This window comes from Hyla sarda, chromosome 6 (assembly GCF_029499605.1).
Source record: "Hyla sarda isolate aHylSar1 chromosome 6, aHylSar1.hap1, whole genome shotgun sequence".
Taxonomy (NCBI): Eukaryota; Metazoa; Chordata; class Amphibia; order Anura; family Hylidae; genus Hyla; species Hyla sarda.
This window is the reverse complement of record NC_079194.1, coordinates 56860836-56932924: the sequence shown is the minus strand read 5'-3', so window position 1 is coordinate 56932924 and position 72089 is coordinate 56860836. Positions and strand designations below refer to the sequence as shown.

Sequence of the window (72089 nt, the reverse complement as noted above, 5' to 3'; positions counted from 1 at the left end):
GCGGAGGACCGGAGAAGACAGCGGAGGACCGGAGAAGACCAGGAGAGCCCAGCAGAGGACCGGAGAAGACCAGGAGAGCCCAGCGGAGGCCCGGGGACATCATCAGGAGCGGCGGGGACACCATCGGGAGCGGCGGGACGCGGTCCGGAGCGCCGGGGACAGGTGAGTATTACTTTACATTTTTACATTGCACGAATCCCTCAACATACGATGGATTTGACATGGCTCGTTTGGAAGGAATTACCATCGTATGTTGAGGGTCCACTATATAAATATATCAGGGGACTGTACAGAGATCTCTCCCATGATCTATTCATACCCAGCACTGTATCTATAACAAGGGGGCATCCTCTACGTCTAGAGGAAAGAAGGTTCCTACACCAGCACAGACCCCCCTTTACTGTAAGAGCAGTGAGACTGTGGAATTCTCTCCCGGAGGAGGTGGTCATGGTGAACTCTGTAAAAGAATTCAAAAGGGGTCTTGATGCATTTTTGGAGAATAATAACATTGCTGGTTATGTATAATAGATTTATAGGGACAGAACGTTGATCCAGGGGTTTATTCCGATGCCATATTTGGAGTCGGGAAGGAATTTTTACCTCTAGTATGAGGGCTTTTTGCCTTCCTTTGGATCAACTCAGTAGGGACTCATTAGGGATATAGGTTGAACTTAATGGACTCTGGTCTTTTTTCAACCTTATGAACTTTGTTACTATGTATAGAGGGCTCTTCTCTTGCATTACTGCCGGCTTGGTCACGCTACTATTAGTGAGTTTTTACTCTGTGCTTCTTTTATTATTTTAGTTATCAACTAATTGCCGGTTCGGCCACGCTACAGTATGTTACTAAACAGCAGGTGCCCCCTGCTTTTGACTATCCGCTGGTTCGGCCACGCTACAGTATGTTACTAAACAGCAGGTGCCCCCTGCTTTTGACTATCTGCTGGCTCGGCCACACTACAGCATGGTGATTTCACAAACAATTGCCATTATCTGAGGTCTGTTATGTTCACACAGTATTTTAACGGCTCACCAGTTCTGGAGTCTGTGAGGCTACACATGTCACGGACCAGTTTGGTCTGAGGTCTTGTTATTTGCAGACATTACGGATCACTTGATTTGAGGTCTTGTTAAATAGCCAGTGTCACCTGTTCTGAGGTTATATTTTTATGGTGGATAATTTTCAGGGGTATTAACCTGTAGTTCCTTACGTTCTAGGTGTTATAGTTTCTTTGATTCTGAATTCATTGGTAACACATGATACTGCACTATTTACACTTGTTTACAAATGCCATTTGTTCGCCTCTTCTTTTTGGTTACTCTCTTGTTGTATTTGGGCGGTAGCTATGCCAGTTTCTTAAATGCTTTGCAAGTTCATTATACTCAACGTAAGTCGTATGTGCAGTGCACATATACAGCTCCAATGGGTACATAGGGCTTAGTTATATGTAAATTACGCATATACAATCTGTTTATGATAGCTTGCTAAGGTTCGTACCATCCATTCGAGACTTTTCATGTGTTGTTCCTTTGTGTATTGATAAATTACTTCAGTCAGTTGTATTAGGTCACACTTACGCAGTTATTACTTAATTATTACATATTTAATAAAAAAAAAAAAAAAAAAAAAAAAAATATTACGCTTTCCCATGCAGCTGCTGTGATGTGCTGTCAGGTTCCACACGGTCAAGTATGATATGTGGGTATTTTGTTCCCCGTATGTAGTCGCTTGATTAGTAGGTATGATGGCATATATATATATATATATATATATATATAAATATATATATATATATATATATATAAATTGTAGATTTTCTTCTGGCTCAGCTGTATGTCCTTTTCCACCTTTTACATGTTCTCACTCTTTTGCATATTCCTGTGGCTCTGTTATTTAGGTAAGGTTTCGTGCTGGGTTGTTAGTTATAATATTACGGTGTGACAGCATTAACATATAATCTTTGTAGGTGAGTGATTTGGAGGTCGGTGCATACCTAGGCTATATGGTCTTGAGCAAGGATTAGCTGTTCCAGGTGCCTACAGGTAAGCTAGGGTTGTTTATAGGTAATGTTGCTTAGTTATTGCAGGTGGTTTCATACTGTTATATATTCTTCTATTTCAGGGTTTTCATTTCACGGTTATGCGGATTCTTCAGTATCCTTTCTTTTGCATCCAGCAGGTTCGTGTTAGGATTAGCATAGGTAACCTCTGTGAGTTGGTCATTCGTATGTTGTTGGTAGCAAGAATTTAGTTTATTTGTTGTCTAAGTCCTGACGCGTGCAAGCAGTCTTCATAAATACGAGTAAGCCACGCTTGGTTTAAGAACTTGGTCGCCTCATGAACCCATCACGCCATTGGGTTGCGATTCTGTTCTAGTGCCTCAATCAGTCACGGTTAAATTCATGTACCGGGTAAGAGGTACTCAAGGGGATTCTTGGGTCGGTTATATCTATTGCACTTGTTTTTATGTGATCACTTCAGAGCCTGTCACTGCTTCAGGTTCATTTGTTCTGCTTCAGGCTGACACGTCCTCAGTCTGCTGTATTTGCTGTTTTATTTTAGGTGGTTAGGTGAGTATACCCGGTGAGTCAATTTTGGTGTTGTTTAGCTTTTGATATCTTGTTTTGCTGGTAAGCTCAGGCAGACAACTGAGGTCTGTGTCATTTCGGATATTTTTCAGAAATGTCTCACGGTTCGGATATAGAAGACTTGACCTCTGTCCTGGAGGAAACCACCAGGACGTCAGATCATGCCAGTATTCCGTCCCTGAGAAGCTGGACAATACCCAAACTGACTGCAGAATTAGTTAATAGAGGAATCCCTTTCCCGGCCACCACTAGAAAAGCGGAGTTATATCGTCTGTTAATGTCAGAAACTGCCAGGCCTAGTAACGATGAGGTGTCAAATCGCACCTTACACACCACTCTCACGCAATTACATGCGGTAGTTAATAATCTATCCTCTTCTCTTCTGGATATGCAGTCTAGAGTTGAGGCCATAGAGAACAAGAACACAGATCCGCCCACACCTGTGATACCAGTTCCGTCTCCGGCTTACGCCTCCACGTCAGGTACTCAACCATCAGTTCCTATGATAGCACCAGCTCATTTTATACCAGCCCACATTAAAAAATATATTCTTGATGGTAAGGACGTCAATTTGGCTTCTCTCCTTCTCGCATGATTTGATGGAAAATAAAACCATCGCTTGTGGAGACGTCTCTGTGGTTTTGAAGTCAAAAGATGTTCGCCTTAGTAGGAAATTATCTTTGTCTGAATTTATAATGGCGTTCAGCATAACCGTGACATCATTTGTACTGCAAAACCAGAGAGAAGGGAAGAGTTGGACCATTATTTATATAAGGTTACTGAACTCTCTAATAAGTATGGGGGTAGTACATTTTATGACAGTTTGGTTATTCCATCAATTGGGCTATGGTTCATACAGAGATCATCTGTACTCACTTCGCTGGTTTGAAGGGGACGGTATGTGCTAAATGTCAGTCCAGCAGTCATACTGCAGAGTGGTGCAGTTCCTCTAACACTGAGATTGGTAGTAGTAAGCCTGGCACTTCAACTCAGCCTAGAGTTTAGAAAACCTCAGGCCTGTTGGATAAGTTGGGAAGACCCATAAAGTACTTAGGCAAATTGCAGATTTGCAACAACTTTAATTACATGTCTTGTAATTATAATCAATACAGGTTGTTGCATATCTGTGCCATTTGCTTCAGGGCCCATCCTAAAGTTGCTTGTCCACAAAAAAACTGAAAAGTTCAGACCAACCATTATAAATGTGGCTTCTTTAGAGATGTTTCTGGCTGATCACCCTGATTCAGGCTTTGTTCAATTTCTTGTCTCCGGGTTCACGCACGGTTTTAACCCCTTAAGGACCAGGCCATTTTATACCTTAAGGACCGGAGCGTTTTTTGCAATTCTGACCACTGTCACTTTAAACATTAATAACTCTGGAATGCTTTTAGTTATCATTCTGATTCCGAGATTGTTTTTCCGTGACATATTCTACTTTAACTTAGTGGTAAAATTTAATGGTAACTTGCATCCTTTCTTGGTGAAAAATCCCAAAATTTGATGAAAAAAATGAAAATTTTGCATTTTTCTAACTTTGAAGCTCTCTGCTTGTAAGGAAAATGGATATTCAAAATATATTTTTTTTGGGTTCACATATACAATATGTCTACTTTATGTTTGCATCATAAAATTTATGAGTTTTTACTTTTGGAAGACACCAGAGGGCTTCAAAGTTCAGTAGCAATTTTGAAATTTTTCACAAAATTTTCAAACTCACTATTTTTCAGGGACCAGTTCAGTTTTGAAGTGGATTTGAAGGGTCTTCATATTAGAAATACCCCATAAAAGACCCCATTATAAAAACTACACCCCCTAAAGTATTCAAAAAAACATTCAGTAAGTGTATTAACCCTTTAGGTGTTTCACAGGAATAGCAGCAAAGTGAAGGAGAAAATTCAAAATCTTCATTTTTTACACTCGCATGTTCTAGTAGACCCAATTTTTGAATTTTTGCAAGGGATAAAAAGGAGAAAATTTTTACTTGTATTTGAAACCCAATTTCTCTCGAGTAAGCACATACCTCATATGTCTATGTTAATTGTTCGGCGGGCGCAGTAGAGGGCTCAGAAGGGAAGGAGCGACAAATGGTTTTTGGGGGGCATGCCGCATTTAGGAAGCCCCTATGGTGCCAGGACAGCAAAAAAAAAACACATGGCATACCATTTTGGAAACTAGACCCCTCAGGGAACGTAACAAGGGGTAAAGTGAACCTTAATACCCCACAGGTGATTCACGACTTTTGCATATGTAAAAAAAATATATATTTTTTTTACCTAAAATGCTTGGTTTCCCAAAAATTTTACATTTTTAAAAAGGGTAATAGCAGAAAATACCCCCCAAAATTTGAAGCCCAATTTCTCTCGATACAGAAAACACCTCGCATGGGGGTGAAAAGTGCTCTGCTGGTGCACTACAGGTCTCAGAAGAGGAGGAGTCACATTTGGCTTTTTGAAAGCAAATTTTGCTCTGGGGGCATGCCGCATTTAGGAAGCCCCTATGGTGCCAGAACAGCAAAAAAAAACCACATGGCATACCATTTTGGAAACTAGACCCCTCGGGGAACGTAACAAGGTGTAACGTGAACCTTAATGCCCTACAGGTGTTTCACGACTTTTGCATATGTAAAAAAAAAATTTTTTTTTTACCTAAAATGCTTGTTTTCCCAAAATGTTTACATTTTTAAAAAGGGTAATAGCGGAAAATACCCCCCAAAATTTGAAGCCCAATTTCTCCCGATTCAGAAAACACCCCATATGGGGGTGAAAAGTGCTCTGCTGGCGCACTACAGGTCTCAGAAGAGAAGGAGTAACATTTGGCTTTTTGAAAGCAAATTTTGCTCTGGGGGCATGCCGCATTTAGGAAGCCCCTATGGTGCCAGAACAGCAAAAAAAAAAACACATGGCATACCATTTTGGAAACTAGACCCCTCGGGGAACGTAACAAGGGGTAATGTGAACCTTAATACCCTACAGGTGTTTCACGACTTTTGCATATGTAAAAAAATATATATTTTTTTTACCTAAAATGCTTGGTTTCCCAAAATTTTTACAATTTTAAAAAGGGTAATAGCAGAAAATACCCACCAAAATTTGAAGCCCAATTTCTCCCGATTCAGAAAACACCCCATATGGGTGTGAAAAGTGCTCTGCTGGCGCACTACAGGTCTCAGAAGAGAAGAAGTCACATTTGGCTTTTTGAAAGCGAATTTTGCTCTGGGGGCATGCCGCATTTAGGAACCCCCTATGGTGCCAGGACAGCAAAAAAAAAACACATGGCATACCATTTTGGAAACTAGACCCCTTGGGGAACGTAACAAGGGGTAATTTGAACCTTAATACCCTACAGGTGTTTCACGACTTTTGCATATGTAAAAAAATATATATTTTTTTACCTAAAATGCTTGTTTTCCCAAAAATTTTACATTTTTTAAAAGGGTAATAGCAGAAAATACCCCCCAAAATTTGAAGCCCAATTTCTCCCGAGTACGGCGATACCCCATATGTGGCCCTAAACTGTTGCCTTGAAATACGACAGGGCTCCAAAGTGAGAGCGCCATGCGCATTTGAGGCCTAAATTAGGGACTTGCATAGGGGTGGACATAGGGGTATTCTACGCCAGTGATTCCCAAACAGGGTGCCTCCAGCTGTTGTAAAACTCCCAGCATGCCTGGACAGTCAACGGCTATCTGGCAATACTGGGAGTAGTTGTTTTGCAACAGCTGGAGGCTCCGTTTTGGAAACAGTGGCGTACCAGACGTTTTTCATTTTTATTGGGGAGGGGGGTTGTATAGGGGTATGTGTATATGTAGTGTTTTTTACTTTTTATTTTATTTTGTGTTAGTGTAGTGTAGTGTTTTTAGGGTACAGTCGCACGGGCGGGGGTTCACAGTAGTTTCTCGCTGGCAGTTTGAGCTACGGCAGAAAATTTGACGCAGCTCAAACTTGCAGCCGGATACTTACTGTAATCCTCCGCCCATGTGAGTGTACCCTGTACGTTCACATTGGGGGGGGGAACATCCAGCTGTTGCAAAACTACAACTCCCAGCATGTACGGTCTATCAGTGGATGCTGGGAGTTGTAGTTTTGCAACCGCTGGAGGCTCCGTTTTAGAAACAGTGGCGTACCAGACATTTTCATTTTTATTGGGGAGGGGAGGGGGGCTGTGTAGGGGTATGTGTATATGTAGTGTTTTTTACTTTTTATTTTATTGTGTGTTAGTGTAGTGTAGTGTTTTTAGGGTACAGTCGCACGGGCGGGGGTTCACAGTAGTTTCTCGCTGGCAGTTTGAGCTGCTGCAGAAATTTTGCCGCACCTCAAACTTGCAGCCGGATACTAACCGTAATCCTCCGCCCATGTGAGTGTACCCTGTACGTTCACATTGGGGGGGAACATCCAGCTGTTGCAAAACTACAACTCCCAGCATGTACGGTCTATCAGTGCATGCTGGGAGTTGTAGTTTTGCAACAGCTGGAGGCACACTGGTTGTGAAACACCGAGTTTGGTAACAAACTCAGTGTTTTGCAACCAGTGTGCCTTCAGCTGTTGCAAAAGCTACAACCCCCAGCATGTACGGACAGCGGAAGGGCATGCTGGGTGTTGTAGTTATGCAACAGCTGGAGGCATACTACTTTGGCTGGGGATGCTGGGGATTGTAGTTATGCAATAGCTGGAGACACACTGGTTTACTACTTAACTCAGTGTGCCTTCAGCTGTTGCAAAACTACAACTCTCAGCAGTCACCGACAGCCAACGGGCATGCTGGGAGTTGTAGTTATGCAACCACCAGATGCACTACTACAACTCCCAGCATGCACTTTAGCTGATTGTGCAAGCTGGGAGTTGTAGTTACACAACAGCTGAAGGTACACTTTTCCATAGAAAGAATGTGCCTCCAGCTGTTGCAAAACTACAAGTCCCAGCATGCCCATAAGGGCATGCTGGGAGTTGTGGTGGTCTGCCTCCTGCTGTTGCATAACTACAGCTCCCAGCATGCCCTTTTTGCATGCTGGGAGCTGTTGCTAAGCAACACCAGGAGGCTGTCACTCACCTCCAACGATCCTCGCCGCATCAGGTCAGTCCCTCGTCGTCTCCGCCGCCGCCGCTGCTCCTGGGGCCCCGATCCCAACAGGGGCGCCGGGGATCGGGGTCCCCAGCACCCGGGGTGCACGTCCCGCACCCGCTCACGTCCTCCGGAAGAGGGGCGGAGCAGGTTGCGGGAGTGACACCCGCAGCAGGCGCCCTGATTGGTCGGCCGGTAATCCGGCCGACGAATCAGGGCGATCGTGAGGTGGCACCAGTGCCACCTCACCCCTGCTGGCTATGGCTGTTCGGGGCCGTCTCTGACGGCCCCGATCAGCCAATAATTCCGGGTTACCGGGTCACTGGAGACCCGATTGACCCGGAATCCGCCGCAGATCGCTGGACTGAATTGTCCAGCGATCTGCGGCCATCGCCGACATGGGGGGTCATAATGACCCCCCTGGGCGATATGCCCTGATGCCTGCTGAACGATTTCAGCAGGCATCGGGGACCGGCTCCGCTCCAGATGGTTGCGGGGGGCCGGTAAAACACATGACGTTCTCATACGTCATGTGTCCTTAAGGACTCGGAAATGGAGACGTATGAGAACGTCATGTGTCCTTAAGGGGTTAATGTAGGCATAGTAACCTTACCCGATGTTACCCACAAAAGCAATAACCTCCTTTCAGCCCAAGCTGATCCTAAAGCAGTGGATCTTTTTATCAAAGCAGAGGTTGATAAGGGTTTTGTGATAGGCCCATTCAGGGAGTCACCTTATGAATCTTGGAGAGTTAGTCCTATTGGTCTAGTAGTTGGCAAGTTTAATAATAAAAAAAAGATTGGTGTATGACTTGTCTGCTCCCCATTCTTCCTCCATACCCAGCATAAATTTGTTCATTCCAGCAAAAGAATTTGGTTTGAAATACTCTTCCATTGATGAGGCCGTCACCATAATTTTGAGCATGGGTCGGGGAGCCTGGCTGTCTAAGACAGATATATCAGATGCCTTTAAATTGCTCTCAATCATGCCTTAGCTGTGGAGATGGCACGGCGTCAAATGGAGGGAGAGTTACTACTTTGCCACAAAACTAACATTTGGAGCCAGAAGCAGCCCCTGGTTGCTCAACAAATTTGCTTCAGCTCTCCATTGGATGCTGGAAAACAGGTTTTCATGCAATCCCGTCATTCACTACCTAGATGACTTTTTGCTCATCGAACCTGCCAAGGAAATTCCCAGAGACCTTGACCTTGACATATTGCTCTTGGATTGGTAGTTTATTTTTTATCCCAAAAGTCAGTAATCAATCTCCTCATATTTTTTCGGATGCCTCCTCCATATCTGGGTTTGCAGCTATTTGGGACAACCATTGGTTGGCATCTCCATGGCCTCCTGAGATTCATTGCCTGCCTGGTCTCACTCAGAACTCGGTACTTTTTGAATTATATCCTATCATAGCTGCAGCCCAGGTGTGGGGAGAGTCATGGCACAAATCCACAGTGTTGTTCGTCTCGGATAATGCTGCTACCGTAGAAATTTTGCTAAAAGGCAGATCTAAGAGTCCACAGGTCCTGTCCCTGGCTAGGAAATTAGTCTGGTTTTCCTTACATCATGGATTTAATTTCACTTGTGCTCATATTAGTGGCATACAAAATGTAGCTGCAGATGCGCTCTCCAGACAGAAATTTTCTCTTTTCTTCCAGGTTATGCCGGAAGCCGATGTGACAGGCAGTCAGGTACCACAACTTCAGCCTGATTCTGGATGGAGAGAGCATTTCCACGTGGCTAAAACCTTAATTAATAAATCTTTATCAGCCAACACCCAAAAAATGTATACAACTGCATGGAATATGTTTCAGCAGTTTCAGGCTAGTTACCCACTGGGCGACCCACATTCTGTATCTTTTGTTCTAGCATTCATTGGGTTTTGCCATTCCACCTGACATCTAGCCCATAACACGGTAAAATATATTTGGCAGGTATTCAATATCATTTATTTTTAAACAATCCTGACAGACCCTCTATCTTTACTTCTCATATGATAAAAGCAGCCCTTAAAGGTATACAGAAGAGCGAAGTGAGAAAATCCCCTACTAGGTTACCTATTTCAGGAGTGATGTTTAGGCGTTTGTCTGATACGCTTGATAATCACCCTTTTGGTCGTCTTAATAGCATTGTCTTAAAAGCAGCCATGTATTTGGGTTTCTACGGATTCCTAAGACTGGGGGAATTTACTTATAAATCTGTTAATGATAATTATGTACGGGTTGGTCAGTTAAAATGGCTGTCAGATCATTTTGTGTTGTCTATAACCCTTAACTACCTCGTTTTTCATTAAATATGTACGAGTCCTGGTGAAATCTCTTGGTGGTGACCCAGCGGTACTGTCCGGACATTCATTCAGAATGGGCGCAGCCTCTTCGGCCTCAAGGCATGGAGTCCCGGCACACATCATTAAGAGTATGCGTCGTTGGAAGTCAGCCTGCTTTATGCGTTACATCCCGAATCCCAAGAAAGAAATAGCTGATGCATTTAAGTTTCTTGTTATGTGATCCGCTTTAATAAAAAGTGTTCTGTTCATTATCTTGGTGTTTTGCCCTCTATTTTGCAGGTGTGCTCTGACACGGCAGTTATGGCACACATCAAGCTGCTTGGTTAAGGGTAGGTTTATCTTAGGTAGCTTCTTAAATCACTCATTATTCCTGACAGGAGCCCAGACCACAATATAAATATAACAAATTAATATGTAAGTGTATAAAAGATTTATGTAGTGCATAATAAATTATACAAAAATGTGCGAGTACAAAACAATAAATAGAATACATACATGATGTAATAAATTAATAAGTGATTGTGTGCGGGTGTGTACAGTGCATATAAATTATATGAAAATATGTAACAGTTCATATAATAAATAACTAAAAATAATGATGATGTGCAAAAAAAATTATTTTATATTTAAATGTGCAAAAAATGCATAAAGTGCATCTGTACAAAGAAACCGTAATAAAAGTGTAAAATCTATAATAAAAGATGCATAATGACAACATATATATGAGTGAAAAATATTGCACCCAACCGTGCAAAAAAAACGTAAAAGAAAAAATGATGATTAATGAGTAAAGAGAGGAAGGGAAGCGAGGGGAAGAAAGTAAAAATGAAAAGGAGGGGGAAGGGGAAAAAAAAAGCGGTCCCCCATATTTGTAATACTTATCATTGCTATGTATCTGATCTCTTGTGTTTGCACCTTATAATAGTGGGAAGTTTCTTTCCACATGGGGATTGTGCAATAACTGGGATTTGTGCCTTATATTTTGTATATGTATTTGTAATGTGGACCTTCTGGAGTGACGCCTCTTTTCCACTCAGTGGAGATTCTCCCTAATGTGTGTTTTATTGCAAAAATTATATATTTTAATCTATTTCAATAAACTTGTATGTTTTTATGAGTAACCAGTGACTCCATCCTGTTTCCTTGATATTAGCCTTCAGAATATGGTAAAAACAGCACAGTTTGTAATACAATATGCCCTTCTTTAAATTATTATTTTTACCCTAGGATAGATATATATGCTTATACCTGGCATGCTTAAATTCACTTACTGTCGCTTTACTTACCACATTGGCTGTGTCCCTTTATTATCTTTGGTACACTGTGTCTCTCTATCATCTTTAGTACACTGTGTCCCTCTATCATCTTTAGTACACTGTGCCCCCTCTATTAATTTTAATACACTATGCCCCCAGAATATAGCATTATAAGATACTAATCTGTCCCCATTCCCTCTGTCTTCTGCTGATTCCACTCTGGCCTCTGTTACTCGGACCTGGCACCAACAAAGGGAAGCAGGCAATCTACTAAAGTAGTCATGCCACCTGCATGTCACTGGAAGAAAGGAACACTTTTGGCTGCTGATTTTTTAATTGTATAAGTGTCCTACGGACGTGGTTAACATAGAATACAGGGAAATCAGTTCAGCAATCCTGCTTCTCCCCAGTTCCTCACATCAGCTATTTTAACAACTGGTTTGGGAAACCCTTGCAACACGCAGACCTCCCATCCAGCCTGTGTTATAAGCTGGGCCGGCTCTGCCTATAGGCAAAATAGGCAACCGCCTAGAGTGTTCCCTCTTGATGGGTGCACCGTTCTGCCTGCCACAAGAAAGTTGGACAACCAGCATCTGAACCACTTGCTCAGCCAGCAGCATGAGCAGGTTTGTTACAGTGTGTCACCCCAGTAGTAAGGTGGGGCGTGTCAATGCCAATGGGTGGAGTCAAGGGGGCATCAAAATTAGCTTTTGCCTTGGGTGGCAAAAATCCTTGCATCAGCCCTGGTTATAAGAAGAACACAACTACATGAAAAAAAGCCTAAACTTAGGACCAGGCTGCAAACTGAACATCAGGGGGTCTGGAAATGAAGGAAGGCATGAAGATGGCAGAGTCATACGTAATGCAACATATTTAACCACAAACATATGTAAAAATCTATCTTTTCAAGTCAAAGGTGTCCATAGCCTTTAACAACATTACTGAAATAAAATTGGACTTGTTGTCCAGACATGTCAAAAGTTTAGATCGCACCGGGTCTTAGACCTGACACCCAATGCTTCACTCCCTGACTGCCACTCAAATCTGACTCATTCACTGCATTATGGAGTGAATGAGTAAGATCGCGCGGCTGGCCGGGCAGTGAAGCATGCTGCTGCCCACTTCACTCACTTATAAATGGCTATCACAGCGGTCTCAGGTCTGCTACCCGATGCAATCTAAACTAGAGTGTCTGTCAGAGGTTGCTCCAGTATAGGTAGTATGTTTCATACATGGTGGAGTTGCCCCATAGTTCATGTTTTTTGGAAGAGGGTTATAGATCTTTTACGTGCCCTCACGGGATATACTTGTCCTTTTACTCCCTCCTTCTGTCTATTAAGTGATAAACCTTCTTGTATGCCATTAAGATTATTTTGTGTATCTGTTTTGTACTGTTGGCAGCATTCAAATTACCTCTAAATGGAAGCATCCTGACTTTTCCTGGGATGCCTTTATTGAACGGTTAACATTATGGTTTTGTTTGTAAAACTCTCGGCTATGTGGGGGGGATGGGGTGGATAGGTTTCAGAGGGTGTGGGAGCCTTGGTTATTCCTCTTAGGGTCTATTCACATGGCAGAATTTCCACTTGGGGAATTCCACCTCAAATTAGGGCCCATAGACTTCTATGGGATTCCGCACTCCCATGCACACTTCTGAATTACCGCTTGCGGAATCGGCAAGCAGAACTTCAGAAGTGTGAATGGGAGCTTTGGAATCCCATAGAAGTCTATGGGCTTTCATTGGAGGTGGAATTCCAAAAGCGGAAATTCTGCCGTGTGAATAGACCCATATAGTCCTGAACTCAGGTATAATATGTCACTGTATTGATGTCTTATTTGGGATGGCATAATGTGTCCCTATATGCTATGATCAGAGTGTATAAGCTGAGTGTAGTATGTATAAACTAGGCATAGTATGTATCAGCTACGTATATGTATAAGCATTCATGTAGTAATGAATATTGTCATTTAGCCAAAGTACAAGAAGAAATTGATGAAGTAATTGGAAGAGAGCGGACACCGACAATGGGGGATGTGCTACAAATGCCATATACTAATGCTGTGATCCATGAAGTACAACGATGTGGAGATGTTGTTCCCTTAGCTATGCCTCATATGACCTACAAAGACATGGAAATTCAAGGTTACATTATACCAAAGGTAAAAACTAGGGGAAATATCTTGGGGATTGTAGTATCAGAACTCTAAGGGGAAAGTATTATATCCCCACAGATGACCTATTCCAATTAATCAGTATGAACAAAAAACATTCTGCTAATGAAAAATTTGAAAATCTTGATCTTCCCTAAAGTATAACATTGCTTCAACAATCTTATAGATTCAAAGGACTAGTCCAGTATTGGGGATACGTTTCAGATTGCGGGGGGTCCGACCTCTGGGACCCCACGCGATCTCCCGTACGGGGCCCCGACTCTCTGGCCAGAAAGCGTGTGTCGACCACCGCATGAAGTGGCGGCCAACACGCCTCCTCAATACAGCGCTATGGCAGAGCCGAAGATTGCCAAAGGCAGTGCTTCGGCTCTGCCATAGAGTTGTACTGAGGAGGCGTGTCAGCCGCCGCTTCGTGCGGTGGTTGACATACCCCCTTCCCGCGGACTTCTGGGGCCCCGTACAGGAGATCACGGGGGGTCCCAGCGGTTGGACCCCTACGATCTGAAACTTATCCCCTATTCTTAGAATAGGGGATACATTTTTCAATACTGGATTACTCATTTAACAGTACTCCTTTAGTTATACATATGGATGTTAGGTCTGATAACATAGCAGTTGGATCTATAGCAAATCCTGTATAGGCAATCAAACCCAAGAAATCATTGAAAGGGCATTCAATAAAATTCTACTGGTTTACATCAGGATATTTTTTTTTTTTTATTGGGCTTTATGGTTACAATTTATCTTTAGCATTTTTATAATTTTTTTTTAATCCTTTTTCCATAGGGAACCACTATCATCACCAACCTGTCCTCTGTGCTCAAGGATCAGCAAGTGTGGGAGAAACCTTTCCAGTTTTACCCGAAGCACTTCCTGGATGAGAACGGAAAGTTTGTAAAACGGGAAGCATTTATGCCATTTTCTGCAGGTAATCCTAAGAAGTCTTATTGGTGTTAAAGGGGTACTCCACTGGCCAGCGTTCAGAACTAAATGTTTTTGCGCAGCAAGGGTCGGCCACGCACCTTGTGACATCACGCCCACACCCCCTTAATGCAAGTCCATTGACTTGCATTGAGGGAGCGTGGCCATGATGTAATGGGGGCCGTGGCTGACGCCCACAGCGTGAAAGCAGCGTTCAGAACATATAGTTCCGAACATTGGCCAGTGGAGTACCCCTTTAACTATCATACGTTATACACAGGGGTCATGAAATCATTGAGCAATGAAGCTGCACAGTACTGAAGTCAAATCCAAGAACATACAATGTGAAACTTTGTAATTTAATTGAGTTCAAATAAGTGAAACCCACTCTTAAAGTTGTCATTGAAGCATAAGCTGTCATGTGTGTGTACATGAGAAGCAGCACTGTCAATTACTGGCCATTATGTATCTTGCGTATGGCATTTTTTGCCAACTTTGTGATCTTCTGCATCCATTTCCAATTTTCAGTTGTAACTGAGCTAGTGGATGGAGACCAGCTGCTACTATGTCTTTACAGCACGCTAAGAAGCAGCAGCAGCATGGAGGACATTATAGAGTAATACTGAGCAGTGTAAGCTGTAAATCAATTAAGCACTGGAGTGAGATATAATACTCACTGTAAGCTTCTGTAGTCTATTTCTTTATTTCTGTTTACTTCTTTCTTTTGTTTACTTTACTAGGTCGAAGGGCTTGCTTGGGAGAACAACTTGCCAGAATGGAACTCTTCCTGTTTTTTACCACTTTATTACAGCAACTTACATTTGAGATACCAAATGACCAACCTCGTCCAAGAGAAGATCCTCTCTATGCCTTAACTTTAAGTCCACATCCCTACAATATTCGTGTTGTAGCTAGGGAATAACTTGTTAAATAGAGGGAGATCTGAATTTTTATAACTGAATCTGCAAATTTAGTTCCATGTGGGCATAAAATATAATTTCATATGCAGTATATAATTCTAGAAATCCTTCTTGCTTATCAAGTGTATAGGCCTATTCCCTCTACGGAATCTCCACCAGGATCCGGGTTTGTGTGGGTCCAGAGTCTGGAATTTCCACAGCGTTTTTCTCCTCTGAAATTCCGTAGTGTGAATGGGCCCTTATTTACAGAAGACTGATTATTCTTATTATATATTTTGATAAATATTTTGGTACTTATTAAATACTGAATTGTAGGTTTAGTTTTTGCAGATAAAAGTCTATAACCTTCCTCATACTATGAAAAAGTATAACAATAGACAACAATTTATAACATATTTGGTAGCAGCACTGTTTTTAGATTTACTGTATGCTGCAGTAACAGTGCCAATGCGGGCATTCATGTGTTGTTGTAATGCTATGAGCTCTTAAATGTTGTCATGGATACAGAGCAATGCTTCTCTGCTTGTCAGAAGAGTGCAAGTGCAATGGCATTCTCCTCCTCTGACAAGCAGGGAAGAAACTGTACTGGTGCTACCAGCACTGGTGTATTTAGTAAGTTAGTTTGTAAGTTGTTATTCCTTCATACTGAGCCCCCGGACCGACTTTTTACACAAAGTCTAACATCTTGTAAATATGTGTACACTGAATACTGGGGTACCGAGGACAGGGCTTAGAACAGTTTGTGAAAACATCTGGTATATATCATCTTCTTAGTTTATTTGAAGAGCAGTAGTATGGACGGAGCGGTTTTGGGGCAGGATGCCAGTATTTCTATACTATATTTTGCTTCTGACAGAGGGATCAGAAATAAAACTAGACTAGATAGAGATAGGAAGCATCATGTGTCCCAGTGCTGCATCCCACCCACAATCCAGATAATGTATACTACAGACAAGAAATCTATCAATTTAAACTTGTTTTATTGCTAATTCGCATTCATGATGCAAAACACAAAACTGTGCCCCTGTAGCCGAATGTGACACGTGCAGTGATAGGCAGAGGCGCATGCTCACCCTCCGCACACCCTCAGCTACAGGGACACAGTTTTCTTCTTTACAACAGGACACAAGGACACAGTTTTCAGCATCCCAGCTCCCTCTCACTCAATCTCCGCAATCCTTTCTCACGGGGACAGGGACACAGTTTCTCCACACATCTTCCCACTGCTTGAACAGACTGTGGAGTGCAGCCAGAAGAGCGCTCCACAGCCTTCCCCCCACACATCTACTACCCGCTCGCGCCGCACATCTACTATCCACACGCTACCTGTTGCAAGCCTATGACTCCCAGAATGCCCTTACAGTATGCTGGGAGTTGTAGTTTTGCAACAGCAAGCAGGCGGACGGTAGATGTCGGGGCGGGTGGGAGATAAGCTGGGAGATGTGCGGAGAAACTGTGTCCCCTTCCCCATGAGAGAGAGTAGTGGAAATGGAGTGAGAGGGAGCTGGGATGCTGATAACTGTGTCCCGTTGTAAAGAAGAAAACTGTGTCCCTGTAGCCGAGAGTGTATAGAGGGCATCCTGGCGCCTCAGCCAATCACTGCCCGGATCACATTCGGCTACAGGGGCAGTTTCCTCCATTACACCAGCTTCTGGGGCCCCTTGCAATCTTGAGAACGCAGACCCAACTCTTTCCACTGAATGGAGGGGTGGATCAGCATGTGTACTATTCATTATCTATAGAGCCGCCAGATATAAGCGAGTACAGTGCTCAGCTATCTCTGGTGGCTCTATAGAGAGTAAATGGTGCACATGCTGACCCACCCCTTCATTCAGTGGAGAGAGTAAGGAACCTGTTCTCCAGATTTGGGACCCACCGCCATCTGACACTTATCCCCTATCCTGTGAACAGGACATAAGTTTTTATGCACTGGAATACCAATTCAAGGTTGGTTTTGGACCCCATCTCATCTCTGATATGGCAATAAATTTGGTGGAGACCTTTCTAACCCTCTCTACCAAAGTTATAGAGAGAGATTTATCAAAACGTGTCAAGAGGAAAAGTTGCTGAGTCGCCCATAGCAACCAATCAGATTGCCTCTTTCAGTTTTCAGAGGCCTTTTCAAAAATGAAAGAAGTGATCTGATTGGTTGCTATGGGCAACTCAGCAATTTTTCCTCTGGACAGGTTTTGATAAATTTCCCCTAATTTATAAATGGACAGAACTGGGCCGAAGACCCCTAATGTGGTGGAAACCCAAGGGAATATGTCTTCCCTAAAATGTATCCCTATTTGTGAATGTGCATACAAAGTTTGCTACACAGGTAATAGAAAAAGTAACGTTGCACTCACCACAAGACACAGCATGGAGGTTTTCAAATCCGGATTTATTCGTAAATACGAAGTGCTATACAGTCAAAGCAGGTTGGAGGGAAGGGAGGGGAGCAGACATCAGCTCCGTGGAGCTGGCTGAGCGCAACGAATTGTTTCGCAGTGAAACTGCTTGATCAAGCTATGTTAAGCAGTTTGCTGTTAATCTGTGACTGTCGTCAGTCAAATAGTTATTTTAAACCAGTGGTCTCAAATGGTGGCCCTCCAGATGTTGCAAAACTTAAACTCCCAGCATGCCCGGACAGCCAACAGCTGTCCTCAACGCTGGGTGTTAACAATTTGCAACATCTGGAGGCCCACAATTTGTTACTACTGTTCTTAACAATAAAGGGTAATTGTCAGTGTCATACAGTATAATGGCTACCATGACCACAGGTTTTGAGTGCAATGAATGAGGCTTAAAGCCACTAGACATCTTAACCCCTATCCAAAGGATAGAGTATAAGATGTCTGATTGCAAGGGGTTAATGCTTGGGTCCCCCACGATCTCCGGCGTGGCACCCCAATTATCCGGTGCGCGGAGCACACTCCGCTCCGTGTTGGATGATGGACGACCACAGCCATCACGCCCCCTCCATTCATGTCTATGGGAGAAGGCATGATGGCTATGTACTAGCCATCCCGCCCCCTCCCATAGACATGAATGGAGGGGGCATGGTGTGACGTCACGAACACAGAAGCTCCAAGCTAGCTGGGAATTCCAGCAGTGGGATATGGGATAAAATGTCTTGAGGTGGTGTACCCCTTTAAGCACAGTTCCTTTGGTTGGAAAGCCAATAAGTGATCAGACTTGTACATACAGCTGATCACTGATCACATGTACAGAAGTGAATATTATGGTGCTGGCCCACCAGGTTCTGACAACGTGAAGTGCTGCATTGGTGCCTGAAATGTCACTTATGTTTATGCTATTATACATATGGGTTAAATAAAAGGAACCAGTATTTGCATGGATATGAGTACTGTCTTCTGTCTTCTACTTGTATGTACATGACATTCTGAAAGTTTTCAGACACTTACATTTTTTTCACATTTTGTTTTGTCGCAGCATTATTTATAAAATAAAAATATTTTTCTTTCATCAATCTATTAAAAATAAAAAAAATAATATTTCTCATGAACATTCAAAATTTAGTTCTGGGGGCCTCCCATTTCTCTTATTCATTTTTGAGAAGGAGGCACCTGTGGTATATTCACTGGATCGGACATGAGGAAGAAAGAACTGCCTGTAGAGCTGAGAGACAGGATTGCATGAAGGCAGAGATCTGCAGAAGGATTAAAAAAATTATAATTCTGCTGCACTAAAAGTTCCCAAGAGCACAGTGGCCTCCATAATTCTTATAGGAAGATGTATGGAATAACCAGGATTCTTCTTAGCGCTAGCTGCCTTCCCAAACTAAGTATTATCATCAATCTGTGTCAATTATAGATAGAGGGGGCAAAGAGGGCAATGAAATGGAGGGGGAGAGGTAACGCAGCCCCATGCTATGCCTCTTTTACTGGTCACATGGCTGGGCCCAAAAAATGTTTCAAGTACTGCAGCTATGGACAAACAAAGTAACCATTACTTTTGGTGCTACCAATGTGATGACACTGTCCGCAGTATAGCACAAGATCATCATTATGGAACCTTGTGATATGAGCCGCACTGATACCTAAAATAGGTGTCACATCAACCTGTAGAATTGCTTAAAGGGGTACTTCAACATTATAGATAGGAGATAAATGTCTGATCACGGGGGGTCCAACATATGGAAACCACCACGATCTTCAGAAAGGGGCCCTGAATCACTCTACTGCATTGAGCAGGGGGTCGGCATGTGCTCCATACATACAGAGATACATGAGATACCTTAGTATAGTGCTCATGTATCTCTGTATTATTTCACAATGTATAATGGTGCTGGTAGAGGGCATATATTACTGTGTATTGCTCTTTTAAGTAAAAAGTACAAAGTTTGGCAATCAATGACAGGCGTCTTTGTTTCTTCAGTTGGTACAGCACAGGCTTGTACAGCACTTTCTGCGAGTTAGTACCAGTTGGATCCATTTCACAGAGAGGAGATGGTTGAGTTCCTTTACCTCTTGATTCCCAATGTATTTTTATTGCACATTTCTTTCATCACTTACCTTTTCCTCTTGGACTTTGAAGAGCAGGAAGAATGCATCACAGTTTTCTCCGGGTCCTAAAGGCGTGCAAGGTTACATGTTACAGGGTTATGAAATATGGTTCACAGTCCTGACATTATGTAATAGTACATTTTTCAGCATATCAATTTTCTCTCTTATTTACCTTCTTTTCTGTTGCACCACTGCTCTGAGTTTAAAGGGGTACTCCTCCCCTAGACATCTTATCCCCTATCCAAAGGAGCGGGAGTCCCGCCACTGAGACTCCCCGTGATCTCCGCGCAGCTATCACGCCCCCTCCCGTAGGCTTGCATTGAGGGGTGGAGCGTGTCGTCACACGCCGCCCGCCCTGTAGTCACCGGTAATCAGTCCCGGAGAGAACTTGCCGCGTGCAAGATCACGGGGTCCCCAGCGGCGGGACTCCCGCGATCAGGCATCTTATCCCCTATCTTTTGGATAGGGGATAAGATGTCTAAGCACCGGAGTACCCCTTTAATGTGCATAAAGAAGCCAAGGAAAGATGGAGGAATCTCCAAAAGCCATCAAATTACAGATTAGACATTCTTATAATATGTCAACAAAAGTTAGATTTTATTTCCATCATTTACACTTTCAAAATAACAGAAAACAAAAAAAAAATGGCATCTGCAAAAGTTTGGGCACCCTGCAGAATTTATAGCATGCACTGCCCCCTTTGCAAAGCTGAGACCTGCCAGTATCATGGATTGTTCTCAATCATCATCTGGGAAGACCAGGTGATGTCAATCTCAAAGATTTTAAATGCCCAGTCTCATCTGACCTTGCCCCAACAATCAGCACCATGGGTTCTTCTAAGCAGTTGTCTAGAAATCTGAAACTGAAAACAGTTGACGCTCACAAAGCTGGAGAAAGCTATAAGAAGATAGCAAAACGTTTTCAGATGTCAATATCCTCTGTTTGGAATGTAATTAAGAAATGGCAGTCATCAGGAACAGTTTAAGTTAAAGCAAGATCTGGAAGACCAAAAAAATATTGGACAGAACAGCTCACAAGATTGTGAGAAAAACTATTCAAAGCCCACGTTTGACTGCACAATCCCTCCAGAAAGATCTGGCAGACACTGGAGTTGTGGTACACTATTCCACTATAAAGAGATACTTGTACAAATATGGTCTTCATGGAAGAGTCATCAGAAGAAAATCTCTTCTACGTCCTCACCACAAAAATCAGCGTTTGAACTTTGCAAATGAACATATATGCAAGCCTGATGCATTTTGGAAACAAGTTCTATGGACCTATGAGGTTAAAATTGAACTTTTTGGCCGGAATGAGCAAAGGTACGTTTGGAGAAGAAAGGGAACAGAATTTAATGAAAAGAACCTCTGTCCAATTGTTAAGCATGGGGGTGGATCAATCATGCTTTGGGGTTCTATTGCAGCAAGTGGCACAGGGAACATCTCACGAGTAGAAGGAAAAATGGATTAAATAAATTTTCAGCAAATTTTGGATGCTAACTTGATGCCATACGTGAAAAAGCTGAAGTTAAAGAGAGGATGGCTTCTACAAATGGATAATGATCATAAACACACCTCGAAATCCACGGGGGATTACATCAAGAGGCGTAAACTGAAGGTTTTACCATGGCCTTCACAATCTCCTGACCTCAACATAATTGAAAATGTATGGATAGACCTTAAAAGAGCAGTGCGTGACAGACAGACCAGAAATCTCAAAGAACTGGGAGACTTTTGTAAGGAAAAATGGGCAAAGATACCTCTAACAAGAATTGAAAGACTCTTGGCTGGCTACAAAAAGCGTTTACAAGCTGTGATAATTGCCAAAGGGGGCAGTACAAGATATTAACTCTGCAGGGTGGCCAAACTTGTGCAGACACCATTTTTTTTGTTTTCTGTTATTTTGAAAGTGTAAATGATGGAAATAAAATCTAACTTTTGTTGACATATTATAAGAATGTCTAACCTGTAATTTGATGCCTTTTGGAGATTTTTCCATCTCTCCTTGGCTTCTTAATGCACATTAATACTTACCTGGGGTGCCCAAACTTTTGATCCCCACTGTAAGGTTTTTATTACAGATAAAAAGGCATATAGGCATTGTAGTGCTCCCCATCACAAAGCTATTCCCCATTTATTAAAGGGTCATTCCCATTTTAGTCTATCTCCTATCCATAGGCTAATTGGTAGGGGTACAACAACTAGGACCATTCACCAATCCCAAGAATGGGGTCATGATCTTCCCCAGAATGAATGTTGTGGACCGTGCTTGCATGGCCACCACTCCATTCATAATTTATGGGGTCAACAAACATTTTTGAGTGCTGGACTTGGAAATGGTCGGCAGTCTCATAGAGAATGAGTGGAGTGGTGGCAGCATATGCATGGTGCATTCAGTTCCTTCTGGAGACCATTTTGTTCCAGTCTTTGGGATTGTTGGGGGTCCCAGTGGTTGGTAACAAGCTAAAATGAAAGTACTGTTTAATGGGTTACTCCACAGGGGAACGCTTGGACCGGGGGTCGTGACGTAAAGGCCACCTCTCATAAACACATGTCACTACCCCTCCGCCCGTACCCAGCATTCTAAACGAATGCCGGGTGCTGCATTTTCACCCATATTGGTCATGTTCACATTGGTCACATATGACATTTTATTATACAACCTAATATGCAAAACTAGATTTTTAAAAGAGAATGATGAGAGTAGCAACTGATAATCTCAAACAAATAAAAAGATTTGTTATTACAGTTTATTCGAAATTCACTGAAGCTCAACCTTTCCATTTTTAGGCTGTACTCCGGTGAGTTGGATCTGACCCTGTGAGCTGTAAACACAATTCACCTCTAATACAAGCGCGTGAGATTTCCTCATTTACGTGCTTCAGAAATTTTTCATCTGAATTTTCCCTGAAGATGACAACTGGGCCATGGATCCACGCAGGGCCAGCTCTGCCTATAGACAAAATAGGCAGTCGCCTAGAGCACTCCTTGATGGGGGACGCCGCGCTGTCTACGGTAAGAAAGTTAGACAACCAGCATTCGAACCACTCGCCCAGCCAGCAGCATGGGGAGGTGATTTGTTACAGTGTATCATCCAGTAGTAAGCTAATCACATGAGGAGGGGGCTTGTTACTGTGTGTCACCCCAGTAGTAACGTGGGTCGTGTCAAAGGGCAGGCCAATGAGCTTTTGCCTAGGGTGGAAAAAATCTTTGCACCAGCCCTGGATCCATGATAATGCAAACTACTCATCTATAACAGCAATATAAGCATCAGCCTTGTATTTCTGCCATGGAAAACCACATCTGATTATTATAGGACCTGTGATTATATCATAACTTTTTGTAGTTTGCTAATACACAAAATAAGAGATGTCGCATCCTCTGGAAAGATTTAGCATTCCCTATTTTTGCTCCTTATTCCCTTATCTTTTTAGAGCAAAACTATCATTATATGTTAAACAGTACCTGTCACCAAACTTTACTTTTAATATATTGTTCCTTATGTAATTATAAGACACTTTGCTATTTACTTGATATTAAAATTCTCAACTTTTATGTTTTCAATATGACTGAAAAAAAAAAAAAAAACGGCCACTAGGTGGCTCTGTTCTGTTCCCTGCCACAATTAATACAGTTAGTTTAGTCTCCTCCTGGCCTCACAGGAGACCAAATTCAGGAAGTGTGTTAGGTGAGGCACAGCTCTCAGAGGCTTCAGTGACGTTGCGCCTGCTGGGGAACGCCCACTTTCTCCTGCCGGGAGCTCACACAATGTGAGCAAGGGGAAAGGTAGGATACACAGCTTTTTAAAGCAAGGAATATTTTTTTTAAGGGCAGAAGGGGTGTTAGGAGTAGTGTTGAGCGAGAATATTCAAATAGAAATTGATCATCCCTCCCTGCTTCCAGCTCATGGTCCAAAGAAGGTGAATATGCGAATGCAAATTTTATGTGAAAAATATGCAAATATCGGCACTTCCAGAGGACACTGATCCCTCCCTTCTTTAAGCTTGTGGGCCAATGAAAAGGATGCAAATACAGTTGTCAGAGGTTAGCAACATCCCTATCAACAAATAGGAAAGTAGTTGAAAAATATAATTGCGCATGCTGCAAATTTTATCACGAATTTCGCATGGAAAAAAGTGATCAAATATAGGGCCAATATTCGTCCAAATATTCGTGAAATATCGTGAATTGGAATATGGCCTATGCCGCTCATCAATAGATGAGTAGTTAGGGAATAATTAGTTCTAGGAACCTTCAGAGGATGTCGGGGTAATCCAGCACATCTTGAAGCAAGATCATATGACCCCAGGCTAGCCAATCATTGCTCGCATTCTGTAGCATACAGCTTCCAGGCAAATCAGGAGACAACATAGGGATGGGATAAGAAGCTGATAAAACCCTGTGGACTTCATTGTGGCTGCCATCGTGCAATGAAAGCTGAGCGAGCAGTGAATAGGAACTATTGATCCCAGAAAGCCTTCATAAATCCAATATAAAACATGCTGAGCGAAGCATTGAGCAGTGGGCTGACCTCAGACAAGGACCTGTCACCTGCATTAGGTCCAAATTACGTGTATTTTATAGGTTTAATCACACATATAGTATTTCTACCTAAACCACAAAAAAAATAAAAAAAATAAAAAAAAATAAAAAGGTTGCAGCACCGCTCTAGATATTTGAGGCTCTGAGCGCACTTTTTGATAAAAGCATGTCCCCCATCCACCAAACGGAGGTGGCCTCACTTCGGAAAGAACCCTAATACACTTACTCTACTCACCTCTGATGGGAATATAGCATCCGACTGGGTGACATGCAGAATCCACTAAAAAAAAAACTCCTGTGGAAAGGGAGGGGCGCACAGCTTAGAGAGGCCACCAAGTGCAACAACAACAAAAAAATACCCTTACAATGAATCCCTCCTACGGTACTCTTTATGGGATTTGGTAGTAAAAAAAAACATACAGAATCTCTGGTTAAAGGAGTGCCATCAAGGGAAGAAATACTGGTGGGCTTTTACAAAGGCATGGGGTCAATACAAAACCTTTGGCATTTTTCCAGAACACAGTGTGTCACCCATTTTATTTTTCCTTCCCCACTTGGGTGGGATAACTCCTCCCTGCTTTATGGAATTGTGCTAATAAAATATTTAGCATTTTTCTTAAAAATGACAAAAAAAATTCTGTTAGTACATTATATATAGCATTTATATTGTATTATTTGTAGATTGTTTTTTATAACCCTAAATTAGGTATAAACCAGTGATATTTTCATATTGCCCGTGTTTTTTGTCTGCTGTATTTGATTTTTTGAGTTGCCTATGCATAATGCTTTCTCAACCTTACTACATGTGTATACACTGTATAATGTGTTTCTCTACTTTGCTGCCATCTAATGGTAAAACTGTAAAGGGCTTACCGTATATACTCGAGTATAAGCCGAGTTTTTCAGCACGATTTTTCGTGCTGAAAACACCCCCCTCGGCTTATACTCGAGTGAACTCCCCCACCCGCAGTGGTCTTCAACCTGCGGACCTCCAGAGGTTTCAAAACTACAACTCCCAGCAAGCCCGGGCAGCCATCGGCTGTCCGGGCTTGCTGGGAGTTGTAGTTTTGAAACCTCCGGAGGTCCGCAGGTTGAAGACCACTGCGGCCTTCGACATCATCCAGCCCCCTCTCACCCCCCTTTAGTTCTGTACAGTACTCACCTCCGCTCGGCGCTGGTCCGGTCCTGCAGGGCTGTCCGGAGAGGAGGTGGTCCGGTGGGATAGTGGTTCCGGGCTGCTATCTTCACCGGGGAGGCCTCTTCTAAGCGCTTCGGGCCCGGCCTCAGAATAGCCACGTTGCCTTGACAACGACGCAGAGGTGCGTTCATTGCCAACGTACTTCTGCGTCATTGTCAAGGCAACGCCTCTATTCCGGGCCGGAAGCGCGGAGAAGAGGCGCCCCCGGTGAAGATAGCAGCCCGGAACCACTATCCCACCGGACCACCTCCTCTCCGGACAGCCCTGCAGGACCGGACCAGCGCCGAGCGGAGGTGAGTACTCAGAACTAAAGGGGGGTGAGAGGGGGCTGGATGATGTCGAAGGCCGCAGTGGTCTTCAACCTGCGGACCTCCGGAGGTTTCAAAACTACAACTCCCAGCAAGCCCGGACAGCCGATGGCTGCCCGGGCTTGCTGGGAGTTGTAGTTTTGAAACCTCTGGAGGCCCGCAGGTTGAAGACCACTGAGGGCGAATGATGAGAAGAGGATGATGAAGGGGGGTGTGTGGGATGATGAAAGGGGGTGTGTGGGATGATTACAAGGGGATGATGAAGGGGGGGATGTGTGGGATGATGACAAGGGGATGATGAAGGGGGGGATGTGTGGGATGATGACAAGGGGATGATGAAGGGGGGATGTGTGGGATGATGACAAGGGGATGATGATGAGGATGTTAATGACGGGTCTGGATGATGACAGGGGGGGATGATGTATTTCCCACCCTAGGCTTATACTCGAGTCAATAACTTTTCCTGGGATTTTGGGTTGAAATTAGGGGTCTCGGCTTATACTCGGGTCGGCTTATACTCGAGTATATACGGTAGGTTTTTGGCACAAAAAAAAATCTAAATCAATTGCATATGAAAAGTTATGCACCTTTGTAACAGCAGAGATGTAAGCTTTTCCCCAGTCACTATAAGGGACATTTATCATTGTGGTCTGTAGAAAGTGTGTTTTAAAGTCATTTATTTAAGCTTTAGTTTTGTTTACGTGTGACATATTTATCATAAAATTGCAGGGGGTTGGATAAATTTTGTGCACATAAGCAAAAAAAACAATAAATCATTTTTTAGACACCAATTTACTAAAATTCCTCCTATGCGACTTTTTACCCTGTCGTGCAAAAAAAGTGTGAAAAAAAAGCTTCACAGACGGTTTTGTAAGTGTGCACTTGTGTAGATTTGCGACAAATTGAGGGCTTTGCGACAAACTTGTGACTTTTTAAAGAAAAGTTGCACCTTATAAATCTGGAATCACTGCAGAGTGAATAACCAAAAGTGCAAAGCAAAGTGGTGCGCTATCGCCGTGAAATGCATTGCATTGTGGGAAAATAAACTTTAGTGGATGTTCGACCAGAACCGCATGAAATCAGCTATCCAGGGAGGAATTTGTTGTTTGTTCTGATCCAAGAGCGGGAGCGGTCACAAGTGGACACACAACCACACTTGAGATATCTGCACTGGAGCGCTTTCCATTTTTCTTTTAGTCAGTCTCAGTGGGTCCACTATATAACACCATCAGGCTAACAGAAGACACAGCTGCTAGATCGAGGTCCCGAAGAAGTGTAAACAGATTACTCTGAAGTAATGTGCTGACAAGAAGGTGGATGGGGGAGATGAATAGTGGGCAACTTTTGTGAGTCCTTTATGGAGGAAAACGCTTATTTCTGGCTACTCTACTATAATGCCCAGATTGGTGCAGTGATCCAGTGATGGTTGATCTTCTGGAAGTTTCTCCCATTTGCACACAGGGTCTTTGGAGCTTAGCCAGAGTGACCATTGGGTTCTTGATCACCTCTCTTACCAAGGCCCTTCTCCCCTGATTGCTAAATTTGTCAGGGCAGCCAACTCTAGAAAGAGTTCTGATTGTTCCAAATTTTTTCCATTTGTGAATTATAGAGGCTGCTAGGCTGTTCAGTGAAGCTCTACATGCAGTTCTTTCCACCGCATGGCTTTGTTTTTGCTGTGATATACATTGTCAGCTGTGAGACCTTATATAAAGAGGGCTGTGTCTTCCCAAATCCTGTCCAATCAGCTGCAGGTGACTCAATTCAAGGTGAAAAAAAATCTCAGAGATGATCAAGAGAAATGGGAGGAGCCAGAACAAAATTTCAATTATAATATCAAAGGGGCTAAATACTGATGTCCATGCTAAATTTAAAGGGGTATTCCAGGAAAAAATCAACTGGCTCCAGAAAGTTAAACATTGTTTGTTCCATTCCGCTATTTGTAACAGAGCAAAAGAAAAATACACCTGCTATAATCAGACAGGCACTATATATAAAGGACTTTGAGCTTCACTTCTAATACGTCTCTACTGAGGAAAGGGTCAATATTAAAGTACCCTGAAACACGTCTAGAGGAGATAAAGATTACCGCATGACTACCACAATCCAATAACCGCAGCTTCCACATTTTAACAGCCAGCTATACTGAGGTGCTATTCCTTTAAGCCCTGCAAATCCTGCATTTTTACCATCTGCAAATCCAGCATTTCCATCTTGCTGAAATTCACCTACATGACTGACGTCAGACACCGAGGTACTCTCCACGAGGCTGCTCCCTCTTCCATCTCCGGAGCAGGAACATCTACTTCCGAGACAAGCGACTTCTCCTAGGCCTGTGGCAACCGGGCCAGTAGCTGCAGCACATGCCAGCGCTGCCAACACAGCCTCTACGGGATACACCATCTGCCTCCTTGGCTGTCCAGTGATATGGCGCCACACCATGAATCACACTACGAGCCATTCTTATCTGCAGGAGCTGGTAATTATAAATGGTGTTCTTCACCTTAATCTGAACTGTACACCATACATGCACATTGACTGCAATTCATTCCATTTGAGAAGCTATTCATGCCGGCATATAAAATGTCGGATTAGCGGATTATAACAATATATAGTGGTTTATTAATATTTTACTGATTTATACTATTCTGTATATGTTTTAACACCTTCCCCACAAGGGCCCTGTGAAAGGAGGTTGTTATTAAGGTTATCCTTTTGCAACCATTTTGCAATTATTTTATAAATAAATGTTCTCATCAAAGTGTAGCACAGTTCTTTTTAATAATTGGCTAACCTCATGTACCATTTTATGGTATTAGTCTAGAGGCTTATGGTACCTTCTTTTTTCCTTTCTAGATTTGTAAATTGTAAATCTTATTCCTTCTAATAATTATCAGCTGCTGAAGTTGAGTTGTTCTTTTCTGTCTGGCAACAGTGCTCTCTGCTGACATCTCTGTCTGTCTCAGGAACTGCACAGAGTAGAAGAGGTTTGCTGTGGGGATTTGCTTCTACTCTGGACAGTTCCCGAGACAGGTGTCATCAGAGAGCACTTAGACAGAAAAGAACAACTCAACTTCAGCAGCTCATAAGTACTGAAAGGATTAAGATTTTTTTACTAGAAGCAATTTACAAATCTGTTCAACTTTCTGGAGCCAGTTGATATAAAAAAAAGTTTTTTTTACTGGATAACCCATTTAAGTATTTCCCTTTTTTTTAATACATTGGCAGACATTTCAAAAATTCTATTCATTTTCTCAGTATGGGGCATTGATTGCAGAATGATGAGGGAACACAGGATTCTTGTTATTTTAGCATTTTTCCAAATGCATTGTCTTTCCTTTATTTTCCCATTTCTTTTGAATCCACTCATTTTGGCTCAAAAAACTGCCATATAAATTGCACATGTGATTCCAGCTTTATACCTTGTCTCTGGGTAGGTCCTACTCAAGTTTTAGCTCAGGACTTAGCCCTTTTTCAACTTAAGGACCGTTTTTTTTGCAATTCTGACCACGGTCACTTTATGCATTAATAACTCTGGGATGCTTTTACCGATTATTCTCATTCCGAGAGTTTTTTCATGACATATTCTACTTTAACATAGTGGTAAATTTTCATCGTTATTTGCATCCTTTCTTGCAGCAACTAAAGAAATTTGTTAAAATCTCAATCACATCTTTGGTCGTTTTTGCACAGAAATCAGTGTCAAAAATATTCAGTGTACCCGACCCATATCCAAGCAGGGGTTTTTATTTTTTTCGAAAAATACAAACCATGCCAATCTCATAAATTTCAGTTCCACAAAGATGTGGAAAAAAAATATTTTCAAAAATTGCTTTTTTTTTTAAAGCCCAGAAAAAAAAAAATGTTTTTATATATAAATGGGCACAGTCAGAATCTAAATCTTTTTATATCTTGGCAAAACATTAATCCTTCTAATATACTTTATAAAAATAAAAACTTTATCTTTTTTTTAAATTTTTTTATAGAAATCATAGCTTTTAAAAAAAGACCACTAGGGGTCCCCATACTATCCAGGACATAATCCTGTCCAGCTGCAGCATTATCTTTGTCCCAGCTAAAGTAAAGGCTGGGACAAAGTTCAATAATTGAGGAAAGACTAGCACTTCTCTGTGCTCCCTCCTGTCCTATCAGACTGCAGCATAAAAGCAGAGAGGAGGGGGTTACAGAGCAGCCTGTGATTGGTTGAAGAAACCCAGCACAGCAGACTCAGGGAGGAAGTTAATGCGCGGTGAGTGAGGGCGGGCTTAATGCTTGCCTCGGACACTTCATGAGCAGTGGATGTCAGAATGAGTGAGCAGCAGAAGAGAGGGATTTGTGAGCCAAATACAGAAGCTAGACACATATAAAAGACATGTAAAGAATCTGTATGACCTAGTAAGTTACATATAGAAGCATTTTTTTCTGTGATAGGACAGGTTCGTTTTAATTACAATATAATCTATGATCCATGTCACATGTAAACTATATTGATAAATAACTTGACAAGTAATAAAGAGATTTTACAACACTTTTATTAAACCAACAACAAGAGGGTCAAGGTTTCCCTCATTGCAGATTTTGACAAAAATGCCCCTCCCCCCCCCCCAATTAATTCAGAGGGGGAACACACGCTTCTTCTGAGAAGGAACAGGATTAGAGATGAGCGAACTTACAGTAAATTCGATTCATCACGAACTTCTCGGCTCGGCAGTTGATTACTTTTCCTGCATAAATTAGTTCAGCTTTCCGGTGTTCCGGAAAAGGTGGATACAGTCCTAGGAGACTCTTTCCTAGGAATGTTTCCACCTTTTCCAGCCCACGGGAGCACCTGAAGGCTGAACTAATTTACGCAGGAAAATTCATCAACTGCCGAGCCGAGAAGTTCGTGACGAATCGAATTTACTGTAAGTTCGCTCATCTCTAAACAGGATTTAAAAAGTACATGCATGTGTTCAGAAAGTAAAAGAGGTAAAGTATATATACAGCATTATTTGTGTACAAACAGCTTAACAAGTCAGTACAGTTGCAGAATTAGCCCTTTAGACCAGTGTTTCCCAACCAGGGTGCCTCCAGCTGTTGCAAAACTACCACTCCCAGCATGCCCGGACAGCCGTTGGCTGTCCGGGCATGCTGGGGGTGGTAGTTTTGCAACAGCTGGAGGCACCCTGGTTGGGAAACACTGGTTTAGAGACTCGCCTCTATTGCTAACAATGGTGTGTGTCATTTTATTAACTAGTTCCAAGCTGGAATCACAAGGACGCTATGTGTAGTTTATAAATGTTTTGTCGCATTCACAATTTTACCGGTTTAGTGCATATGTACAAGCATTTTCTTTGGGACCTATGGGGGTGGCATTTATCAATGTCTATTTAACTTAAGTTCTTTTTCCACCTGTTTACCTGGTTATACATCCAGGGTGAGATTTATCAAAACCTGCGCAGAGGAAAAGATGCTGAGTTGCCCATAGCAACCAATCAGATCGCTGCTTTCATTTTGCAGAGGCCTTTTCAGAAATGAAAGAAGCGATCTGATTGGTTGCTATGGGCAACTCAGCATCATTTACCCCCCTGGACAGGTTTTGATAAATCTCCCCCAAATGTGTCCTTCCCTCACATTTATCAAAGAGGTCAAGATCCTTTAATAAATAGCAAAGTAGCTTAGAGGGAGACATGTTTCTAAGTGTGGTCCGGGCTGGCGTGAGATTGCGCAAACATTTGTGGCAATTAATTATTGTAACCATGCTACACTACATTCAAGTTGCTTTCTTGTAGAAGTTTAAATGCATTGCCCCAAAATTTGCAACTTCTTGACCCATTATGCAAAAATGTGCGACTTTTTTGTAAAAAAAAAAAAAAAAAAAAAAAAAAAAAGTGTAAAACTAATGAAAAATTCCACCCCTAAGTGTTCACTAATCAAAAAGTAAAGTGATGCTGCATGCTTAAATAGTGTCTAACCATATATACATCATGGCTCAACTATGGGAGCAGTATTGTTGCTCTCACCGGGTATTAAAGGGATGGTCTGGTGAAAAACAACTTATAAGTGTCAGATCGCAGGAGGGTTTGGCCGTTCGGACCCCATGTGATCTCCTCAACAGGACCCTGGTGTACTGAAGAAAACTGTGTCCCTGTAGCGGAATGTGACCCTTCGCACAGGGACACACTTTTCTGCATTACAGGCGGCTTCCACTCAACCCCTTATACTAATCCCTATGCCTAATCCTAACACTAAACCTAACCCTTACCCCTAACCCCAACCCCCAACCCTAAAGCTGGGTGCACACTTCGGAATCTCCGGGCAGAAAATTTCCGCCAGAACCAGTTGGCGCTAGGACCACGCGGACTCTGCAGTCTCCAATAGACTGCAATGTGTTCTGCGAGTATTTCTACCTGAAGAATGAACAACGCCATTCTTCAGGCGGAAATTTTCAAGCGGATTTTCCATTTACAAATTCCAAAGTGTGAATTTGTGAACGGAAAACCATTCACTATACTATACATTTTAGTAAGCGGAATTTCTCTCGGCAATATCAAAGCAGAATTGCAGGCGAAAATTCTGTAGTGTGAACCTAGCCCAACACTAAACCTAATCCTAACCCTAACTCTTAATCCTAACACTAAACCTAACAACAACCCTTACCCCTAACCCGAACTCCTAATCCTAACCCCAACCCCTATTCCCAACCCCAACTCCTATTCCCAACCATAACCCCTAACACTAAACCTAACCCCTAATCCTAACACTAAACCTAACCCTAATCCTAACATCTAACCCTAATCCTAACACTAAACCTAACCCCTAATCCCCACCCCCTACAGCGATCAGCGATGAGAAGGGATGACAGCACTGAGCTCAGGTCACATTCGGCTACGGGTCACAATTTGTTTCACTTCACCGACTCGTGCTCCATTCATTCATTCTCTTAGGTGGAAGCCAACGCTTCCAGACAGGCATCTCCAGCGCTCCCATAGAAATTAATGGAAATGGGTGGCAACTGCAGCACGCCCTCCTCTCAGAGAGCCGGGGTCCCGTTCAGGAGATCGCCGTGGGTACCAGTATTGGGACCTCCTGTGAACAGATACTTGTCCCCTGTTCTGTGGATAGAAGATAAGTTGTTTTCACTGGACCACCCCTATAAAGGGGTTCTCAGCTTTGCTTAGTTCATACATGTTAGTTCCTTGTCAATAAGCTGATCACAAATGTCCTCCTAATGGGCCCCCCCCCCAATCCCCCAGTGATCTCCTAACGGGCACCGGAGTCTCCCGCTAGAATGGAGCGGGTGTATGCCCATTCCTTTCACTGCTCCATTCTTCCTCTATGGAAGCCATGGAGATCGCTGAACACTATACAGAGAACGAATGGAGTGCCAATCAGATAGTTATCCCCTATCCCAGTGTTTTCAAAACAGTTCATCTCCAGCTGTTGCAAAACTACAACTCCCAGCATGCCCGGACAGCCGAAGGCTGTCCGGGCATGCTGGGAGCTGTAGTTTTGCAACAGCTGGAGGCGCACTGTTTGGAAAACACTGCCCTATGGTAATGGGCCAAAATTGTAGATCTAGAATACAGCACCAGACAGATGCCCAACAGACAACCTGTGAGAGCCAGCCATTGCCTACCAGTCTTCGTTTTCTAAAATATATACAGTTTCTAATGCGCAATACAAATAAACACAAAATAAAATCACACCCCTCCGTAAGAGGACGCCACATTCTATGCCTATGATACAGTCAAGCAGGCAAATATATATATACGGGAAAAAAAGGAAGAATAAAAATTCTCTTAACCTATGCACTTATTATCTGTACAAATATACCATTTATTACAAGAGTAAATAAGAATATAATTCAGTGTTCTGTATCGCAAGTCATGGACTTATGTGCCATCGCCACTAGAGATGAGCGAACTTACAGTAAATTCGATTAGTCACGAACTTCTCGGCTCGGCAGTTGATGACTTTTCCTGCATAAATTAGTTCAGCTTTCCGGTGCTCCGGTGGGCTGGAAAAGGTGGATACATTCCTAGGAGACTCTTTCCTAGGACTGTATCCACCTTTTCCAGCCCACCGGAGCACCTGAAGGCTGAACTCATTTACGCAGGAAAAGCCATCAACTGCCGAGCCGAGAAGTTCATGACTAATCGAATTTACTGTGGCTCTCCGGCTGTTGCAATACTTCAATTCTCTGACTCTGTCACAGCATGCTGGGAGTTGTAGTTTTGCAAAAAAGCTGGAGAGCCTGGGGCTGGCGATCTCAAGTGAAACGCTATAAAAGCTAAAAAATACTGAGAAAAGATGTAAAGCTCTGAATGTAATATCACTGCAAACCTTGATCTTCTGGGAATCTTAAAGGGGTATTCCAGGAAAAAAAACAACTTTTTTTTTGTTTAATACCAACTGGCTCCAGAAAGTTAAACAGTTTTGTAAATTCTATAAAAAAAAAAAAAATCTTAATCCTTCCAGTAGTTATCAGCTGCTGAAGTTGAGTTGCTCTTTTCTTTCTGACAACAGTGCTCTCTGCTGACATCTCTGTCTGTCTCAGGAACTGTCCAGAGTAGCAGCAAATCCACATAGGAAACCTCTAATGCTTCGGACAGTTCCTGAGACAAGCAGAGGTGTCAGCAGAGGGCACTGTTGTCAGATAGAAAAGAACAACTCTACTTCAGCAGCTGATAACTACTGGAAGGCTTAAAGGGGTACTCCTGTGGAAACCTTATTTTTATTTTAGTTTTTTAAATCAACTGGTGCCAGAAAGTTAAACAGATTTGTAAATCACTTCTATTAAAAAAAATCGTAATCCTTCCAGTACTTTTTTAGGGGCTGTATACTAAAGAGAAATCCAAAAAAGAAATGCATTTCCTCTGATGTCACGACCACAGTGCTCTCTGCTGACCTCTGCTGTCCATTTTAGGAACTGTCCAGAGCTGGAGAAAATCCCCATAGCAAACATATGCTGCTCTGGACAGTTGCTAAAATGGACAGCAGAGGTCAGCAGAGAGCACTGTGGTCATGACATCAGAGGAAATGCATTTCATTTTTGGATTTCTCTTTAGTATACAGCCACCAAAAAGTACTGGAAGGATTAAGATTTTTTTAATAGAAGTGATTGACAAATCTGTTTAAACGTTCTGGCACCAGTTGATTAAAAAAAAATTATAATAATAATAATAATAATAATAAGTATTTTCCTGGAATACACCATTAAGAATCAGAGAAGCAGTAAACATACTAGTATCCATGTCCATAAGGTAGTGTTTCCTCCAGCTGTTGCAAAACTACAACTCCCAGCATGCCAGGACAGCCTTCGGCTGTCCGGGCATGCTGGGAGTTGTAGTTTTGCAACAGCTGGAGGCACGCTGATTGGGAAACTGCCATAAGGAGTGTAGGAGTGTATATAATATATATATATATATATATATATATATATATATATATAACAGCACTCACCCAACAGGTTTCTTTTCACAATGTTTTAGTCATCAGTGTGGAAAGGGGACAAGTAAGGGCGACAGCTGTTTCGCACACTCCTGTGCATCTTGCGGATTGCAAAGCTAACGTCATAAAAAGAAGTCCTTATAGACATGCTGCTTGGAAGTCTACAAAGTTAACCGGGCTACCAATATCCCCGTTACAATCCTTTAAATAATAAATACAGTATATGTCAATACTCTCTTTAGGAGGAACACTACTATAAGAGTCATTTATTAATACTGGCCACAGTGATCTTAAAGGACTGGCCAATAACAGGAACTGACTGGTAAAGATGGAACGTGCCTAAGTATAAAGGTAGAGGACACTCCAGAGGTCAACAAATATTACTGCCCCACCCTAATTTGTCTTCTTGTCATCCGTAGGTGCATATGGAGGAGGCCGCTCCTGAAAAGGTTAAAAAAAAAAAAAGTTGCATACATTTTTTACATCAATAAGAAATCAAACTTATCAGAAATGATTAGAGATGAGCGAACTTACAGTAAATTCGATTCGTCACGAACTTCTCGGCTTGGCAGTTGATGCCTTATCCTGCATAAATTAGTTCAGCTTTCCGGTGGGCTGGAAAAGGTGGATACAGTCCTAGGAAAGAGTCTCCTAGGACTGTATCCACCTTTTCCAGCCCCCCGGAGCACCTGAAAGCTGAACTAATTTATGCAGGATAAGTCATCAACTGCCGAGCCGAGAAGTTTGTGATGAATCGAATTTACTGTAAGTTCACTCATCTCTAGAAATGATCATCAGAATGTGAAATTAAAAAGAAGAAACACACGGTAAGACAGTAGTGGTCTGTTGGTCCCATTATGGGGGCTCAGATGTGGTCCTTGATTACACATAACCTTAAAGGGGTACTCCGGTGGAAAACTTTTTTTTTTTTTTTTTTAATCAACTGGTGCCCGAAAGTTAAACAGATTTGTAAATTACTTCTATTAAAAAATCTTAATCCTTCCAGTACTTATTAGCTGAATACTATGGAGGAAATTATTTTCTTTTTGGAACACAGTGCTCTCTGCTGACATCACGACCACAGTGCTCTCTGCTGACATCACGACCACAGTGCTCTCTGCTGACATCTCTGTCCAGAGCAGCATATGTTTGCTATAGGGATTTTCTCCTACTCTGGACAGTTCTTAAAATAGACAGAGATGTCAGCAGAGAGCACTGTGCTCGTGATGTCAGCAGAGAGCTGTGTTCCAAAAAGAAAACCATTTCCTCTGTAGTATTCAGCAGCTAATAAGTACTGGAAGGATTTAGATTTTTTAATAGAAGTAATTTACAAATCTGTTCTTTCTGGCACCAGTTGATAAATAAAAAATAAAAAAATTAAAAAAAAAAAAATAAGTTTTCCACTGGAGTACCCCTTTTAGAGGCCTGTGTCCTGGTTTGCTGCAGAGATGGCGATCTTGCATTATATAGAACATACAGAAGCAGCTTAGCAGGTACATTCAGTGGTTTTAGTATTTCTCAGGCTGGGTTCACACCACGTTTTTACAATACAGTTCCCATATACGTTTTCAATGTGAAAACAGTACAGAACCGTATTGAAAACCGTATGCATTGACTCTCCATTAAAAACCACATGCCAAACAATTCATCCGGTTGCATCCGCTTTGCGCCTTGTAAGGTTTCGTCCGTTTTTTTTCCCCCGTACATAAAACCGTAGCCTACCACAGTTTTTGATCCGGGTGAAAAACCGTATTAAACCGTATACGGTTTAGGCTGCATTCACATCTCGGTTTTACACTACGGGTGCCGGATCCGGCTGGGGGAGGGGCAAACTGGGCTCTCCCGTACCCCAGGTGGACCAGCGCTGAACTCCATTCACTTTAATGAGCCGACCGGAGTCAAACGGCGACCTGTATCCAGTTTTGTGACTGGACCTAAAACCGTAGTATACTACGGTTTTAGGTCCGGTCAAGAAACCGCATACAAGTCAAAAATGAGCCGACTGGAGCTTAATGTAAACTAAATGACTGAACACAGCTACAAATCCTGCGTATCAAAAATGCTCAGGATACTGGATGTGTGAATACACCACAAGGGTACGTTCACACGCGCAGGTTTTCCGCTGCGTATTTGAAAGGGGGCGGGCTCTTCTCGGCTGTCCGCAGTCGATTTTCCGTGGCGGAATGTACACTGTGGAAAATCCGCCGCAAGCCCCATTGAAGTCAGTAGGGACTGTGGCGGATTTTCCGCAGCGTAAATTCCGCCACGGAAAATCTGCTGCGGACAGCTGAGAAGAGCCCGCCCACTTTCAAATACGCAGTGGAAAACCCGCTAAAATATCAGCGCGTGTGAACGTACCCTAAGGGTATGTTCACATGTGCGTATCTTCTGCTACAGATCTGCTTCTGCAGATTTTGCTACCTATTGAAGTCAATGGGCAGCAAAATCTGCAGAAGCAGATCTGCAGCAGACAACACGCACATGTGAACGCACCCTTAGGGTACGTTCACACGCGCGGATTTTTTAGCGGGTTTTCCACTGCGTATTTGAAAGTGGGTGGGCTCTTCTTGGCTGTCTGCAGCAGATTTTCCGCGGTGGAATTTACGCTGCGGAAAATCCGCTGCAGTCCCTACTGACTTCAATGTGGCTTGCGGTGGATTTTTCGCAGCGTAAATTTCGCCGCGGAAAATCTGCTGCGGTCAGCCGAGAAGAGCCCGCCCACTTTCAAATACGCAGCGTATTGCATTATGAGACAGGCATACCTCTCTTTAGTCTTACATATTGCTCTGTAGTCTAATATATTGCTTTAGGGTCTTTGCTGCTAGCCTACATACATACAGCTTAGTAGCAAAGACAAGCCATGTATATAGGGGGCAGCAGCGTGCAATCAAGCTACTTCTGACAGCATGAATGACTTGTGTTCCGTATACATGTGTTTTTAATAAGAAGAGCCAAATAAAGTGCATTTAGACTCCTCTGGCAGTGCTTCATCTATACGTGAACAAGACCATGTGCTGAAATTAAACATTCCCGATCCTTCTTGCCTCCAACATTACCGGTCAGGCCCATGTGGGGGCTTCAGATGTGTTGCTAACACAGGAAATAAACAGATGTTGAGTTCATGCGCTATACTGGTAAGTTTGTTATCTGTTATAACTCACGTGTATTCCCATACAAATAACACAATAAATATAGATTTAGGAAAGTCAAGTACTCACCATGGGCATGTAGACATTGTGAGGATCTGCAGGGTTGTAATAGGCGCTGGATGCAGCTTCTGCAGCTTTGCCGCCTCCTAAATATATATAATATAGAATTTTCATTGAATCCTTATTGCTCCATGACTGAGTGTAAGTCTTTGCTATTGTTCAACACCCAGAGAGTTTTATAATAAAGTCTCTAATACAGAACATCACACAGAAAAGCATTGAGCTCCAAGGAAGAGCAGTAAACTGCGACAGGGAGACCCCAGCTGCAAATTGTACCACACGTACTTATGCCCCCAATCTCTGTTTTGTCTTAACCCCTTAGCTTAATGTGAAAAAAAAAAAAAAAAAAAAAAAAAAAAAGGACAAGCCCCGCGCACCCTGTGTCTTTATTTAGTGATATTGTGTATGTGTGGGGGTAAATAGAAACCTGCTCACCTTAAGGAGTTATGCTCCGAGCCCAACATAGAGTAGCGCTTGTAAATGCAAGTATCTACCAGCAAGCCCCAGGTCAGTGCCAGTGTGGCAGTAGGAAATTGTCACTTGCCTGGCGCTTGCTGTCAGTGGATCGTCGTGGTACAAAAACCAATTGCAAGGTGGTTGCAGTAAAGCAGTAGTGTTCTTTATTTCATACAGAGTAATACAACGCGTTTCGAGGGGGTCTGCACCCCTTTTCCTAAGGCCATGGGGAATTACAGGCACAAGGGGCCAGTATTTATACACACACACACACGTATGGAGAAAAGCCAGCGAAGCTTGTCCCAGCCAGGGAGCAGGTCAGGTGACGTCATTGCAAGGCCCGTGTGTTTTGTAAGAAAACTGAGGTAATATACAGAGGCTAGCTATATGGCGGTTATAGAAATATTAGACTGATCTAAACACGTATATTACAAAGGACCATTTATTGTACTGTAAAAAGTGTAGGGGTTTAGTCGCAATCCCCGGCTCGGCTGCATGTACAGTGGGAGCAGAAGCAGAGGCAAAATACAATGCAATAACAAGGGATGAAAAGGGGTAAGAAAGCATGCAAACTTTCTTCTTTTTTGGCAATTGCATTCTTTCTTTATCCCTTTTTATCCCTTGTTATTACATTGTATTTTGCCTCTGCTTCCGCGGTACATGCAGCCAAGCCGGGGATCACGACTAACAGGCAACTCCCTTACCTCCACTGTACAACTCCAAGTAGCACTGGCATCATAACCCAGGACCGCCTCTTCCCTGCGATCACGCTCTACACAGCGCAAGTGCACGGTACACCTGAACGTGGTCACTGGATTCCCTCCGATGTAATCGCGCTACACGCAGCGATCACAGTATCTCAGCATCACTGGCAAGATGCAGCCATGCTGTAACAATCACATCGCACGGCCCCCCTGCAAACACCTATGATGCACTGAAACAAGCGCAGCACCGATGCCGGGAGAAGCCCCATCTTAACCCCTTCACTTTTTACAGTACAATCAATGGTCCTTTGCAATATACGTCTTTAGATCAGTCTAATGTTTCTATAAAGGCCATACAGCCAGTCTCTGTATTGTATATTTCTTCAGTTTCTTTACAAAACACACGGGCCGGCACATGGCCTTGCAATGACGTCACCTGACCTGCCCCTGGGCCAGGACAAGTTTCGCTGACTTTTCTCCATACATGTGTGTGTATAAATAGTGGACTCTTGTGCCTGTAATACCCCCTGACCTGATGAAGAGGGGTGCAGACCCCCTCGAAATGCATTGTCTTACTCTGTATGAAATAAAGAACGCTACTGCTTTACTTCAACCACCTTGGAATTGGTTTTTGTACCACGAGGATACACTACCAGCAAGCGCCAGGCAAGTAACAATTTTATGCTGCCACACTGCGTTCTCCCACTTGTCTTAACCCCTTAAGGACACAGCCCATTTTCGCCATTTTTTCCACATCTGACCACTGTCACTTTAAGCATTAATAATTCTGGGATTTTGCGCAGGACCGGGAACACTGTTTCTCGGTCCTGCGCAAATGGACGTAGACGCCGGAAGTGGGGCCAGCCTTTGTTCCGGCGGGGCATGGCGCAGGCGCTGATGGAATCTCCACATCGCTGTAGGTAATTTACACCATTATGGCAACACATATAAACCACCACACCACTCACATAGTCAGTACCTCTTGAAAAAGGGAAACCGAAACGATCGTAGGGGTCGGTCGCAGAGTTTGCTATCCCACATGGGTAGTTTACACATTGACTTTTATTGAGTACTTAGATATGTTGTCCCCAATATCATTGTATTTCACTATGCACTCCTAGACCTGGCTATACACCAGCTCTAGGTTATATTACCAGTTAATCTTGATGTATTATTATGCAGCTTTTGTATGGATAGCCCACAGTGGTTAAACTGTTTTATTCCATAGATTGCTATATATAGTGTGTGGACAATGTTTATGTACTCATTTGTATGTACTATTCTTACTCTGCGCCAGATATTTTTGTGTTGGATTTCTATTGCAATACTTCACTTTTTTGCATCTATATGTTTTTTATGTAAAACATTTTCAATAAAGATTTATATGTTTATACTTAAGGTGGTGTTATAACTCCAATCTCACAATTTTTACAAGAGGTAATAGGAGAAAATGCCCCCAAAATTTGTAACCCATTTAGTATGGAAATACCCCATGTGTGAATGTAAAGTGCTCTGCAGGTGCACTACAATACTCAGAATAGAAGGAGCCACATTTGGCTTTTTGAAAGCAAATTTTGCTTAACCCCTTAAAGGGGTACTCCTGTGGAAAACTTTTATTTATTTTTTTCAAAATGGTGCCAGAAAGTTAAACAGATTTGTAAATTAATTCTATTAAAAAACCTTAATCCTTCCAGTACTTTTTAGGGTCTGTATCCTACAGAGGAAATGGTTTTCTTTTTGGAACACAGTGCTCTCTGCTGACATCATGACCACAGTGCTCTCTGCTGACATCTGTCCATTTTAGGAACTGTCCAGAACAGCATATGCTTGCTATGGTGATTTTCTCCTACTCTGGACAGTTCTTAAAATGAACAGAGATGTCAGCAGAAAGCACTGGGGTCATGATGTCAGCAGAGAGCTCTGTGTTCCAAAAAAAAAAAAAACATTTCCTATATTCAGCAGCTAATAAGTACTGGAAGAATTAAGATTTTTTAATAGAAATAATTTACAAATCTGTTTAACTTTCTGGCACCAGCTGATTTAAAAAAAAAAAAAGTTTTCCACCGGAGTACCGCTTTAACCCCTTAAGGACCCAGCCCAAATATACCTTAAGGACCCGGCCATTTTTTGAACATCTGACCACTGTCACTTCAAGCATTAATAACTCTGGAATGCTTTTACCTTTCATTCTGATTCCGAGACTGTTTTTTCGTGACATATTCTACTTTATGTTAGTGGTAAAATTTTGTCGATACTTGCATCATTTCTTGGTGAAAAATTCCAAAATTTGATGAAAAAATTTAAAATTTTGCATTTTTTTAACTTTGAAGCTCACTGCTTGTAAGGAAAATGGATATTCCAAATAAATTATACATTGATTCACATATACAATATGTCTACTTTATGTTTCCATCATAAAGTTGACAAGTTTTTAGTTTTGGAAGACATCAGAGGGCTTCAAAGTTCAGCAGCAATTTTCCAATTTTTCACAAAATTTTCAAAATCAGAATTTTTCAGGGACCAGTTCAGTTTAGAAGTGTATTTGAAGGGCCTTCATATTAGAAATACCCCACAAATGACCCCATTATAAAAACTGCACCCCTCAAAGTATTCAAAATGACATTCAGTAAGTGTGTTAACCCTTTAGGTGTTTCACAGGAATAGCAGCAAAGTGAAGGAGAAAATTCAAGATCTTCATTTTTTACACTCGAATGTTCTTGTAGACCCAGTTTTTGAATTTTTATAAGGGGTAATAGATGAAAAATCCCCCCAAAATTTGTAACCCAATTTCTCTCGAGTAAGGAAATACCTCATATGTGTATGTCAAGTGTTCGGCGGGTGCACTAGAGGGCTCAGAAGGGAAGGAGCGACAATAGGATTTTGGAGAGGGAATTTTGCTGAAATGGTTTTTGGGGGGCATGTCACATTTAGTAAGCCCCTATGGTGCCAGAACAGCAGAAAACCCCAACATGGCATACCATTTTGGAAACTAGACCCCTCAAGGCACGTAACAAGGTGTCCAGTGAGCCTTAACACCCCACAGGTGTTTGACGACTTTTCGTTAAAGTTGAATGTGTAAATGAAAAAATTTTTTTTTTTTTTTACTAAAATGCAGTTTTTCCCCTAAATTTTAAATTTTTACAAGGGGTAATAGGAGAAAATGACCCCCAAAATGTGTAACCCCATTTCTTCTGAGTATGGAAATACCCCATGTTAGGACGTAAAATGCTCTGCTGGCGAACTACAATGCTCAGAAGAGGAGGTGCGCCATTGAGCTTTTGGAAAGAGAATTAGTTTGGAATGGTAGTCAGGGGCCATGTGCGTTTACAAAGCCCCCCGTGGTGCCAGAGCAGTGGAACCCCCCCACATGTGACCCCATTTTGGAAACTACACCCCTCACAGAATTTAATAAGGGGTACAGTGAGTATTTACACCCCACAGATCTTTGGAACAGTGGGCTGTGCAAATGAAAAATTTTATTTTTCATTTTTACGGACCACTGTTCCAAAAATCTGTCAGACACCTGTGGGGCGTAAATTCTCAATGTACCCCTTATTACATTACGTGAGGGGTGTAGTTTCCAAAATGGGGTCACATGTGTCGGGGGTCCATTGTTCTGGCACTATGGGGGCTTTGTAAACACATGTGGCCTTCAATTCCGGACAAATTTTCTCTACAAAATCCCAATGGCGCTCCTTCTCTTCTGAGCATTGTAGTTCGCCCGCAGAGCACTTTAAATTCACATATGGGGTATGTTCTTACTCAGAAGAGATGGGTTTACAAATTTGGGGGGGCTTTTTTCCTATTTCCCGATGTGAAAATGAAAAATTAGGGGTAACACCAGCATTTTAGTGAAAAAATATAATTTTTTTCATTTTCCCATCCAACTTTAATGAAAATTCGTCAAACACCTGTGGGGTGTTCAGGCTCACTATACCCCTTGTCACGTCCGGTGAGGGGTGTAGTTTCCAAAATGGGGTCACATGTGGGTATTTTTTTTTTTTTGCGTTTGTCAGAACCGCTGTAAAATCAGCCACCCCTGTGCAAATCACCAATTTAGGCCTCAAATGTACATGGTGCGCTCTCACTCCTGAGCCTTGTTGTGTGCCCGCAGAGCATTTTACGCCCACATCTGGGGTATTTCTGTACTCAGGAGAAATTGCGTTACAAATTTTGGGGGTCTTTTTTTCCTTTTACCGCTTGTGGAAATAAAAAGTATGGGGCAACACCAGCATGTTAGTGTAAAAAAATAAAAAAAAATTTACACTAACAGGCTGGTGTAGCCCCCAACTTTTCCTTTTCACAAGCGGTAAAAGGAAAAAAAGCCCCCCAAAATTTGTAGTGTAATTTCTCCCGAGTACGGAGATACCCCATATGTGGCCCTAAACTGTTTCCTTGAAATACGACAGGGCTCCGAAGTAAGAGAGCACCATGCGCATTTGAGGACTAAATTAGGGATTGCATAGGGGTATTCTATGCCAGTGATTCCCAAACAGGAAGCCTCCAGCTGTTGCTAAACTCCCAGCATGCCTGGACAGTCAGTGGCTGTCCAGAAATGCTGGGGAGAGTTGTTTTGCAACAGCTGGAGGCTCCGTTTTGGAAACCCTGCCGTACAAGACGTTTTAAATTGTTTATTGGGGGGGGACAGTGTAAGAGGTGTATATGTAGTGTTTTACCCTTTATCAGGTGTTAGTGTAGTGTAGTGTTTTTCGGGTACATACGCACTGGCGTGTTAGGGTGAATTTCCCGCTAGGAGTTTGCACTGCGGCAAAAAATTTGCCACAGCCCAAACTTGAAGCAGGAAATTTACCGTAAACCCGCCTATGTGAATGTACCCTGTACGTTCACATGGGGGGGGGGCAAAACCTCCAGCTGTTTCAAAACTACAACTCCCAGCATGTACTGACAGACCGTGCATGCTGGGAGTTGTTTTGCAACAGCTGGAGGCACACTGGTTGGAAAACCTTCAGTTAGGTTCTGTTACCTAACTCAATATTTTCCAACCAGTGTGCCTCCAGCTGTTGCAAAACTACAACTCCCAGCATGTACTAATCACCGAAGGGCATGCTTGGAGATGTAGTTATGCAATAGCTGGAGGTACCCAACTACAACTCCCAGCATGCCGAGACAGCTGTTTGCTTTCTGGGCATGCTGGGATTTGCAGTTTTGCAACATCTGGAGGGCTACAGTTTTTAGACCACTGCACAGTGATCTCCAAACTGTTGACCTCCAGATGTTGCAAAACTACAACTCCCAGCATGTCCAGACAACAAACAGCTATGTGGGCATGCTAGGAGTTGTAGTTTTGCAACATCTGGAGGGATATAGTTTAGAGACCACTGTATAGTGGTCTCAAACTGCAGCCCTCCAGCTGTTGCAAAACTACATATTCCAGCATGCCCAAACAGCTGTCTGGGCATGCTGGGAGTTGTAGTTTTGCAACATCTGGAGGGCTACAGTTAGAGACTACGGTCTCAGACTGTAGCCCTCCAGATCTACTTACCGGCTTTCGTAGGATCCCGGCAGCCGTCCTCTTCAGACGCACGTGACGTCGCCCGCCTATCACCGTCGCCGCAGCCTCCGGACGGGTAAGTGGACGTCGGCGCCCGGTCCCCTTCGGTTCCCCGTTCTGCCCCGCCTATTGTGGGAGGGCAGGACGGGGAAAACGAAAGTTAACCCCCCCCGCCCCCGGTCTGCTATTGGTCGTCGCCTCTGACGATCAATAGCAGACCAATAGCAGGGATAAGAGGGGTGGCAACCCTGCCACCTAACTCCTATGCCTACAGGGGGATCGTGGGAGTCTTAGACAACCGCGATCCCCCTTCTATTCTGGGTCACCGGGTCACAATAGACCCGTATGACCCGGAATCGGCGCAAATCGCAAGTGTGAATTCACTTGCGATTTGCGCCGATCGCCGACGGGGGCGGGTCTGATGACCCCCCTGGGCATTTGCACGGGGTGCCTGCTGATTGATATCAGCAGTCACCCCGGCCCGATCCCCGCCCGGCGCGCGGCAGGGGCCGGAATTCCCACGGGCGTATGGATACGCCCTGGTTCCTTAAGTACCAGGACGTCAATGCGTATCCATACGCCCTAGGACCTTAAGTGGTTAAGGACGTGCAGGGGGTCCACTGTTCCGGCACTATGGGGGCTTCGTAAACACACATGGCCTTCAATTCTGGACACATTCTCTCTCTAAAAGCCCAATGGTGCTCCTTGTCTTCTGAGCATTGTAGTTTGCCCTCAGAGCACTTTACATCCACATATGGGGTATTTCCATACTCAGAAGAAATGGGTTTGCAAATTTTGGGGGCTTTTTTTCCTATTTTCCCTTGTGAAAATGAAAAATTTAGGGTAACAGCAGCATTTTAGTGAATTTTTTTTTTTTTTTTTTCACATCAAACTTTAAAGGAAAACTCGTCAAACACCTGTGGTGCGTTAAGGCTCACTATACCCCCTTTGTTAATTTACGTGAGGGGTGTCATTTCCAAAATGGGGTCACATTGGGTATTTATTTTTTTGCATTTATGTCAGAACCGCTGTAAAATCAGCCACCCCTGTGCAAATCACAAATTTAGGCCTCAAATGTACATAGTGCACTCTCACTCCTGAGCCATGTTGTGCGTCCGCAGATCATTTTACGTCCACATATGGGGTATTTCCGTACTCAGGAGAAATTGTGTTACAAATTTTGGGGGTCTTTTTTTTCCTTTTACCTCTTGTGAAAATGAAAAGTATGGGGCAATTTTTTTTATTCTTTTACAATAACAGGCTGGTGTAGCCCCCAACTTTACCTTTTCATAAGGAGAAAAAGCCCCCCATAATTTGTAAGGCAATTTCTCCCGAGTACGGAAATACCCCAAATGTGGCCGTAAACTGTTGCCTTGAAATACGACAGGGCTCCGAAGTGAGAGCCGCCATGCGCATTTGAGGCCTAAATTAGGGATTTGCATAGGGACGGACCCGGATGCAAGCATTTACCCTATGGCAGTGTTTCCCAAACAGGGTGCCTCCAACTGTTGCAGAACTCCCAGCATGCCTGGACAGTCAATGGCTGTCCGGCTATACTGGGAGTTGTTGTTTTCCCACAGCTGGAGGCATATGTAGTGTTTTACTCTTTATTTTGTGTAGTGTTTTTAGGGTACAATCACACGGGCGGGGGTTCACAGCAAGTTTGAACTGCAGCGGAAAATTTGCTGCATCTCAAACTTGCAGCCGGAAACCCACCGTAAACCCCCGCCCGTGTGAATGTACCCTGTACATTCACATGGGGCGGGGGCAAACCTCCAGCTGTTGCAAACCTACAACTCCCAGCATACCCTTTGGCTGTCCGTGCATGCTGGGAGATATAATTATGCAACAGCTGGAGGCACATTGTTGCAAAACACTGAGAGTTTGTTACTTAACTCAGTGTTTCACAATCAGCGTGCCCTCAGCTGTTGCAAAACTACAACTCTCAGCATGCACGGACAGCCGAAGGGCATGCTGACAGTTGTAGTTATGCAACAGCTGGATGCACACTACTACAACTCCCAGCATGCACTTTGCCTGTCCGTGCATGCTGAGAGTTGTAGTTATGCAACAGCTGGAGGCACACTTTTTCATAGGGAAAAAAACTGTTGCATAACTACAACTCCCAGCATGCACAGACAGCCAAAGGGCATGCTGGGAGTTGTAGTTGTGCCTCCAGCTGTTGCAAAACTACAACTCCCAGCATGTCCTTTGGCTGTGCATGCTGGGAGTTGTTTCTAAGCAACAGCAGGAGGTGAACAGGCCTCCCCTCCTGCTGTATCCTGCCCCCTCCACTGCATCTGCCGCTGCCTGATGGGACCCGCATCTGCCGCTGCCTGATGGGACCCCCGCGGGGGTAAGAAAGGCCTTGATCGCCCTTGAGTCCCAGGACGCCAGGGCATACCTGTATGCCTTGTGTCCTGGACGGGTTAAATCATATGGTTGACGATATAGCATTCATACCTGGCATTCCGGGCTCTGTCCATGCTGAGGGAACAGTGGGGGCTGGGGCACCAGAATAAGGTAGCCCGGGATAAGGTGGTGGAGGTGCCATGTACATCGGGTTCAGCTCAGGTGGTGGAGGATACATGCCAGGGCCTATAATAAAAGCAAAACAAAACAGCAGTGTTAGGGCCTAGTCCAGTATTTACTGAATAAAATAGGTTATCCGGGAGCTAAACCAGTGTTTCCCAACCAATGCTTCTCCAGCTACTGCAGAACTACAATTCCCATCAGGCTTTCAGCTATGCCTGCATGATGGGAATGAAGCTTAGCAACAACTGGAAAACCACTGAGCCAAACTAATACAAAAATAACGTCCAGCACTTTTTATTGCCTTCATACCTTGTCTATGGCTTAGTGCTGGGTAAATGGGATAGAACTAGGGAACTAGGGCTCAACATGACAGAATTTTACATGATTTTCAGCACATATTCTGCACAAAAATCCAAGTGTATTCTGCTTCAAAGCTGCAACATGGAAATCTGTTCTGTAGGTTATACAGTGTGGATTTACTAAACATGTATCTGAAAATCCTTGTGCGCAGCAACCAGAGTAAAAATCTACAGTGGAAAACCAAGAGTATGGCCTCAGATTTTTGACTTAAATAAGCAAAAATCCATTGTCTGACAGGGACTAAAATACATTACCTTGTATGAAGGGGGTATATACTTTTGACTGAGCGCAAGCATAACCCATAACACGGTGAGAAGAAGGGAGACAGGTCCTTACCTATAAGAGTTTACAATCTAAATGGAATTGGAAGAGTGACACAATAGGGACAAGGTTTATTCAGGGGACAGACCGCTTCTGTTGGCAAAGGGGGAAGGTAAACAAAACTGCACAGTCTGGGAGGAAACATGTTCCACAGAATAGGTGCAGCATGTGAGAAGTCCCCTCTGCCCAATAAAGACACACATGGAAATGAGGGCAATGTGATGAACCGGTGTTTGGCAAACAGCTATTGTACATGTATGTAACCCAAAAGAGGTCCTCCTGAGGGGAAAAAAAAATTAAAAATACATAAAACTGGTGGCAGACAGTTATCCAGATTTGTAAATTACTTCTATTTAAAAATATTAATCCTTCCAGTACTTATCAGCTGCTGTTTGCTCCAGAAAAAGTCAGACACATTGCTCCCTGCTGCCACCTTTGTCAGTGTCATGGACTGTCAAACCTTTATTGTTCTGGACAGTTCCTGACATAGACAAAGGTGTCAGCAGAGAGCACTGTGGTCAGACTGGAAAGAACTACACAACTTCCTCTGTAGTATACAGCAGCTGATAAGTACTAGAAGGATTAAAGGGTACCTCTCATCAAAAAAACTTTTGATATTTTATAGATTAATGTATGCAGAATAACTTTACAATTGCATGTTATTAAAAAATATGCTTCTTTCTATTTAATTTTCCACTTTGAAGAAATGACCACTAGGGGTCTCCCTACCAGTCCTGGCAGCAAGCATTTCAGACTCATGCCGGAGTCCTAAACACTACAAGCTGCCAGTCTGCTTTGTTCACAAAGGAGAACACTCAAAGCTGCCAGCCTGCTTTGTTCACAGCCTGCTTGGCTGTGAACAAAGCAGGCTGGCAGCTCTGAGCGTTTAGGACTCCAGCATGAGTCAGAAATGCTTGCTGACAGGACTGATCGGGAAAAATACAATAGAAAGAAGCATATTTTTCATTAACATGCTATTGGAAAGTTATTCAACATTCATTAATCTAAAATATATCAAAAGTTTATTTGATGAGAGGTACCCTTTAAGATTTTTATATAGAAGTAATTTACAAACCTGTATAACTTTCTGGCATCAGTTGATTTGAAACTTTTTTTTCTTCCCCCTCTGGAGTAACCCTTTAAGACCTGGTGCGAACTTTTGGACTTTTTCCAAATGACAGTGATACTTTAACTTTGTATTATTTAAATACCTGTTGGTGCAGGGTAGGGATATCCCATGGGCTGCGGTGCTGGACCATATCCATTCATAGCTGGGGGGACATAGGGGTAGGGTCCAGCAGGAGGGGCCGGAGCATATCCTCCAGGGGCAGGTGGGTATCCTCCAGGACCATACATTCCTGGGCCAGCAGCTGGTGTGTAACCATAACCAGGATTAGGAGCTTGAGGTGGTCTAGAAGCTAAAAATAAATAAGTAATAATGAAATATATAAATATTAAAAGAAGAAAAAAATATTTACTTCTGAAATTAATAGTTGAATCAAAAATGTTCAGGGAAAGAATTAGCAAATACGAAAATGACATGAAACTCCATAAGGGGAGAAATTGTAAAAACAGAAGTCCTAAAAGAAAGTGTTATGTAGCCACTTTATAATCTGTCCCACGTTATGCTGCGATAATTTATCCAAACAATTCAGAGAAGGTTTATTCGTAACACATTGTACTTAACGTGAGTGGTAAATTTTGGTCTTTATATTCATTATTTTCTGTGAAAATTACAAAATTACATTTCTAAATTTCAAATTCTCTGCTTGTAAGAAAGAAAGTCATACTACATGAATGACATTCATTTAAATTAACAATATATTTTTATGTTATCATCATTTGTTAAATGCCTTTTAACTTTTTTTTTTTTTTTGGGATGTTTGAGAGTTTTGGAGCAGTTTTCAAAAAAGTCAAAATCTCCCAAAAATTACCCCACTTTTAAAACAGCACCCCTCAAAAGTATGCAAAAATGACATTCAGGAAACCCTAGGTGTTTTAGGGAATTATAATTTTTTTTTTTGCACATATCTAAATTTATCCACCGTATTTTTCGGCGTATAATACGCATTTTTTTAGGTAATTTTTTTTTGCCTAAAGTCTATCTGCACGTTATACGCGATAAACTGTTTCTGGCCCCGCAGAAGCAGCTGCAGTTCAATGATTTAAAGCGGGTGCTTTAAATCATTGAACTGCAGAGGCTTCTGCGCACTCCTTCGGGCTTCGGCAGCATCCTGCGCTGTCACCGTGCGCTGCGCAATGACGAGTGACGTCCCTCGTCAGTGCGCGGCGCACAGTGACAGCTCAGGATGCTGCCGGAGCCCAAAAGAGTGCGATCCCAGGACATGTAAACTATAAAACCAGGGACGGAGAGGGAATTGGACAGCGGTGGCGGGACTTAGACCCCGCAGAAGCCGCTGCAGTTCAATGATTTAAAGCGCCCGCTTTAAAATTATTGAACTGCAGCAGCTTCTGCGGGGCCAGAAACTATTTATCGAGGTATAGCCGCACACACACGCACCCTCATTTTAACAAGGATAATTGGGTAAAAAATAATTTCTACCCAAATTTCCTTAGAAAAATGAGGGTGCGTGTTATAGGCTGATGTGTGGTATACCCCGATAAATACGGTACTTTTTATGGTTTATTACATTTACACCATAAAAAAAAAAATTCTGTAAAAAAAATAAAAAAAATAAAACACAAATAAAAATAAAAAAAGCTGACCTTTTGATAAATCTTTATATAATGTTTTACAGAGACAGATTGAACAAGAAGCAGCAATTTTAGTAAATTTACAAATTTTTATACTGCATTCATTGTGTGGATTACATACCGTATTTATTGGCGTATAACACGCACTTTTTAGGCTAAAATTTTTAGCCTAAAGTCTATGTGCGTGTTATACGCCGATACACCCCCAGGAAAGGCAGAGGGAGAGAGGCCGTCGCTAACCGCTTCTCTCCCCCTGCCTTCCCTGGGGTCTAGAGCCCTGCTGCCGGCCCTTCTCTCCCCCTAGCTATCGGCGCCGCTGCCCGTTCTGTCCCCCTGACTATCGGTGCCGGCGCCGATAGCCAGGGGGAGAGAAGCGGCGCCGACAGCCAGGGGGAGAGAAGGGGCAGCGGCACCCATTGCCGGCGCCGCTGCCCCGTTGCCTCCCCCCATCCCCGGTGGCATAATTACCTGGGTCGGGTCCGCGCTGCTGCAGGCCTCCGGCGTGCGTCCCCTGCGTCATGCGCAGCGCATAGCAATGACGTCATGCGCAGCGCATAGCAATGACGCAGGGGACGCGCGCCGGAGGCCTGCAGCAGCGCGGACCCGACTCACGTAATTATGCCACCGGGGATGGGGGGAGGCAACGGGGCAGCGGCGCCGGCAATGGGTGCCGCTGCCCCTTCTCTCCCCCTGGCTGTCGGCGCCGCTTCTCTCCCCCTGGCTGTTGGCGCCGCTTCTCTCCCCCTGGCTATCGGCGCCGGCACCGATAGTCAGGGGGACAGAACGGGCAGCGGCGCCGATAGCCAGGGGGAGAGAAGGGCCGGCAGCAGCGCTCTAGACCCCAGGAAAGGCAGGGGGAGAGAAGCGGGCAGCGACGGCCTCTCTCCCCCTGCCTTTACTGGGGGTATATCGGGGTATACACGCGCACACACGCACCCTCATTTTACCATGGATATTTGGGTAAAAAACTTTTTTTACCCAAATATCCTTGGCAAAATGAGGGTGCGTGTTATAGGCCGGTGCGTGGTATACCCCGATAAATACGGTAATGTAACAGAGATAAAAAATAAAAATAAAAACTAAGTAGATTTTTTATGCTTACCGTAAAATCTCTCTCTCAAAGGATCCATTGGGGGACACTGAAACCGTGGCTATATGCTGCTGCCAATAGGAGGCTGACACTAGGAAGCAAAAAAGATGGTCGGCCCCTCCTAGCAAAATATACCCCGTCTACAGACTCTGAGCTAATCAGTTTAGTCCCAAAGCAGTAGAGGACAGACAGGGGAGAAAAAAAAAACAGCAACTGTCCGAGGGAACCACCGATAAAAAATAACCGAACCGACCTCCAGACAGACAACTGAACCAAAGACACCAGAACAAATGGGTGGGTGCTGTGTCCCCCAATGGATCCTCTGAGAAAGATTTTACAGTAAGCATAAAAAATCTACTTTTCTCGGTCGGCTCTATTGGGGGACACAAATCGTGGGACGTATTAAAGCAGTCCCCGGGGTGGGAGAGAACCCAAGCAACTCAAGCAGCCGGTGTCAGCAGATGCAAAAGTGTGCAAGGATGACCAGGTGGCCACCTTACAGACTTGCAAGGCCAAGGCCCTATTGCGGAGAACCCAGGAGGCCCCGACGGAACGAGCGGAATGAGCTGAGACCCAGAAAGACGGAGTCTTCCCTTTGCAGCGGAAGGCTTCTGAGATGGCAGAACGGACCCACCACGAAATGGTAGCCTTTGAAGCAGGAAGTCCCGTTCAGGAGGGTCACAAACTGAAAATGGCCCTCCAGAACGGCGAAGCGGAAATACTGCTGATGAGCCGAAATAATTGGGATGTGAAGGTACGCGTCCCAGATATCCACCGATGAAAGAAACTCTCCTTGATCCATGGACGCCACCATAGAACGGAGTGATTCCATATGGAAATGACACAGGAGTAGGTGGCGGTTGAGGAGCTTCAGATCCAGGATCGGGCTGACGGAGCCCCCTTTTTTGGGGACGACAAAAAGATTTTAGTAGAAACCTGAAAAACGCTCCTCGGGAGGAACTGGGACGATCAATCCCTGAGCGAGTAGGGTCTGAAGTGCGACCCGAAAGGGCGACGCCAAGGAAGGAGAACAAGGAGGTCGGGATAGAAAAAAAGCGGTCTCTTGGAAAAGAAACAAGCTCGATCAGATAGCCGTCGGAAACGACATCTCGGACCCAGGAGTCCTGCACTTAAGAAAGCCAAAAGTCCCGGAACAGGGACAAACAACCTCCCACCCGAAAATGCATCCCTTCAGGCGGAGGGAGGCTTACGGGTGCCCGACATGGCTGCAAAGCGGCCTGAACGGTTATCAGACTTCCAGGAAGGGCATATCCTGTGAGGGCGCCGGCCTGGCTGCCCGACCTGAGCCAAAGGGCCGAAAGGAGGTTGACTTCCGGAGGGACTTGTTCTGAAGTAGTAAGGAGCTCTTACCTCCAGTAGCCTTGGAGATAATCTTGTCCAGACGTTTTCCGTAGAACAGAGTTACGTGAGAGACTTCTTAGAAGCGGAATCGGCGTCCCAAGCCTTCAGCCACATGGAGCGACAAATCACCACAAGTAGCAAAAGCCGTACAACGGGCAAACTGCAAGGAAGCAGAGCACAAGTAGTCTCCAGCATTGGAAAGTTGAAGTGCAAGATCTTAAAAAGGGGCCCCAGACAAAATGCCCTGGCAGAGTTGGGAAGCCCAAACAGATATGGCTTTGGCAAGCAGAAGCGAAAGCGGGAAGCAAGGATGAGCCCGCCGCTTCAAAGGCAAACTTGGCAAGATTCTCAATCCTCTTGTCCGCCAGATCCTAATGATAGAGTAGTCGATTTCAACAGACGGGAAACTGGAGGATCCACAGCAGGCGGCATCGTCCATATCGCAATCAAGTCCTGGGCAAATGAAAACTGCGCCTGAACCTTCTTAGTTCCTTGGAAGTGTTTGTTTGGATGCTTCCATGCCGCTTCCAGTAAGGTGTCAAATTCAGCATGAGAGCTGAATACCTTAGGAGAGCGATGGAAGGAAACTTCTGGAGCTAGGTCCAAAGTTCTGGGGTCCTCTAGGCGAAAAGTGTCCCTGATGGCTGACACCAAGCTGTCCACCATGTCGGACATGCTGGTTCGGTCCTCTGGATCAGAGGCAGAACCCAATGTCTCATCTTTCAACTCCCTAGGAGAACGGGAGCAAGTGGAAGGAGCCTTAGATGAAGGCGAGGCGCACCTGGCACATAGAACTGGAGAACGTGGACGGCGAACAGGAGAGCGGCCCCTAGAACAGCGGAGGAGAGCACCTGTCCCGAGCTCTCCGGAGAAGAGCCAGAGGATAACACATTAGGGCGCTTGCGAGATCGTCCGAAACAAGGCTCAGGAGAAAGGGAGCGAGCCTCTCTGGAGGACAGGCGCAAGGAAGATCTCTCCAAGGCAGTCGGCACGGAACAGGAAAAAGAGGGGGGGATACTCACCCCGTCCCTGGAAAACTTACCTACCAAAGTCTTTAGCCAGCCATTAAACACCTGCATCATGCCGGGCTGAGACAGTGAGACGAGCAGGGAAGGTAGGGGGACCTGGACCCAAGGTACAACACCAGGTGCCGGCCTTTAGCGAGAAGAGGTTGCATAACTCTATGCCTGTGCCCCATTTTTGCATATGGGGGAACAGGTAGCGCCATGAACCCCCACTTAAAAAGAGAGAAATAAAAGGGAGAAAAAACCTAAATACACATCCCTGAATTAAAATATAAGAAAGTAAAAGACCAGGTCTGGAGAACACCAGACCTGTGTCTGCCTCCTACGGACACTATAACTGATTAGCTGATGAGTCTGTAGGCGGGGTATATCCTGCTAGGAGGGGCTGACTTTCTTTTTGTTGCCTAGTGTTAGCCTTCTAGTAGCAGCAGCATATACCCACGGCCTCTGTTTCCCCTAATGGAGCCGACCGAGAAAATACTATAATTATAATAATTACATTTTGTTTTGTGCTAAAAACACAACTTTTCATAAGAAATGCTAAATGAGCATTGTGTGTTTTTATTTAATTTTTTTTATGTATTTAATTTCAATTTATTTTATCGTCCCATTAGGGGCCTGGACTCTTGATTTTCTGATCACAGGCATAATACACTGCAGTGCAGATCTGTCATGGCTGATCCGCTACCATTGGCACCTGGATTGCTTTGCAAGGCACCTATGGAGAACAGATGGAGCTCCCTGCCTTTGTCACACTGTTAGATGTTGTGGTCAGCACTAACTGCAGCATCTAAAGAGTTAACTGTTTGGATCGGAGCACGGCTTCTCACAGTTGTGGTGGGCCCGGGGACTTGTCACAGCCAGCTCACACCACGGATGACACCAGCAGAGCTCCTGTGTCAGCTTTATCACAGGTGTAACTGTACACCCATAAGCGAGAACCCACCTCAAACATGGAAGTACAAATAAGCCCTTGAGCGGGAACTGGTTGGGAAACACTGCTCTAAAGTCACTAGCCACAGCGTTAGCCCGTCTCAACCAGTGATTGGCTAAACAGGCTTTATCTGCAGGGCCGACATATCAGAGGAAATGGGATCAGCAGTGAGCAGCACGGACCTGGCCCCGTCAGAATGGCAGCTGGAGGGGACACTGGAATACCCCTTTAGGCACTAGTAAATGCTTGCAAGAAACATATGTAGGGAACATATCAACAGTAAGAAAAAAATCTGTGTCTGATTGTAAATTTGTGCTAAAATACAATATATAATTCATATTAACTTGTCTGTACAAAACATAGGTGAAAACCCAAACACGTACCATTGGTTGCAAACTTAAACATTTGTTGTCCAAATTCAATGGCTCCTCCACTGTTAAAGGTCAGCTTAAATGAGGCCTGTCCTTCCCAGCCACCTGGAATGGCAGAAAAGGTTTTGGGTGATTGACATTTATTATAATACATATGTACAACATTCATAATAAAAATAGAGTAAGTTGTTAAAGAGAACCTGTCACATAGTAAATGTAATCCCATCTGCAGGGATCATGTTATAGAGCAGTGGGGGCTGAGAAGATTGATATATAGATTTGTGGGAAAAGTTTCAGGATAATCTGTCATTTATTTATGGAAATAGAAACATAGAATGTGTCGGCAGATAAGAACCATTCAGGCCATCTAGTCTGCCCAATATTCTGAATACTACGAATAGTCCCTGTCTCTATCTTATATGAAGGATAGCCTTATATCTATCTCTGTCTTATATGAAGGATAGCCGTATATCTATCTCTATCTTATATGAAGGATAGCCTTATATCTATCTCTGTCTTATATGAAGGATAGCCGTATATCTATCTCTATCTTATATGAAGGATAGCCTTATACCTATATCTTATATGAAGGATAGCCTTATATCTATCCCTATCTTATATGAAGGATAGCCTTATATCTATATCTTATATGAAGGATAGCCTTATATCTATCTCTGTCTTATATGAAGGATAGCCGTATATCTATCTCTATCTTATATGAAGGATAGCCTTATACCTATATCTTATATGAAGGATAGCCTTATACCTATCTCTATCTTATATGAAGGATAGCCTTATATCTATCACTATCTTATATGAAGGATAGCCTTATACCTATCTCTATCTTATATGAAGGATAGCCTTATACCTATATCTTATATGAAGATACAAAAGATGTGATGGAGCAGCACTCCTAGAATGATGAGGAGACAGGAGGGTGCAAGCAGATAAAAACCCAGTCCCAGCTATTGGATACAGCGTAGAAAAGGATTCTGCAGCACTCCAGATCATGCGGTGAAAAAAATAAGGTTTATTCCATCAAACAAATGCGACATTTCGGTCTCCAGTTGCAACCATTTTCAAGCATGCTTGAAAATGGTCGCAACTGGCGACCGAAACGTCGCATTTGTTTGATGGAATAAACCTAAATTTTTTTTCCACCGCATGATCTGGAGTGCTGCAGAATCCTTTTCTACGCTGTATCTTATATGAAGGATAGACATATCTATCTCTATCTTATATAAAGGATAGCCTTATGTCTATCCCATGCATGCTTAAACTCCTTCACTGTATCTGCAGCGACCACTTCTCCAGGAAGGCTATTCCATGCATCCACTACTCTCTCAGTAAAGTAATACTTTTAAATCTCCTCTCCTCCTTTACTGTGTTGATTCCCTTTATGTATATAAAAGTCTCTATCATATCCTCTGTCTCTTCTTTCTTCTATACATGTTAAGGTTCTTTAACCTTTCGTGGTAAGTTTTATCCTGCAATCCATAATACCTCTCCCTATACACCTATGAGCAATTCTTTCTACTGCTTATACCTCTCCCTATACACCCCAGCATTCTGCTGGCACTTCCCACTGCTCTATGACACTGTCTACCTTGCTTTAAGTCTACTGAAATAATGACCAATAAATCCCTTTACTCAGATACTGAGGTTAGGACTGTATCACATATTCTATATTTTGCCCGAGGGTTTTTACGTCCCAGGTGCATTATCTTGCACGTATCCACATTAAAGGAGAACTCCAGAATATAAAAATTGTCCCCCATACTGGCAGCCGAGCCGACCACCAGCAACCCGGAAGAGGATCGCGGCGGAGGCTGTAGCCAGTTACCGAAGGCCCCGGGGGATCGGAGGAAGGTATGTACATCTTTATTTTTTTTACTACCGGCAGTATGGGGGACAAATTTTATATTCTGGAGTTCTCCTTTAGATTTCAGTTGCCAAAGTTCTGACCCTTCTTCTAGATTAGCTAAATCCTTTTCCTTTTGGCAGATCCCTCCAGGAACATCAACCCTGTTACAAATCTTTGTGTCTTCAGCAAAAAGACCAAAACCTCATCATTAAGACCTTCTGCAATATCACTAATGAAGATATTAAACAAAATGGGTCCCCGTACAGATCCCTGAGGTCCCCACTGGTAACAAGACCTTGCTCTGAATATTCTCCATTGACTACAACCCTCTGTTGTCTGTCACTCAGCCACTGCCTAATCCACTCAACAATATGGGAGTCCAACAATATGGGAGTCCAACAATATGGGAGTCCGACAATATGGGAGTCCGACAATATGGGAGTCCGACAATATGGGAGTCCGACAATATGGGAGTCCGACAATATGGGAGTCCAACAATATGGGAGTCCAAGCTCAATGACTGTAGTTTATTGATAAGTCTTTTATGTGGGACAGTGTCAATAGATAAGTGATGTCTACTACCCCTCCCCCATCTATTATTTTAGGCACCCAGTCAAAAAAAAAAAAGTAATATTTAAATCTAAATTCTCAGATGCCATTATTGATTGATCCAAGTTCATGGATCTTATTCCCGGATTTTGTACTCTCTTGTTCTCAACTAATTCTTGGCTAAGTAGTCATATGGGTGGTCCTAATCAGTGACTAAAAGCTATCTGTGTGTAAGTGCGCATGCAGAGAGCTGTCACTGATTAGGACCGCCCACTTGACTAGTAAGCCCAGAAGGAGCAGGGGTTTACCTGAATAAATGACAAGTTATCCTGGAACTTTTCCTACAAAATTATATATCACTTTGATTGGCTCCTCCTGATCAATAACATGATGCCTGCAGATTGGACTATAATATTAAGGGGTACTCCGGTGGAAAATCAACTGGTGCCAGAAAGTTAAACAGATTTGTAAATGAGTTCCAGTACTTTTTAGCAGCTGTATGCTACAGAGGAAATTCTTTTCTTTTTTGTCGTGTCCACAGTGCTCTCTGCTGACACCTGATGCCCGTATCGGGAATTGTCCAGAGCAGGAGAAAATCCCCATTGCAAACCTATGTCTCTGTACTGAGCGGGACCTCCACGATTAGACATCTTATCCCCTTTGGATAGGGGATAAGATGTCTGGGGGGGGGGGGGGGGGGGGGAGTACCCCTTTAAGTCTCAAATCTTTGTTTTACAATAGAATATGGCTCTTTTTAAAAATGCATAAATGTGGTTTGGATGGATTTCAGTGTATCCCCCCCCCCCCCCCCCCCCCCAAGTAAACAAAAACTCCCCTCCCCCAAACGGTCCCATTTTTAGGCTAATGATAAGGCTCCGTTCACAGTTACGCCAAATATTTTGTGTAAATATTTTGTTATATTTGGTGTTTTTATTGCCAAATGTTTGCCATCAGGATTGGGTTCTACGTAATGTATTTGTTTAATAAACAAATGCTGTGGGTGTAATGTTCATGTAGCATTGTGCATGCTCTTTCCTTAGATACTGCACTGGACCTTGATCGGCGACACGTCATGGCTGAGTCACATTTCTGGAGCTGTACTATGGCAAGAACGTAGAGATTCACCCACAACTTGTGAACATGCATGGAAAGATAAAATAACAATTCTTCTTGCTGGCATGTTATGATATGTACTTTATGTATCTTTCAGCGTAAGCAACATGAATAGACCATAAACATTACGTGTGAAGAATAACTCAAAATAATATTTTATATTAAAAGGGGTATTCCAGGTAAAAACTTTTTTTTTATATCAACTGGCTCCAGAAAGTTAAACAGATTTGTAAATTACCTCTATTAAAAAATCTTAATCCTTTCAATAATTATCAGCTGCTGAAGTTGAGTTGTTGTTTTCTGTCTGGCAACAGTGCTCTCTGCTGACATCTCCACTTGGCCCGGTGAACTGCAGAAGAGGTTTGCTATGGGGATTTACTTCTACTCTGGGCGGTTCCCGAGACACGTGTCATCAGTGAGCACTTAGACAGAAAAGAACAACTCAACTTCATCAGCTCATAAGTACTGAAAGGATTAAGATTTTTTTAATAGAAGTACTTTACAAATCTGTTTAACTTTCTGGAGCCAGTTGAATATATATATATATATATATATATATATATATATATATATATAGTTTTTTCCTGGATAACCCCTTTAAGAGAAGAACCCCTTTAAGAGAAGTGTACTGGTCATTTAATTAAAAAAAAAAAAATTCATGTCATAAAGCAGTGTTTCCCAACCTGGATGCCTCCAGCTGTTGCAAAACTACAACTCTCAGCATGCCTGGAACAGCTGGAGGCACCCTGGTTGGGAAACACCATCCTAGAGGCATGCCAAAAGTTTTGATCAGTCGGGGTAGTGCACTGTACTCCACAGCTCATAGATCAGCTTTTCCGGATGGCCCTATAGACTTATAATGGGGCCATAGGTTGGAGATTGCTATGAGCCAGGGAGTGAAGCGCACTATCCCGAACAATCATAACTGCCTCTGTAACATGTCAAAGTTTTTTATTTTTTATTTTTTTTAAATGACAAAAGACACTTCGGTAACACTGGCAGCACTGGTTGGCACTGACCACATAACTCATAACAGCCGTACCGTTCGCTTCTGCACTTATAATGCCTTTGATGTAGTTTGCAGAAAACACTGGTTGTTCTATGGAGCATCCCTTTACAAGGTAGAATGGCATCATGAAGGACATCATAGAATCCCTTCCCTTACTGAGAAAGATTACCTAGAAGTAGATAAAACAGTGGCATGGTCAGCACAGATGACTACTAGACAAAAAAAAAAAATGTTAAAAAAAGTCAGCCATAACATTAAAGAGTACCTCTCATGATTTTGTTATATTTTATAATCCTCCCAGTTCACTGCCCCCCATCATAATAAACCACCCCCTGCCTTTATTTTTATTATTTGTTAGTTTTCTACCTTGATATTGCTCTGTATTTTCTGCTCAGTCAGATTCACAGACTGGGAAGGGGCGTTCCCCAGCAGGCGTGACATCATCTGAAGCCATACAGGGGAGAACTTCCTCCCTCACTCTGCTACACACAGCCCAGAGCAGTTCAGTGTGAGATGAGATATGATTTGCTAAGGCTGCACACAGCACTCCAGACTGCATTTCCTGATTTTGGACTTCTGCCAGGCCAGCAGGAGTCCAAAGTCTGTGCAAGAGATGGGGGGGGGGGGGGGGGGGGGTAATGTGCTCTGGACAAGTAGGGAGACACCTAGTGGCAGCTTTTTTAAACACAAATAAAACATAAAAAACATTAAAAAAAAATTTTAAAACAAAGTGCATTAGAAATAGATTTTTATTTACCATAAGGAGTGCAAAAGAAAAAATTAGTTTTAATGAGAGTCCCAATTTAAGGATAGGGTCACTGCGTATTTCAAAGCTAGCATACCAGGCCGGAAGATGCGGAATAAGGGTGAAACCAGCCTGCAGTTGCCTCTGAGGGCCCTGCAGCACGCTTGACACCGGAGACGTCTGTGGAAGCCGATGTAGCAGAGTCATACTACTTAAGCCTAGCAGTGAGTGCGGGTAACCGCTTTTCTCTTTGAGTTTAAAATACGCAGCGTTTACACTGTGAACCTACCCTTAAGTGGTCATTTCTAAAAACATTGAAAAACATCATGCAGACGTGTCAAAAGTTTTGATAGGTCAGAATCTCAGTGCTGAGATCCCCACATGTCCTTAAATATAGCTGGAAAAAGCGTAATCCTCAGATTGCATGATGCCTTGCACACATTCAAAGCACCCAGTGCCAGAGGTAGCAAAACAAACACAAAACATCATTGAGCCTCCACCATATTTCACTGCTCATTCTCAGCCAGATTCACAGACTGGGAAGGGGCGTTCCCCAGCAGGCGTGGCATCATCTGAAGCCATACAGGGGAGAACTTCCTCCCTCACTCTGCTACACACAGCCCAGAGCAATTCAGTGCGAGATGAGCTATGATTGGCTAAGGCTGCACACACCCCCCTCAGCACACCAGACTGTATTTCCTGATTTTGGACTTCTGCCAGGCCAGCAAGAGTCCAAAGTCTGTGCAAGATATGGGGGAAAATGTGCTCTTGACAAGTAGGGAGACACCTAGTGGCAGATTTATTAAACATACATAAAACATAGAAAACTTCATTTTTTTTTTAACCCCTTAAGACCAAGGACGTATATTTACGTCCATGGCCGGCTCCCGATCTGTGACGCGTGCTCAGAAGCTGAGCGTGCTTCGAATCTGCTGGGTCTATATGGGAGCTATAACATTGCAAAAAAAAAAAAAAGGGTTAATAAACGTGATTTAACCCCTTCCCTAATAAAAGTTTGAATCACCCCCCTTTTCCCATAAAAAAAAACTGTGTAAATAAAAATAAACATATGTGGTATCGCCACGTGCGTAACTGTCCGAACTATAAAAATATATTGTTAATTAAACTGCATGGTCAATGGCGTATGCGTAAAAAAAAAAAAAAAAAAATGAATAAAAAGCGATCAAAAAGTCCGATCAAAACAGAAATGGTACTGATAAAAACTTCAGATCACGGCGCAAAAAATGAGCCCTCATACCGCCCCATACACAGAGTAATAAAAAAAAGTTATAGGGGTCAGAAGAGGACATTTTGAAATGTACCGGTATACATTTTTAGAAACAGAAGCCCCCAAGAGTTACAAAATGGCATTTTTTCTTCAATTTTGTCACACCATTTTTTTTTTTTTGTTTCGCCGTAGATTTTTGGGTAAAATGACTAATGTCATTACAAAGTAGAATTGGTGACGCAAACAATAAGCCATCATATGGCTTTTTAGGTGCAAAATTGAAAGGGTTATGATTTTTAAAAGGAGGAAAAAACATTTTTTTATTTACCATAAGGAATGCAACAGCAAAAATGTATTTTAATGGTAGTGCCCATTTAAAGGAGCCATTGTTCCAGGACAATCAACGTTATTTACTATATAAATGTTCTGGCTGATCCCTGTATATTAGATGGATAATAAACCTCCATAACAGCCTTACCCTGAATGGGGTGAGGTAGAGTAACCCCTTCTTTGTGCCCTTGAAGCAGTCGGTCTTGTGGGTCATGTCACTGAAGGAGAGCTCCACATCTTTACACATTTTCAGGATGCTGGAAGGAAAGACGTACATTAGTAAATAGGGTGAAGAACGCGGCAGAACATTTTCTCCTAATCTCTTACAGTAATTCCGTAATCACTTCTTTATTTACCCTCCTGTGACATTGTAACATGTGATTCATCTGGTGATTTCCTTCTGGTTCTAGAAACAAATGACAGCAGATCTCTTTCTCTCTCTGTACATCAATGGTCTTAAAAGGGGTACTCCGATGGAAATTATTATTATTTTTTTTTTTTTAATTAACTGGTGCCAGAAAGTTAAATAGATTTGTAAATTACTTCTATTAAAAAAAAATCCTTTTAGTACTTTTTAGCAGCTGTTTGCTACAGAGGAAATTCTTTGCTTTTTGAATTCCTTTTTTGTGTTGTCCACAGTGCTCTCTGCTGACACCTCTGTCCGTGTCAGGAACTGTCCAGAGCAGCATAGGTTTGCTATGGGGATTTTCTCCTGCTCTTTACAGTTCCTGATACAGACATCAGGTGTCAGCAGAGAGCACTGTGGACAACACAAAATAAGAAATAAAAAAAATAAATAAAGATTTTCCTCTGTAGCAAACAGCTGCTAAAAAGTACTGAAAGGATTAAGATTTTTAATAGAAGTAATTTACAAATTACTTGCCACCACTTGTCCCCCCACCACCCCTCCCTCCTGTACCCCGCATGTGAGTATGTCTCAATAAAGAAGACCCTGCAGCCACGCTGGTGAGTGCCGATATTTCTTTTCTCTCGACGGACATTGTGAACTTTGCTTAGGGTGCTTTCACACCACGTTTTGTACTTAGGGTTCCCGAATACGGCTGGGAGGAGGGGGCGGCGGGGCTTAATCGCAGCGCCCGCACTCAGCTGTATTCGGGAACTGTATTTAATGCGTGTCTATGAGCCGACCGGAGTGAACCTCATCCTCCGGTCGGCTGCGTTTTTGGCCGTATGCCGTTTCCCGACCGTAGGCAAAAACACGGTTGACCACAGGCTGCGGTTCACTCCGGTCGGCTCATAGACATACATTAAATACGGTTCCCGGCTGAGTGCGGGCGCCGCGATTAAGCCCCGCCTCCCTCCTCCCAGCCGTATTCGGGGACCGTAAGTACAAAACGTGGTGTGAAAGCACCCTTACATTATCTGAGCACCACCTGAGGCATTACAGCTACACCGACTCCTACCTGCCACCCCGCGTCCAGCACACTCACGCAGTGCCGCACTGCCTTCCATAATTTACAAATCTGTTTAACACTTTCTGGCACAAGTTAAAAAAAAAAAAAAAAAGTTTTCCACCGGAGTACCACTTTAAACTGAGGCCCTCCAGATGTTGCAAAACTTCAACTCCCAGCATGCCCGGACAGCCAACGGCTGTCCGGGCATGCTGGGAGTTGAAGTTTTGCAACATCTGGAGGGCCACAGTTTGAGCCCACTGCTCTACATGTTTGTGCCCGACTAAATGTTACCTAGAGATAAGAATCACAATAGAGTTTCTATAAAAACGTCTACCTCCCCCTTAAAGACGAATGCCGGGTGCCAAGTTGTCACGGCGACTAAGAATTTTGTGGTAGTGCCCAGGTTTTTGTTAGTCAGCCCTTTTCAACGCGTGTCCATCCTTGAAAGAAAGGAACTGTTTTAACTTACCTTGGTTTCAATTCCTGCACTGATCACGTGACCCCCCCCATGGCCAATCAGAGGCCTCGGCAGTGACACTCCATACCCAGGAGTACGGAGCGCCACAGCGAGGCTGCGACAGTCACATCACGGCGCCTACCAGACATCCAATGCTGAACATCAGAGGCAGAACCGGGGAGCCGCGTGGGAACGGAGAGGGAGGCAAGAGAAACAGTTTGGGGGGAGATTTATCAAAACCTGTCCAGAGGAAAAGTTGCTGAGTTGCCCATAACAACCAATCAGATCGCTTCTTTCATTTCTGAAAAGGCCTGTGAAAAATGAAAGAAGCGACCTGATTGGTTGCTATGGGCAACTCAGCAACTTTTGCTCTGGACAGGTTTTGATAAATCTCCGCCATTGTGTTTTTTTTAAAGCTAAAACACTTCTGCTTGTGACTCAGGGAGAGATGAGGGGACAGTAATGACTGATCATTTGACGTTATGTTACATGCAGCATCCTGGCTCTGACATTTTTTTTCTGCTGGTTCCTAGATTGATACCAAAGCTGTCAGGCCCTGTGTTAAAGGGGTACTCCGGTGCTTACACATTTATCCCCTATCCAAAGGATAGGGGATAAGATGCCTGATCGGGGGAGTCCCACCGCTGGGGACCCCCGTGATCCTGCACGCGGCACCACGTTTGTAATCAGTCCCCGGAGCGTGTTCGCTCCGGGACTGATTACCGGCGACTACAGGGCGGGCGGCGTGTGACGTCACACCCCCGTGTGATGTCAGGGTTCCGCCCCTCAATGAAAGCCTACCGGAAGGGGGCGTGATAGCTGCCACGCCTCCTCCCGTAGGCTTGCATTGAGGGGAGGAGCGTGACATCACACAGGAGCGGAGGAGTGACGCCACACGCCGCCCGCCCTGTAGTCGCCGGTAATCAGTCCCGAAGCGAACGCGCTCCGGGGACTGATTACAAACAGGGTGCCGCGTGCAAGATCCCGAGGGTCTCCAGCGGCGGGACTCCCGCGATCAGGCATCTTATCCCGGATAGGGGATAAATGTGTAAGCACCGGAGTACCCCTTTAAAGTGTACCTGCCATTATAAAAACATAAGCTTTGAACGGTCAGGGTCTGAGTGTTCAGACCCTGATTGATCAGTAGAATGTGGCGGGAGAGGTGCGTGTTTAGTAGGGCTGAAACAATTAATTGATGGAATCAATAATGAGAATTGTTTTTAATCATTTTCATTATTAATATGTCCAGGAGATCCCGGGGGGGGGGGGGGGGGGGCAGCGCTCAGACCCCCCCCATCCCCCCCCCCCCCCCACGATCTATAACTTATCCCCCATCCTTTAAACAGATTTGTAAATTACTTCTATTTAAAAATCCGAATCCTTTCAGTACTTATTAGCAGCAGCATACTACAGAGGAAATTCTTTTCTTTTTAAAATTTCTTTTTTGTCTTGTCCACAGTGCTCTCTGCTGACACCTCTGTCCGTGTCAGGAACTGTCCAGAGCAGCATAGGTTTGCAATGGGGATTTTCTCCTGCTCTGGACAGTTCCTGACACGGACAGAGGTGTCGGCAGAGAGCACTGTGGACAAGACAAAAAAGAAATTCAAAAATAAAAGAATTTCCTCTGTAGCAGACAGCTGGTAAGAAGTACTGGAAGGGTAAATATTTTTTAATAGAAGTGATTTGCAAATATGTTTAACTTTCTGGCACCAGTTCATTTAAAAAATAAAAATAAATAAAGTTTTCCACCGGAGTACCCCTTTAAGCTTTATTACTGAATGTCCATAAAAGAAGCATCCGTTTATGTACACATAATTATTTTGGCTCCTTCATAGAGCTGTGTTTCCCAACCAGGGTGCCTCCAGCTGTTGCAAAACTACAACTCCCAGCATGCCTGGACAGCCTTCGGCTGTCCAGGCATGCTGGGAGTTGTAGTTTTGCAACAGCTGGAGGCACCCTGGTTGGGAAACACTGTCATGGAGTAATGATGGAAGTAGTTATAATGGTGGGGGAAGTTGTGATGTTGAGAGTAGTTAATATACACTTCCTATGTACAGGTGTAGTGACAGTCCCCAGATCCCTTGCTGCTGCACATAAGAGCTATAGAGGCTCAGGAGCTGGACAGATGGCCTTCTGGGACTTGTAGTTCCCTACAAACACACAGAGGCAGCTGCGTACGCTATACACTGGCCCCTGCCGTAAAGCGAGGACACTAACCTCTCGCCGTTGGTGACAATGACGCCGCCGTTCTGTGAGTGGTTCGCGTTCACGGCCATGGTGTCTCCGGTCTCCGGTACCGCAGCCAATTGGGGGTCAGACTCAGCAAGATAGGAAATCAGTAGAGGGGGCGGAGCTATACAAGTCACTGGTGTTGTGTAACGTGGTGAGTCACGTGTCAGGTGACCGGAGCAGGAAGGTACCTTCTGTGATATCAGCTGACAGTGTACCGCTACCATGTGACGTACAGGGGGAGGGGCCGCCTAACCCGCCTCACCCTACATTCCTGCTATGGAAACTGTCTGTGTTACCCATAGCAACCAATCACAGCTCAGCTTTCCCTATTTAAAGCGCAACTGTTATGAAATTTTAGTGTAATAACCTGCGCACAGCCTTTGTACTGTGTGCAGGTGTTGTGTACAGCAATTATTTTACCTCATATTTGCAGGCTTTCGTGACGCAAAAAAGTGCTTTTAATCAAAGCCACTGACAGTTGGATAGGCGTGGTGCGAGGTACGTGATTCCCGCCGCCATCACGCCCACACACTTTGTATTTCAGTGCTGGGACCACTGTGTGATTGACACACATGTCCCAGCGCATGCGCCCTTCAACTAATGGAACATGCGCGCTGCGGCGTGACATCCAGCAAGTGCTCGCTCCCGCCGCCGCCGTCCTCCTCCTCAGTGTGCCTGCGCAGAGCTAGGTGTAGAGAGCGCGGGAGCGAGCGCTCGCTGGATGACAGGCAGCAGCGCGCACGTTACATTAGTTGAAGGGCGCATGCGTTCAGGGCCGGCCTTTGGGGTGTGCGAGCTGTGCGGCCGCACAGGGCGCCATAGCAACAGGGGCACCCGGCGGCCGACACAGCTCGCTTTTTTTTTTTTTTTAACTGGCTTGTCTCATAGTCCGGGGGGCCTACCGCCGCCCGAACATTTCTACTTCTAGGGCGCGGGCCCCTTAAGAATCATTATGGGGGTGATGAGAGGTGCAGGGGAAGTTATTGGGGTTGTGAGAGGTGTAGGGGGGTTATGGGGATGATGAGAGGTGTAGGGGGGTTATGGGGATGATGAGAGGTGCAGGGGGGTTATGGAGTCAATGAGAGGTGCAGGTAGGGGTTATGGGGGTAATGAGGAGAGGGGGGTAATAGTAGTGATGAGAAGGGGTTTGGCGGGGGTTTTGGGGGTGATGAGGACACAGAGGATAAGAGGGGGTGTATATGTATATATAATGTGTATGCATGTATGTCAGAATTATATTCAGGGGGTACAGTGTGTGGCAGTATTATATTTAGTGGGTACAGTGTATAGCAGTATTTTCTTTAGGGTACAGTGTGGGGCAGTATTATATTCAGGTTACAGTGTGTGGCAGGATTATATTTAGTGGATACAGTGTATAGCAGTATTATATTCAGGGTACAGTGTATGGCAGTATTATATTCAGAGTACAGTGTATAGCAGTATTATATTCAGGGTACAGTGTGTGGCAGGATTATATTCAGAGTACAGTGTATAGCAGTATTATATTCAGAGTACAGTGTGGGGCAGTATTTTATTCAGGGTACAGTGTAGAGCAGTATTATATTCAGGGTACAGTGTGGGGCAGTATTTTATTTAGGGTACAGTGTAGAGCAGTATTATATTCAGGGTACAGTGTATAGCAGGATTATATTTAGTGGGTACAGTGTATAGCAGTATTATATTCAGGGTACAGTGTGGGGCAGTATTTTATTTAGGGTACACTTTCTGGTAAGGTTATAGGGGGAGATTTATCAAAACCTCTGAAGAGGAAATGTTGAGCAGTTGCCCATAGCAACCAATCAGATCGCTTCTTTCATTTTACAGAGGCATTTTCAAAAATGAAACGATCTGATTGGTTGCTATGGGTAACTGGTCAACTTTACTTGTGCACAGGTTTTGATAAATCTCCCCCATAATGATTACTGTCTTCATGCAGAGGATGAGGATCTGCTGACAGTGAGGAGCCAATGATGTCACAAGGTTAGCTTGCACAGGGCGCCTGAACACCTAAGGCCGGCCCTGCAAGCGCTGGGACCTGTGAGTCAATCACACAGCGGTCCCAGCACTGAGATACAAAGTGGGCGTGTGGGCGTGGTGGCGGTGGGGCATCGCGTACCTCGCACCACGCCTATCCGACCATCAGTGGCTTTGATTAAAAGCACTTCTTAGCGTCACGAAAGCCTGCAAATATGAGGTAAAATAATTGCTGTACACAACACCTGCACACAGTACAAAGGATGTGTGCAGGTTATTACACTAAAATTTCATGACAGTTGCGCTTTAACAGCAGAATACAAAATGAAAGCTACTCTTTGGTTGCTATGGGCAACAAAGTTTTTATTTTAGGGTATGTTCACACTGGGCTTTAGAAGCCATATTTTTGTTGCACAAAATGCACTGTTTTCTGCTTCAAAAACAGCTCTGCATTACTAGAGGAAACCCAAAGCGATAGACAACCTAACGTGAGACGGGGAAACCTGCGATAGAGAGGTTACATGTCTCCTCATCCATAAGGTTCAGCGCTGAAGCTCCCATTAACCCCTTAACAACAGAGTATTTCATTTTTGCATTTTGGTTTTTTTCCTCCACACTTTTTTGCCACCTACAGATCCATATAAGGCTTTTATTTTGTGCCACAAATTGTACTTTGTAATGACATCTTTCACCTTACCATAAAATGTACGATGCAACCAAAAAAAAACATTTGTGATAGCCTGGGGGGTGTAGGGTATGTGGAGTTTAGCTGTGCAGCAATTAAAGGGTGCGTGTTAACCCTTGCTATTCGTGATGCCAGGGTGTGGGCTCCTCAATAACGCTTTTCCTACCGCCACCCTTCATAAGAGTGATAGGGAGGTAGATAAGAAGAATAGATTGTCCACAACTGGAGAGTTTCTGAAACAGCATTAACGTTTACTGAAGATTTTCTGCAAGCTTCAATAATACAACAGTCTCTCAGCATAACAACAGCTTTCTTTGGAGATTGACAAAGGTTGGGACTTTAGCATTAAGAGTCTTTTTAGTATATTGCGTTTCTCTACTGGATTTAGGGGTTAGTTGCGGTCCAGTAGTCACACTAGCATTAGCGGGGATTTAGATTTGAACTCACGGTTTTGGTTCCGCTGAGGCCGGAGGTTTTGAGGCCTAGCGTGTCTTTGAAAGTTGCGTAGCACCGTCTTGTTAGTCCGGCATCCACGAGAGCAGCAACCCAAGAGAGCGATAATTGGACGCAGCTCCCTTATATGGGCAGGGGCTGGACTAACGCTAATCGGTCCATACTGATGTCACTCACCTTTACAGAGATTTCTGGGTAACACGTGACCCAAGGACCTCCTAAGGTCCTACAACATACCATAGAGGTTACTAGCATGGTCACATGACTGAAGGTCCTGCGACGCTGAACAAGGTAAGTACTATACATTACTATAGAATATATAATTATTAAATATATACATTTATTATTATTAAAGATAGACTTTAGAAGAGGCAACTAGGGGCTGTCCCACCTGAGGAACCCTACCTGAACATAGTTACTCTGACTTTGGGGACCTCTACACTAGGTACGGTATGTAATACGGTACCGGGACACCACACATTATTTGTGTGTGTGTTGGGGTGGATTAAAAAGAAACCGGATAATTTGCAACTGTTGGGGGGGGGTCTCGTTTTCCATGTTTTCTTTATTCAGTGGGTCAATACGATTAAAACGATACCCATGTTTACACGCTTTACTATTATTGTACTACTTAAAGGAAATCTATAGTGCAAAATATCTTTTAAGTTATAGATCGCGGGGGGCCCCCCGCGATCTTCGGTACGGGGCTGCGGCAATATACAGGAAAGGGGGCGTTCCGTCCCCCATGACGTGGCGGCCGACACGCCCCCTCCATGAATCCCATAGAGATACATGGAGGGGGAGTGTCTGCCGCGGCCCCGTCCAGGAGATTCCGGGGGGCCCCAGCGCTCGGACCCCCCGAAATCTATAACTTATCCCCTATCCTTTGGATAGGGGATAAGTTATTTTGCGCTGGAGTACTCCTTTAAAGGAGAACTCCGATGCACTAAAGTAATACCTAAATATAGCTCAGGCTCCTACCTTTTCATAGAGCCCATTTTCACGCGAATCGGTCCAGCAGTTCCTCCGCTATGCCCGTCCGAAAATCCAGTCACTTCCAGTGCAAAGGAAGTGTAGCGTAAAAGACTACATCTCCCATGAAGCCTTAGCATAATGTCCGGTCCGCTCTTGCCTTCCCCCTGAAAAATGCGCATGCGCAACCCGGCATATGCGATTGGACGAGGCTAGAAGACAGGCCTTTGCAGAGCTGGGCCAATTAGGGCTCTGCAAACGCCGAATATATGAATATTCATACACGGGGAGTAGCCGACACTGGCCGGGGAAGCAGGGGAAGATCGCAAGGACTGCTGGGAGGATGAGTCATCGGGCTAGAGATGCCGGCCACAATGAAAAAAAAACAGGTCGAGCGTCATCACACCAGCCAGAACTACCGAACATCCGGAGGAAAAACTCAGAAAATGTCCATCAGAGCTTCAGCATAGGAAACGCAAGTACATGCCTAACTTATATAACTTTCATTACTGCTTCATTGTCACGGGAAAAGCTTTGCATTGGAGTTCTCCTTTAAAAAAAATAATAAATAAAAACACACTTTTTTTATAAAATAATTATATGTTTAAAAATCTCCTATTTTGACCCCTCTAAGTTTCTAATTTTTCCATATATGGGGCTGTATGCGGGCTTATTTTTTGCACCATGATCTGTAGTTTTTTTTTTATCAGTACCAAATCAGCAATTCTGGGGTTTGGTATTTTTTTACGTTTACTTCATTGACCGTGCGTGATAAATGGCTATGTTGTGAGATTACCATAACGCTGTGGCTGTCTTTTTGTCAACTGGCTATTTCCTGTTAAAGTTCGTTCTTTACCTACAAAACCCTTCATTACTTGTTTGTAAGTGTGAGGTCACTTTCCTCCATCCCACACATCAGCCACCCCACCCATTGAAACACAAATGAGCTGTATTCCGTTCAAAAGATCAGTGTTTTCTAACCAGGGTGCCTACAGCTGTTACCAAAATACAATTAGTTGCAGAATGATTTATCTCCCACCCAGCGGTCGCTCCACCCATTAAAGCAAGACAGGCTCCCTTTGCACACCTGACTAGTGATGTCATGTCTCGGCCACACTGCAACCCAGGAAAGCCTGAGACCTAAGTAATTTTGTATGCTGTTAAAAATAAATATTGGGCGAAAATCACAGAAGAATTGCGAGAAAACCATGAAACACAGGTACAGGCACTATATTATGAACTATACTAACTTTACAGCCCCTGTAGCATAGTCAAAT

At 43.7% G+C, this 72089-nt stretch overlaps 2 protein-coding genes across 2 annotated transcripts in view; one reads left to right on the top strand and one right to left on the bottom strand.

Annotated features, from left to right (window-relative positions):
* Positions 1 to 18549, top strand: part of LOC130275622 (cytochrome P450 2D15-like) — a 58717-nt gene extending 40168 nt beyond the window's left edge. The window contains exons 7-9 of the mRNA XM_056523814.1: positions 13165 to 13352; positions 14151 to 14292; positions 15026 to 18549. Of these exons, the coding sequence (XP_056379789.1) occupies positions 13165 to 13352; positions 14151 to 14292; positions 15026 to 15207 (512 nt within the window). The 3' untranslated portion in view covers positions 15208 to 18549. The remainder of the gene's footprint in view (positions 1 to 13164; positions 13353 to 14150; positions 14293 to 15025) is intronic.
* Positions 18550 to 35185: 16636 nt separating this feature from the next.
* On the bottom strand, positions 35186 to 67000 carry LOC130277440 (WW domain-binding protein 2-like). Its single transcript, XM_056528112.1, has 8 exons — positions 66714 to 67000; positions 62773 to 62881; positions 60355 to 60490; positions 55799 to 55891; positions 49501 to 49707; positions 47537 to 47671; positions 38411 to 38487; positions 35186 to 35633 (listed from the first exon to the last, which is right to left on the bottom strand). Exons 1-8 carry the CDS (start codon positions 66950 to 66952, stop codon positions 35586 to 35588), a joined length of 1044 nt encoding a protein of 347 aa, XP_056384087.1. The 5' UTR covers positions 66953 to 67000; the 3' UTR covers positions 35186 to 35585.
* Positions 67001 to 72089: the final 5089 nt, after the last annotated feature.

Coding starts and splice junctions, on each gene's coding strand:
- LOC130277440 (XM_056528112.1), bottom strand. CDS start 66,952: ATGGTAGCGGTACACTGTCAGCTGATATCACAGAAGGTACCTTCCTGC. Junction 47,672..49,500: donor TCCCTACCCTGCACCAACAG/GTATTTAAATAA, acceptor CTTTTATTATAG/GCCCTGGCATGTATCCTCCA. Junction 35,634..38,410: donor ACAATGTCTACATGCCCATG/GTGAGTACTTGA, acceptor TAACCTTTTCAG/GAGCGGCCTCCTCCATATGC.